This window comes from Xenopus laevis, chromosome 9_10S (assembly GCF_017654675.1).
Source record: "Xenopus laevis strain J_2021 chromosome 9_10S, Xenopus_laevis_v10.1, whole genome shotgun sequence".
Classification (NCBI taxonomy): Eukaryota; Metazoa; Chordata; class Amphibia; order Anura; family Pipidae; genus Xenopus; species Xenopus laevis.
In genome coordinates this window covers 36,695,936-36,761,891 of record NC_054388.1, presented here as the reverse complement: position 1 = coordinate 36,761,891, position 65,956 = coordinate 36,695,936, and the positions used below count along the sequence as shown (strand labels likewise).

The window sequence follows — 65,956 nt, the reverse complement described above, 5'->3', positions numbered from 1 at the left end:
ATAGACGTACTGACGTGCTAGTACAGTAAACTAAAGAAGTATGGCGTCACTACGAGTCTATTACTGACACCTTCAGCACACAGGCAGCAGTATAGACCAAGGGGCAAATTCACTAAGCCCGAAGCGCCGAATGCAAGCGTTAATTCACTAGCGTTTGGCATTTTCGTTACTGCGCAAATTCACTAACGAACGCTGGCGTAGTTTCGCTAGTGTTACTTCGCACCCTTACGCCAGGCGAATTTTCGCTAGCGACGTGACTACGCAAATTCACTAACTTGCGCAGTTTACTGAACGCTACCTTTTACGCTAGACTTCCTTCGCCACCTCAGACCTGGCGAAGCGCAATAGAGTAGATAGGGATTGCTTCAAAAAAAGTCAAAATTTTTTCTAAGTCCCAAAAAACGCTGGCGTGTTTTCTACATTATGGGTGATAGGCTGAAAAAGATCGAAAACATTTTTGGGGCTCCCCTCCTTCCCCCCTACATTTCCTGACTCATGGCAACTTACCTAGACAGTGGGCACATGTGTAGGGCAAAATAAAAATTTTATTTGATGATTTGAAGGTTTTCTAGGCATTTGTAGTGCTGATACGTATTCCTCCATTGAAATTTGAATTTGGCGCCATATGCAAATTAGCCTTCGCTAGCGTAACTTCGCTTTACATAGCGAATCAACGCTAGCGCAACTTCGCAACCTTACGGTACCCCTGAGCGGAACTTCGGATTTTAGTGAATTTGCAGAGCGCTGGCGAAACTACGCCTGGCGAAGTGCAGCGAAGCGCGGCGAAGTTGCGCCTGGCGCAACTTCGCATCTTAGTGAATTTGCCCCCAAGTGTCAGATCATTTCACTAATGTGCCAAAATATTACTGCTATGGCTACTTGATTCCTGTAATTTAATGTTAATGGTTCAAAGAATGTGGGGCTGAATGGTCGGCCACCACACATTTTCACCTCACCAAATCTGGCCCTCATTGCAAAAAGTTTGGGCACCCCTGGTCTACTCTGTATGGACAGATTTGTCTTTATTTTAAAATAAATATTTGGTAAATAATATTAATAGTATAATTAAAATATTAAAATGAAACAAACAAACAAAAATAAATAAAAAAAAAGACAAAGGATGACCTAGCCAGAGGGTTGAATCTGATAGATTGGTCACTGAGGAGTTCTGTGGCAATATAAAGGCTGCAGGCTGAGTTATACAGGGAACTCTGAGTATCACTCATGTATTATAAGGGATATGTACCCCCTACTGTAAATTAGAAGGATATTAGAAGTCACTGAGGGGTTCTGTGACCATATAAAGGCACAAGGCTGCAGGCTGAGTTATACAGGGAACTCTGAATATCACTCATGTATTATAAGGGATAATGTACCCCCTACTGTAAATTATAAGGATATTAGAAGTCACTGAGGGGTTCTGTGACCATATAAAGGCACAAGGCTGCAGGCTGAGTTATACAGGGAACTGAGTATCACTCATGTATTATAAGGGATAATGTACCCCCTACTGTCAATTATAAGGATATTAGAAGTCACTGAGGGGTTCTGTGACCATATAAAGGCACAAGGCTGCAGGCTGAGTTATACAGGGAACTCTGAGTATAACTCATGTATTATAAGGGATAATGTACCCCCTACTGTAAATTATAAGGATATTAGAAGTCACTGAGGGGTGCTGTGACCATATAAAGTCACAAGGCTGCAGGCTGAGTTATACAGGGAACTCTGAGTATCACTCTTGTGTTATAAGGGATAATGTACCCCCTACTGTAAATGATAAAGATATTAGAAGTGACTGAAGAGTTCGGTGACCATATAAAGGCACAAGGCTGCAGGCTGAGTTATACAGACTCTGAACATCACCCAGCTATTACAAGGGATAATGTACCCCCTACTGTAAATAAGGATAATGAAGAGTTCTGTAACATAAAAACGCACAAGGCCAAAGGCTGACTTATATGGGTCATGTAACTCTTAACCAAAATGCAATATTCTTATATTATAAGCAGGTGCTGCATTCTTTCTTATAATGTAGTAGTTGTAATGGGTCATGTGACATCATTTAGCACCATTAATAATGGTATAATTAACAATAAATTTATGGCTGATTTCTATTATAACAGATACAAACCGAGTACATTTTGTGCTTATTGATTGTAAATAAATATTATGCTCCTGTGCCTGACACGAAATGTATCCATCCAGGGCCGGAACTAGGGGTAGACAGAGTAGGCACCTGCCTAGAGCGCAAAACTTAAGGGGCGACAGGCACGTACCATTCACTGCTGCCTACCCCAGTCCGGTCTGCAAAAGTCTGGCTGGCTTCGCTTGTTTGCGTGCCTGTGCGTGCATATGAGCGATGATGGGAGATGATCTTGCTGGTCAGCGCGCATGTGTGTGCTCACGTACATGCATGCGCTCTCATTTCCGCATGGGCTGTGGAGGGGGCGCCAGAGCTGGCCGGGTTGCCTGGGGCGCCTGCCCGGCTTGGCCCGGCCCTGTATCCATCCACAAGATATAAAGTCAGCACTGTACTGAAAATGAGCTTCTAGGGCACAGGGATCATTTGATAAACGGTTACAACCTGATTTGAGATTTAATTTGGATATATGCAAAAGAAAGACCATGTTCAAGCAATTTCCCCTATAATTCCTTCTCAGTTTTGTGTGCAAAAAATGCTTTTGTGCACACATTTTAAACTTGTTTTTTTAAAAACTGTATGCGCAGGTCAGAATAAATGCAAAATTTTGTGTTTTTACATAACATTTGTGGATACTACAATCTGTTGTAGTCTCAAAATTTTTGTACACGTGCACGAGCGCCCAGCATAGACGGAACATTTTGAAAAGTAGGACTGTCACATTCTATTATTTGATACAGAAAACAACTGCAACATTGTACAGTGCTGCTCTAATAATATTTCTCTACATTAGAACATCAGCCCCGAAAAAGCCCTTTCCAATATAGGTATGGTATAAAGTATTTGCAAATGACTGATTAACTATAGTTCCATAACAAGTACCGTGTACAGTGTTTGCTAACCCAGCACAACCCGTGTAATTCAAAACATATTCACATGTTGTTTTTAGCATCTTTAAGGCATGGTGCTCCACAAAAGGACCCCAGGTCCCAAGCATTCTGAATAAAAAGCCTTCTTACCTGTAATAACAAGCTCATTACAATTCAATAAATCCTTAAATAAACATTTAATTTAAAAACAACATTCATGAGCATATCCTTCTGTAAAATCACTGAGACTCTACAGTAGAATAAAAACAGATTAAAAAAATGGGTAATATTACTAAGGATGCACTGAATCCATCATTACTGAATGCTTTACACAATATCCAATCCCAATCCGTATACAGTACAGTAATAATGTGCACATCTTTAAAGTCATGTGAGTTGTAAGGGTTCCACCAAACCAAATCCAAACCCTAAAGATTTGTTGATTCAAAATCATGTATGTTGCTAAGACATTAAATACATTTTGAGGGTGACTATATAGTGGAAGGCTATGAATAAAGGAAGACATCTGTAACTGTCCTGTCATCTAATGGTGTAAGCTATAGGCTGTCTTCCAGTGTCGCTCAAGTTGATGTAAGAATAAAATAAATATCTTGTTAACAGAACAGAGGTGGTGAATACTTCATAGAGTTCCTCCCCCTGGTGTCAGTGCTAATTACTGTGACCCGCTTGTAACAATGACTATAATTAAAATGAATGCCCAAACGCTGGGTAGGTGGATGTAGTGGAGCATGCAACTACCTCTTGGTAGAAGGAGAAGACTTATCACCTAGCTCCTTGGCCAGCACCTCTCTTACAGTACCATATTTGTTTTCTGTGTCAGTCAGTAAGTTTCCTCTTGTTTTCTTGGTTTCTCCACACTCAGCTTGAGGCTACAGAACAGCTCGTAACAGAAGAAAGTGAGGCCAGTGGAGCCAGCAGCCTTCAGCAGGCTAGGAACCAGTCCGTTAAAGAATCCACAGAGACCTTCTTCCATCCATACACAACATGCACAATCCACAAGGCCATGGCAAGTTCTTAACTGCAGGCAGGCCTGAGAATTAAAATAGGCCCTGGCAATTCAGGTACACAGAGGCCCAATCAGCCCAAACAAAGGCCCAAACAGCCCCCACCAGCCCACTAAATACTGACTTTCTATGGCACCTTATAGCAGCCCCTCTGGCATTTGCCAGAACCCACAAATTGCCAGTCCAGGCCTGCCGGAAGAGGAAGAGCATTTATAGCCACCCAGTCTGCTTTACTGATCCAGGTTGCAAAAGCTCACAAGTAATACATAAAGGATAAATTAATCCTAACTCTAATTATGTTAAACACATTTATATCTTTTTATATTTTTTTTAATGTATATGTTTTATAAAATAATATTTGCAACGGGGTGGCAGGTTAACTTTTTTTTTAATTTTGTATTTTAACAGGTGAATAAAGAAAAGAGGAAAGAAGAAGACTTACAAGCAGTGTTTTTGCCAGTGGAGCCAAATAATAAATATTCAATTTTATCTAACATATTATCTTTGTCATTTCCTTATCATACTTTGCTGTACATTCACATATCTTTAGCAAATTCAACATTATTGTCCATTAGTGTCTGGTCTGGTACCCTCCATTTCCAGCCACATGTCCCAGATTTTTCCAAATTTTTTTGGGCAACCCCAGGCTATATAAGTCAGTTTCTGGTTTAGGCAGGCCCGGATTTGTGTAAAGGACACCTAGGACCGGGCCTACCAACCACATTGGTTAAAAAACACTGGGGAGGCTCTGGAGATACAATCATTTTTTAAATTTCCCGTGCACTAATCCCCATTGCTCCAGTCCAGATGATGAAAATCTGCACAGGGGCGACGAACTGCAGTGGGCCTAGGGGCGCCCACTATGTAAATCCGGCCCTGGGTTTGGGAGAGCATCATTTACCAATGCGCTCCAGAAGGCAAGGGTTTGGAGAGCAGTGGATTTCCACTGTAGCAAAATGGCCTTTTTTTGCGTAGTATAACAGTTGGAGCAAAGTTTGACACAGGACCGAAGTCCTAAATCGCTTGCCACTCCCACAAGACACACCAGTGGAGTCTTAATGCACGGGACACTCAGGGTGTTGGAAATGTATTGCAGGACTTCACCTCAGAATCTTTGGATAAGTGGACAGGACCAGAACACATGCATACAGTATATGAGCTGATCTCTTGGTTACATTTTACACACTGATCTAGGGTCACTTGGTATATCTTTGCAAGCCTATATGGGGTAAGATTAGGGTTGCCACCTGGCCGGTATTTTACTGGCCTAGCCGGTAAAATACCTGCCAAGGCCGGGGCCGGTATTACAAATTTACCGGCAATGTAGCTGCCGGTAAATTTGTAATACGATCAAAAGGAGCCCTCGGCCTGCCCCCAATCATCCCCAATCCCCTGCAACTTACCTTTTCTTTTGCCTCTTCTAGCGTCCGAGGTGTCTGTTGCGTGGCCCGCCCCTTTTGACATCATTCCCCGCCCCTTTTGATGTCACGTCCCGCCCATTTGAGGCCCGCCCCCAGCAGCCGGTAAAATTTTTTATACAAGGTGGCAACCCTAGGTAAGATACACTCTGTTCAAAAATGTTGCCTAAATGTATCTGTCTCTGATTGACATTGTGATGTCAGGGACCTGCTTGAGTACATCCACCCACATTTCCTCTTCCAATTCTGGGATATCTCTAACCCTAAGGGGTCTGGGCAAGCTTGGCATAATATAATGTATAACCAGGTCGTTGGTTTCCTAAGGTCTTCCCTGCGCAGGTATCTCTCCAACATGGAGTCCACTAGTTCAATGGGTCTAGTGGGAAATTGAGTTCTAAAGGCATGTCTTAATTGAAGGTAGTGAAAAAACACGGAGGTAGGTTGTAAGTTTGTAACCATCTTTAAGGCTTTGAAACATCTTGATGTCCCCATTTTCCACAATATCATAGAGAGTTTTTACCCCTCGGCTAGCCCAGTTGTTGTCAGGTATTGCACCGAAATGCGGAAGGGAGTGGCAGGTTAACTTTAATTTCCATTTTGGAGTATACTTCTACAATACTCTCCAAAGGGTGTTCTTGCCTGCTCTAAGCTGCCAACCTGGAGTCTCTTTTTAAAAAGATCAAAAGGGTAGCTGATGGTTTTACGGATCACTCCAGCTCCGCTGCCACTGAGGAGGTTCCTGAGGCTGTCTGTGAAAGAACAAGTTAATAAAGATATTTCCCATAAAGGGCATAATGGGAATGACTCAATGTTTTTCATAGCCTCGGTTCTCTAAAACCACCCAAGACATCATCTCTAATATTCATTCATCTTTTTTAACACTTCTGTCAGTAGGAAAGTAGCACAACCAATTGGCCAATATGTTCCTCCTTAGTTGTTATTATGTACTTGGTCATATCCTTGTCTATTGGAAGACTCAATAGTGAAGGCCAGAGGTGTGGACATCTGTACTTTATGTATTTAGCCTCACATTTATTGGGAACAACAGAACTATGTCCTCAATATTGACTGCACCCAAATGTCAATGCCAGGCAGTATGGTAGCACCAACCAAGATCCCAGCCATACCTTTTTGTTTCTGGTCAGTAAGCAACACTAGGTCCAACGTCCTTTTCAGGAGGTTGTATGAGGAGAACTGGAGGCCGGCATACAATAAGGGTGGGAAAAAGGAGTGTTGGTATTTTTTATTTATAATACAACAGTAATCCAGGCCAATCCTATTTCCATTCTAGAGACCAGGGGGATTGTACTGACTGCAGAAAAATTCACCTTATGTTTTTTTTTTACCTTCCTCTGGAACGTTCAGTTAGAAAATGACTGGTCAGCTTTCATTTCAGTTACTATGCAACCCTACAAAGACATTGACCATCTACTTTTCATAAGAGAAGGGACCTCCATGAATGGAGGTGATTCAGTGAACTGTTGTTTCATCACCAGTTGCAGTCTCTGTTATCTTGGACTCTCCTTGAGCAGCAAATCGTGTTCTTAGCGTGTCCAGAGGGGTCAGGGTTGCTGAGCAGGCAGTTACTAGTGACTTCCACAATATGCTTCAGAAAATTATTGTTAGAAGATTATGCTATAATACACAAAAGTCATAAATCGCATGTCAGATATCCTTATAGCAGGCTTACCGATGTCACCAATTAGAATTTGTCATGTTATTTCACATGATTTATCGAAAATATTGTATTATATAATATTATTGTAAAAATATTGTATTCTATAATATTATACCCCTTGCATTAGCAAATAAGGATATTGAAAGTCACTAGGAATTCCATGACCTGTATAAAAAGGTGCACTGCTGGCGCGCAGGGATCCAGTAAAGTGGAGACATGAATGAGTTCTGTCAACATCTCAAAGCTCACAAACTGCAGCACAAAAAAGGCAAAATGTTTTTTTCCAGTAATTTTTAGCTGCAATTTCATGTAATGAATGGGAGAGTTTTCAATAGCTATGTAAATAAAATGACTGTTTCTCACTTCACCTGGGTGGCACAGCTAAAGTCACACTTTTTCAGTTCAAAAACCCTTAAAGGGCACCTGTTGGGTAAAAATATTATCCCCCAACCAAAGGTTCGAGCTCACTAAGTCGCACTCCAGTTGGGGGGTAAGTTTTTTCCCCCCGTAATTTCCCTCCCGCCAGTGCTAAGACAGGAACTCACAGTGCATGTCAGTTCAGACATCACACACATGTGCATAATGAATAAGCCGCAACACTCGCTCATTATGCCCATGCGTGTGCCCCAACAGGGCTGCTCATACCGGGAGCTCTCTCCCAGTGCTGGTGGCCTAGGGCTGGTGGGGGCAATTTAAAAACGGTTACCCCCAACTGAAGTGCAGGCTCTATTAGCTCTCACCTTTGAATGGTAGTAATATTTTTGCCCAATGGATGCCCTTTAAAGGCCCACCTTTGATCATGACATCCCTAGTCCATGAAATGAGTACAGATAAAGATAGCAGTGCATCTCATACTCATGGATGGCTGTAGGAAAAATTGCATGACCTACTACTGAGCACAAGCAACTGTAAGGCACATGTCACAGTCACACTAGGCGTTTGCTCTACAAGAAACCACGCAGGCCAGACTCAGAGCTGACAGGCAGTTGTCATTCACTTCAAAGCCAAGCAGCCCAAGTAGTGACATTTCCCTACTAGCAGAAACACCTTCAGTGTCATGGCGCCTAAATGCTGAAGTTTGGCGTTTACTGTTTTTGAGAATGTATCAGTACTCTCTCCATTGCTAAGCTTATCTTTACTTGCAAAGGGCAGCTCTACTATAGGGTGGCCTCAGCTTAGCCTTCACTATATGTTAATATGCTGAATCTTATCTGAACAGCCCCATAGCATACAGACATGAACTGGGCTGGAACATGTCCCTTCCAGAATCCAGGTAAACCCTACTGCCCAACTGCCTGTAGGATACCATGGTACTTTCCCCGTGTGCCACGGATGGAGAGGCTCTCAATCGGTAACTAAGAATGGGGTGGCAGGAATAAGACAGAGAGAGCAGAATCTCCTCACACCTTACTTTGTTACCTGTTGACTTCTCTTGTGTTTTTATTCCTCTCTCACCCATCTGCTCTCCATATTTGCTTCTCCTATGACTGTTTTTTAAAACCTGCCTTATCACATACATACTTTTTAAGCCTATGATTTAGTGCCGGATGGCACGAAACACGCAGGGCTGTATTGATCTACTTTTTACCCTAAAATAAAGTTTTCTTTACAAGCCTGTTTGTGGAATCTGTGAGTGCCTGGCATTTTCTCTTTTGGCTGGAGCTGTAGGTTTGGGGCATGAGCACCCAGACCCCACATACAGTATTACTGTTGATATATTATACTTATTGGCTTTACATGGGGAATTTTTCCTTAGGGTAGGACTACATGGATGTTTTCGGCGCGATCCGATGCGACAAAACGCCTGCGACAGAATTAAGGTAAGAGACTTAATGCAATATTTCTGGTTAACTCTTTGATCTATGGCTGCCATGCCCTCTATTGTCTGGCAAATCACTGCATGGCAAGGTTAAAACGTTAAAGAGGATGCAATAAAAAAAGATTCATATCTACATTTCACCATGGACATTAGCATTACCTTTCATTTACTAAAAGTGGGAAGTAGGACAGAAGTGGACCCAATACCTAGATGAAACTGCTATATGTGGCCCTAGAGGAAACACGTGATTACTACGGCTCCTATGATTTATACTTTTGCAGAGCTACAACTCCCAGGGGAATACACTCAACATTGCAACCATGATAGTTACTTGAAAGTGAATCTTTATGACATGCAGGGGGCTGATCAGGCAGAGCCAAACTAAACAGGGCCCTAGGCAAGGTAGTGCCCATTTTGTGGTCACACCCCCTAATTGCCATGTTCATTTCACTCCCAGAGACCCTTTACAAATTACTTTGCCCCTAGTTTTCTGTGAGTTTTTTTTGTAATTCTTTGGGGGGTTTTTTTCTCAGTTCTGTCTGCCCCCCTCCCTTACTCCCTGCAACAGTTCAACAGTCCCACACCCAGTCACGCACTGACCCACAGACCCTTTTAATAGCTAGACATTTATTTAAGCTGTACCTAAAGCACAAATCTCATCATTCTCATGCGGTAGTTCCGCCACGGATGACAGCACATTAATCCAGGTTGCTGGTCTCAGATAAGGAGCGAATTGATGTGACATAAGTCAAGTACCAGAGACTGGAGACGGAGTGAGGGGGGTGAGAGAGAAATGGAGAGAGAAGGGAGGGTGAGGTGGGAGCAACTAGACGGGTTTTTACTACTCAGGCTTGAGGGGAAGCCGCTGCTAAGTTTCCACAGGTCCCCTGGAGAAGTAGTGACGCTGCCACACTAACAGTGAGCAACAAGTGCAATTACAGAGCGTGTTCAGAAAGCAGTGCAGTACCTTCCTATCAGAGAGAGTGATGGCTAACTTCCAGACATTTCTCAATGGGTTTCTAATTACTCTGCTTTACCACTGCTTCGTGGCTATTCTGGGATTATAGCACGAGTGATTATGGCTTACCTACAGCTGTACCATAGAGTTTTCTTGCACTGTTCTTCCCCTCTGCCAGCGGGAAAGAAGCTAAAACTGCAGGCTTATTGGGACTCTTGCTCCAAGCGTCTGATTGGACAGAGATTACGGCACTAGCAGCCTAATTATCATTGGCTACCCGCAGCCTATCAGGAGGTGGCTGATTCTGACTGCTTCAGGAGAGAGCTTCATAGGTTGTGGCATTTCCATGAATTCCCCGTCACTGCACGGAGTACCCAGCGGTCCGGATAATTAACTCCGGTTGCGGGCCCCATCGGGGGTGCAGGGGCACAGACCCCGGTGCAGCTGTACCCCCGGTAGTTCCTGCCTGCGTCATTAGAAGGGCCCAGAACCCGGAACATTCAGTAGGTGATTTTTTTCCTGTTATCCAGACCGGGCCCCTAGAGCTAGGCGGGCCCTAGGCAGGTGCCTAGGGCGCCTACTGCTAATTCCGGCCATGAGTTACCGAGCCCATTGCAAATGGGCCTCTAAATCAATGACATGCCAACAAAGCGGTTAGGATTGTTATATCAAAATATAAGAATATAAAGAAAAACAATATATTAAAACATAGTGTGATAATTCCATGAGTAACCCATAACTCGCTGCTCCTATGCAGGGTAGGGCCTATAATTTATGTCAAATAATACCTATGGACCTTTAGCTGAAGTAGAACTCCCAATACTCCTCCTTGTGCTGTGGAAGTTGAACCTCAACATCTGAAAGGCAACAGGTTTTGCATCACTGATTTGCCAACTTGTCTTTCTGCAGCATTCCTGCCCTACTATAATGGCAATTGCCCACTTGTAATTACCAACTGCTACTCTGTGCATAGCCAAAATAGCAAGCAATATGCCCACGTGTTGCTAGCATTACAAGAGATTTCTCTTCTATGGCAGAAGTTAGGAGTCATACAATGTGTGTGTGTCTGGTTTAGCAATTTTCCAAATTAAATTTTAATTTGTTTTGAACCCCTGCTCTTTGAACGCCTACGCAATGCGAGTATGTTAGTGGAGAGGGACGTGCGTGCGGATGTGGCCTGTCAGTGCGAATGATCTGATCATATATGCGACCGCACATTGTGCGCACACGGTGGAGGGGGCGATGTGGCCGGCCGGTCTGGCCCGGCCCTAAAATCCCTGCATCTGTTACTGGCAGATAATGTACAGTGACCTTAAACTGATTTAAGGACCATGTACAAGCATACAAGATGCAACTGCTGAACATCAGACACTTTATTGAAGACAGGGGGAGACATATTTATGTAGCATCTGCCTCATGGTCACTGAAGGGAGAAATCCACTCCATGGTTATTATCTGACACGAATCACAACAGAGTTGCCCCCACCTATTCTAAAGGCAGACAATGGAGTCATCATGTATTTCATTTTATTCTGGCATAAATCTTAAGCAATAGAAACAATCTGATATTCCAGGAAAGTTTGCTAGTGAAAGCCGTATGTGCCTGACTGTTGTAAAAATGCAGCAGAAGCCAGCTGACTAATAAAACCGGTAAAGAAGCAGGCAAGGCTAGCAGTGTAACTACAAAGGCCCATATGCATGATTTGCACCCAGGTTCCCCCACCTTTTCTCCTCCATCCTCATGCTAGAGTCCTGCGCTGGTCCATTTTTTGCGACCCGTACCCGCAACCTGCTACCCGACCCTACCCGCAAGTACCTTATCCGCAACCCGGACCCGCTGACCATCAAGAATCAGAAAGTGCTGTCATTGTAAACTGGAAGTGACGTCATCGGAAGTAGACCTGATCAGGAAACAAAAAAAAGGAGTAAAACAGGAAGTGCTGTCATTGTAACCCGGAAGTGACATCATCGGAAGTAGACGTGGCCAGAAAAAAGGAGTAAATATTGCTAATGAGAAGACCCGCGGCCCGAACCACAAAACTACCCACACCCGGAACTTCTACCCCCAACCTGGGAGGTTGAACCTGAATGCAGTTGCACTCCCTGCCCAACCCCCAGGAGTTACACCAATGGACAAGGCTGACTTCTGCAACTTGGTTTCGAGAGTCAGAACTAGCCGTGCAGAAAGACTTATTTGCCTTGAACTATAATTTAATTTACGAATGTCTTTTTAAACCACTGAAAGTTGGTGGAAAGGAAACTTTATTTTATACGTTTATTTCAGTAGGAATATGTTTTGGGGTTTACCTGCCCTTCATTCATGGATGATGTTGGAAATGGTAATTACATACGTTGCTCAATAGCAAAATATTCTTCTATTTCAGAAATGTCTGTCCGATCATTAATCACACGACATGCAAAGTTTTTTCCCCACTTGTTCTTTTATTTTAGGAAGAACGGTTACTTTAAGAAAAAAAAAATCTCTCCCAACAAAGACTTAATTTTGATGACAAATTCAGTGGTTCTCGTTGATACCACACTGCATGGTAACAAAAATTATTTCATAAGGGAACAAAAATGACATTGAAAATCATCACATTTACACAAATTTCCATTTACTGGGCCACTAATATTGTACTTCTGTGTGGGCTGTTAACCTTGGAAGATTAGAAAAAAAAACAAAACGTTTAGAAAAGTACCAGTAACACCAAAAACAAACATTAATTGAAATGGAATATTTAGCATTTCTATCTGGTATATCAGCTGTGTATATTTTAAATACAAATATGTTTCTAGAAATGATGCAGAATTGTAAAAACGACCACTAAGTGTTGTCACGTAAATGCATAGAGGGCATTTTCATTTTCTGGCATTTCTGGCCCTTTAAACAGTAAAAAAAATAGAAACACGGAATAAACACTTTGCCTTAAGACAGTGGGAAGATGCTGGGCATCTCTCTATAGTGCGTTAAAAATCAAGTGCAGCCCAACCACATTCATGGGATGAAAACAAAAACAAAAAAAACTAAATGAATCATTACTGCCAGAATTTCAGCAAGCAGCATTCTCATTCTGACTATACAAAATGAACAAAACTCTTACAGTCCTACAGACTCCACTTCTACCACCGTCTTTTGTTGTAGACCCTTTGGCAGTAAAAAGGTCTATTTTTCTGTGTTACACCATACTTGTATGTGCGACATACTACTAGTAAGTTCTCTCGAAGAAATGGCAGTTGAAACCCAGTGGGGATCGAGGCAAAGGCCAAGTGTATAAATTGGACAACATCATAGTGGAAAGTCTCTGTAGTTCCTGGAATGATAAAATGCTGTAACTCAGATCTGATTTCTGAAGTTCACACTGTAGGGGAACTAAGTACCTCTTTTCTATGATGAGCACATAATCTCTTTGAAAAAGATTAGTATTTAAACATCGGAATGAGCCATTTTTTTATGCAGAAAAAAAATGCCATATTAAATATCACATTCAGTTAGCATATATTTAATTTTCCCTTGCTCTGTAGGCACAGATTGGCCATAATTTACTAGAAATTAAGTATACAAAAAGTTATGCTGTAGATCATTCTCTACATATCATGCCGTAGCCATTAAGATAAACCGTATAGTGCCCGTGTACCATTACCATTGCAAGTACAAACAAGCCAAAAAAAAAAAGCTCAGGATAAAGAATAGCTACAAACACAGCGCTAACAGAATACAATGAAAAAGAAGAACATTTCTCATGGGGATAACATGACCAAATGTCATGACTGTACTTCTCGATGATTAAATACTGCAACGAGAGAATCCAGCAAACACTTAAATAAAACAGGGGAACAATTTGCAGATAGTCTCCATGATGCATATTTTTTGCAATCAGAACTGTCCTTAGTGGCAACATTTCAAGTCACATTAAAAAAAAAATCTCATTAGAAAAAACACAATTTTAAGAGCAAAAATAACAACCACTTCCTTTGTCAGGGGGCTTTCTTTGACTACAATGCACCCTACTGGCATTGAAAGAGTGAAGAAGCAATAAATCATGGCAACCAAGGCAACAAAACGAAGAGACCCAAGACGCAGAACTACAATTTTTGGGGGGGGGGGGGGGGTTACTTATAATTATGAAAGTATAACAATAGAGTGCCTTTACTTTGAGGCCAATCATTTCATTGTTCAACTCTGCAGTCTGTCTGCAGCACATGCAGTCTGCATGCCATTGCCAAGCTCTGTAGTGCCCGAGCCTTGTGCAGCCTTATAGAAGACCAGCCAAGATGTACATTGTATGCTCCTTATGTTGAGCAGTAGAGAGCTATTTGTTCCACTTTGCTAAGGTCCGTCAGGAGCTGTTTGATCCGATGTTTGAGCTGAGGAAGTCGTGCGAGGGGTTCTGGAGGCTCTAGTTCTCCTGTGTAGTCCAAGAAACTCTCTAGCACTGCAGAAAAAAAAGAAAGTCCATTAGTAACATAGGAAAGCATCTTAAAGCAAAGAATAAATTAGCTTAGGATACAATCTTGTGCAGTGGTTTTACATTGTATGTACAATGGAGCTACAACAGGGTTTAGCCCATTTGACAAGTTACTTCCAAGCTAAGGAGTCAATGTGAAAAATAAATTTGTCCCCTCTTAAGAAGACTTAAATTGTAAAGGGCATCTCCTGGGTTCCCTCAGTATTGATATTGGCAATAGGGTTGGGAAATGGTATTTTGTGTAAACCAATGGGGCCTGACCCTCAGCTTTACTTATCTCCCGGCCACAATTCTATCTGTGCTAAATAAAACAACACACCTCTCACCTATTTTTATACAGTTACAAGGCTCTAAGGTTTGTGAGAAATAGCAAGGTACATCTCCAACATTCTTTATCACTTACATATCGAATACTCCGATTTCATTGATACAGCATATTATCTCTGAGATACACGAGGTAGAAACATGCTGCACTTACCATCAAGTTCCTTCTCAATGAAATCCATCCGGTGAGTGACTTCATCCTGCAGAGACTCCAAATGTGCCAGTAAGTTGAGTTGCCACTGTATCTGTGAGCTGATGCCGCCATCACTAATATCTATTGGCGGAGAATGCGTGACCTCTTGAGGAGGGTTCCTCTTGGACAGGCATTCTCTTACCTGGTTAAGTACAGTGGTTATCCATTAGAAAACAGTGGGGATGTACTAGATGTATAATTATTAGTGAAATTGCAGAACAATATAGTAACTATAAACAGTAATGGCTGCAACTCGAACACTGCTGTGCATTTGAAAGCAAAGAAACTCAACTAAACTTGATGATAAGGAGCACTGTTTTTGACAATAGGCAGTTTGAAGGCTTTGAGGAACTTAATTTCCTGCAACTTTTGTTTATGTCTACTAGGATGTCAGGCACAGAAACTGACTAAAACATCCTTAAATCCCGTTATGGGGTTACAAATCCAAGTATCAGCCCTTGTCTGTCACTCACAGCAGACAAATGGGTATAGTATAAGATAATTGTAAGATAATAACATTCATACACCAAATGACTCACCTTACAGTAATTATGCTTTGCTTCGCTCTCTGTTTTTATTAGCTCTCTGTCCAACTCCCACCCAAGTCTCTCAGCAATTGAGTCTTCCCTGTTCTGCCGTATTCGCTCCACTCCACCATCCAATGCCGAACTGCGTGTCTCCACAACAAGTCTCTGTTCTACTGCAGGGTAATAGGTCCTAGGTTTTTGGTAACAGTGTTCGCTCATTATGTAAGATTCCTCCATAGAAGGAATGGGGGAGGGTTTGTCCACGGCACCATTGTAAGTCCGATGAATTGTGGAGTCACCTTTGCACGAGTTTTCTTCCCCGATGCGCCTGATGTAACATTTGTCATTCGCTGCTTGCTGTTTCCAAGGTTGGCCCCAGAATTTCAAGTCTGGATGCTCTTTGCTTCTGTTTACATAATAAAAGGAATCAAGATGGTGAACAAAAAAGAAGAAATAGGGAGCATATATGCTTGTCTGTTTTACATTTTTATATTCAAAGAGTTGAAAGTGTATCCTCCATTATATTCTTAGAAAACAAAAGGAATTCTGTCTGGATGAGAGTTGGATAAAATGGCAAAAGATTAATTTACTGATCTGGAAAGCTCTGTCAGTCCCTTGCCCAGACAGAACAGCAGGATGAGCCCCTGCTATACATTTATGATAGTAAAAATTCATATCATGAAATCTTTTTTATTTTTTTTAATTCAAATTGCAAAAATTGCACCTATACGTTAATTAAACTCCCTTTAAAAGAAAATATACCAAGACGTTCCTTGAAAAGAACAAAAGAATTTCATTCTCTGGTGCCATTTAATTTATTACCAGAAAAAAGACATTTAACTTAATTATGTTTCAGAGCATCTTGGCGTTTAACACTTATAAAGGGGCAGCAAAAACTAAATAGAGCCATGTGGGTTCGTTTGCTGCATCTGAAACCAATTGGGCTCAAGGTATTTAAATGTAACTACAGTATGTATTAAAAACAATGCCTCTGATGCATACTGGTATACTGAGAATGTGTTGACTTCTAAACTGTCCACTTTAGCCATTAACCCCTACAGGTGCCTGCATTAGCCAGTTGTAATGCAACCTAATACAGGGTTTAATGGCCGCACTGTGCCTCCTACACCTTAAAAAAACATGGCAACTAAATCTCAATAATTTTGATATAATTTAGAAATATAAAAAAAGGATAACGTACTGCAATATACTCATCTTCAACTGCAGTCCATGCAGAACCTCAATCACTCTCTGTACATCCCCTAATAGCTGATGTGTGGCCACAATCTTCCTTGCATTCTGATGAGAGTAGTTTTCCTCCAGACACGACAAGCCATGCATATGCCCCTTATCCAGCCAGTCCTTGTCATACCAGTACTTCAGACTTAGCCTCTGACCTAAACCAAAAAAGGGGCAGGTTGGTCCCACGCAAACTACACAGTCAAATGTTGCAGTCAGAAGAAGCATGAAAAAAATATAAACAAACTGTACCTGGTGGATTCTGGCAAATATAACACTTGTATTTCTCAGGAACTTTATCTTCTAGTAGCCCCATGCAGACACCATGCTGCCAGCAAAGGCATTCTTCACACTGCATACAAAGCAAACCATGTTCAGCGAACAGGAGCACTGGCCCCAGGTCTTGGTTAAGCTGTTATAATGATTGGGGGGTTGGAAAACCTCCAAACGATGATAATATCTTTTCTTCTCCATTAAGGTTAATGATTCATTGTTCTATATATCACTTATCCTATGGGACAAAATAGCCTACAAGTTGCTATGAAAATGAGCTCAATAGCAGTTGTAATGGTCATACTAAACTCTCTGCAGGTTTCATATTCAAAATTAAAGGGGAACTATTGCGAAAATTTGATATAAGCTTCATTATACTGAAATGAGCTCTAATTCATCTGCTAGGAAAGGGAGCCCCCCCTTATAAGATATTGGCTCCAACTGTCAATGAATATCAGACACCAAACCAAAGTTTCTTATTTCAGTATATATTAAAACTTGCATTAAATTTTCCTTTTCACGATAGTTGCAATTTTCAATGGAATTTAAAGCCCCTACTTACACTAGGTTAATATGTTATACATTACTTCACAGGGCATTTCTACACACATTGTGTGATCTGACCAAAGATTTATATTCTTTGTATCTCACTTCAGTATCACCCCCCCTCTCTGTAGAGTATGAAAGCAACTAATTTTCATAGTTTTATCTCACTTACTTTTCTTTTTAGAATACGCTTACCTGAATCATAAAATCATTCTCGTCTTGCACCTGACACATGCACCGTACTAATTCACAATTTCCGGGCTCTTCCTCTAGTTCTTCATCGCCATTTGTCACATCAATCTCTTCATTGTAGTCATCGTCATCGCTCCAAAGCAAATTTTCAGTGCAGGAATCACTCAGAGTATCCTCGTCTGAAAAAAAAAAAAAGGTTATTTATTCATTTAAAACCGAAGATACAGATACTGCAGTATGTATATATATATATATATATATGTATGTGTGTATGTGTGTATGTGTGTATGTGTGTATGTGTGTATGTGTGTATGTGTGTATGTGTGTATGTGTGTATGTGTGTATGTGTGTATGTGTGTATGTGTGTATGTGTGTATGTGTGTATGTGTGTATGTGTGTATGTGTGTATGTGTGTATGTGTGTATATATATATATATATATATATATATATATATTTTTTTTTTTTTTTTCTAACTGGACCATTTGTCCATGTCTCTTTGTATTTTAATTTGTTTATAAATGACCTTGAGGTGAGCACTAAAAGTACAGCTATTGGACCTTTTAGCAAAATACTCAGGACCTGGGGTTTTCCAGATAATGGATCTGCTAAAAATCATTTATACGTTAAATAACCCCAATAGGATTGTTTACCCACCAGTAAGGGTTATATATATCCTAGGTGGGATCAAGTACAAGGTACCGTTTTGTTATTACAGAGAAAAAGAAAATGTTTTAGAAATTCTAATTATTTAGGTAAAATGGGGTCAGTGGGAGATGGCCTTGCTGTAATTTGGAACTTTCTGGATAACGGGTTTCCGGATAATGGATCCTATACCATCTCTATTTTTGTGGACGACAAAAAATTATGCAAAACTATAATTCCATTCAAGATGCTGCCACTTTACAGAGCCATGTTCAATGCTTATAAGCGCAAGGTTAGAAATGACGTGAGTTATACACTCAGTGGTAGTACATTGGTGGGTACCCTTAAATTAGAAGGATTGGGAAGGCTTAACTAGACGGATAAAAACTTTCGCTTTGCCTCTTCATTGATCGCAGGCAAAGCCTCATCTTGAGAATGCAGTGCTGTTTTTGGCTCTAGTCCTTAAAGAGATACTGACACCTGAAATTAAACTTTTTTTTACATCTATTATAATATTGTCTTTGCAAGCTACTTCTAACTTTGCCATAAAGTATTTGCATGATCCTTTTACATTACCTGTCTGATCCCCGATGTTCCTGTATGAGGGGGCTGCCATATTTGTGCAGCAGGAGTCTGTTAGCATTAGCAACTGTAACTAACAGGCTGAGATGGGACAGTCAGGTTGGCAAAGTCAGAGTGTCAGAGAGTCAGGCTTAGGAACTTCAACTAACAATTATTTACAAAAACAAACCTCTCAGCAAAAAATGATCAACATGACCTATAGGTAACATTTAATGTACATTCATATGCTAAAATAAATTTTTTAGTGTCAGTATCACTTTAAAAAGGATATTAATGTGCTAAAGAGAGTGCAGAGACGTGCAAACAGATATGGAAAATATAAACTACAAGGGTTGAGATTGAGTTTATTTGCTCTGGAGAAAAGGTGCTTGCAATGGGTTACTGTTTACAAGTATATTAGAGGACATTAAAGACAGATAGTGGGGGATACTTTTTCTTATAGAAAAGATCAAGACTTGAGGAATTGAGAATTCATTTGAAGGTAGGTAGTTCTTCATGGTGAGTGCAGTAAGGTTGTGATGGCAGACTATATTAATGCCTTTAAAGGGGTTGTTCAACTTTAAATTAACTTTTAGTATGTTATAGAACGCATGGCTAATTCTAAGCAACTCTTCAAATGGCCTTCAATTTTTCTTTATTACTTTTTTTTTTTAATTATTTGCCTTCTCCCTCCACATTTATTGTTCCGGCTGTTTTATTTATATTCCAGTCTCTTATACAAATTAATGCATGGTTGCTAGGGTAATTTGGACCCTATAGACCAGATTGCTGAAGTTGCAAAAGAACAAGCTAAATAACTCAAAAACACAAAACAGGATTTTTGATACTCACCGTTAAATCTGTTTCTCTGTAGTCAATAAGGGGGACACAGGGACAGATGGGGTTAAGCTCAACCCTCTAGGAGGCAGGACACTTAGAATAAAAAAGAAAAAGGGGGCGTGCCAATACCATGGCTTAACCCAACCTAGAACTAAACCATTCAGTTAGTAACAAAGAGACTGCAAGTAATAAGCAAACAATGCAGAACTGGTAAACAGGAAAACTTTTCACTTGAGGACCAACCGGTCCAACTCGCTGAAGGGCGGGAAGCCCTGTGTCCCCCTTATCGACTACAGAGAAACAGATTTAACGGTGAGTATCAAAAATCCTGTTTTCTCTGTCGTCTCAAGGGGGACACAGGGACAGATGGGGACTTAAAGCAGCCCCAACAAAAGAAACAGGGTGGGAGCGAGATAAAGACACCTCACTGTACCACCGAATGCAGTACCTTCCGGCCAAAGGCAGCTTCGGCTGAGGAAAAGGTATCGAGACAATAGAATTTTGTAAATGTGTGTACGGAAGACCAGGTGGCCGCTCTGCAGATCTGGTCCAAAGAAGCTGAATTCCGCCATGCCCAGGAGGCAGCCACCGACCTTGTTGAGTGAGCCCGAAGACCTGCCGGGGGAGTACGACCCTTGGAAACGTAGGCCTTCTCAACGGTCTCTCTGATCCATCGGGCAATGGACACCTTAGACGCCGCCAATCCCCTTCGAGTCCCCGAGTGCAGAATAAACAGGGACTGCGAACGCCGGAAAGACTTGGACCTTTCCAGATACCAACGGAGGGCTCTGACGACATCCAAGGCGTGAAGCCTGCGTTCCTTGTCATTTTTGGGATTCGGACACAGGGATGGTACGACGATCTCCTGATTGATGTGGAAAGAAGTCACCACTTTGGGGAGAAACGACGGGACAGTGCGCAGGACAGCCTTGTCCTTGTGAAGAACAAGGAAGGCCGGATCACATGACAAGGCGCCGAGTTCCGAAACCCTCCTGGCAGAGGAGATTGCCACAAGGAAAACGACCTTCCGAGTAAGCCAGTCCTCTGAGACCGTTCCAAGCGGTTCGAAGGGAGGATCCAGAAGGGCGTCCAGGACAAGGTTGAGGTCCCAACCAGGAGTCGGAGAACGGAAAGGAGGAGCAACGTGAGCCACCCCTTGGAGGAAGGTATGGACCGCGTCATCCATGGCCAGACGGGATTGGAGTAAGACAGACAGTGCCGAAACCTGCACTTTTAAGGAGCTGAGTTTCAGGCCCAGCTGCAGACCCCGTTGGAGAAAGGATAAAACTCGAGGGATGACACAGTCCATGAAGGAAGAATCCGCTGAGGGGACAGAGGTCTCCCTGCACCAGGTCCAATAGTTCCGCCAAACCCTGTGGTAGGCCTTCGAAGACGTGGATTTGCGGGACTTCAACATGGTGGCGATGACATCTTCTGCTATCCCCTGTCGTCTCCAGATGGCTGCCTCAATAGCCATCCCGTCAAAGCGAAAAGGCCCGGGTTGTGATGGACGATGGGACCCTGAAGTAGTAGGTCGGGTCTCGGAGAGAGACGCAGAGGCCGGGCTACGGACATCTCCTGAAGATCCGAGAACCAAGTGCGCCGGGGCCAGAAGGGGGCTATGACGATGGCCGTGATGTGAGACTGCCGCATCTTCTTCAGCACCCGAGGTAGCATGGGAAGAGGAGGAAAGACATAGGCGAGGTCGAATCGCCAGGTCTGAGTCATGGCGTCTATTCCCACTGCCAGAGGATCGCGGGAGCGGGCGAAGAAGGCGGGTACTTTGCGGTTGACTCTGGACGCCATCAAGTCGATCTCCGGTAGACCCCAGTGGTCCACGATTTCCGCGAACGTGTCCGGGTGAAGCTCCCATTCTCCCGGTTCCAGAAGGTGTCGACTGAGGAAGTCGGCGCTGGTGTTGTCCACTCCCGGGATGTGAATGGCGGAAAGTTTTACCGAGCTGGCTTCCGCCCAGTGCAGTATCTGCTGAACCTCCGCCAAGGCGGCCTTGCTGCGGGTCCCGCCTTGCCTGTTGATGTATGCGACGGTGGTGGAGTTGTCGCTTTGCACCCGTACGGCCCGGGACTGAAGATGGGGCGACCAGTGTCGGAGAGACAGTTTTACCGCTCTTAGCTCCAGAACGTTGATGGAGAGTTTGGACTCCTCGGGGGCCCATAGCCCTTGTGCTGACCGATTGTCCCACGTTGTGCCCCAGCCCTGGAGACTGGCATCCGTAGTTATCACTAACCAGTCTGGGGTCGCCCAGGACTGACCCTCGGACAGGTTGGTCGGCGTGAGCCACCAAAGAAGAGACTCCCTCGTCGAGTTGAGAAGGGAGATTCTCTGCGATAACGGACCTCCCTTCCAGGCGGCCAGAATGTTGGCTTGAAGCGGGCGAAGATGCAGTTGTGCAAAGGGGACCGCCTCGATCGATGAAACCATGAGACCGAGAACCTTCATAAGGAGATGTATGGAGGGTTTGGGGGTCTGAAGTAAGGATTGCACTCGAGTTCTGATCTTCTCCTGTTTGTCCGGAGGGAGACTCACTCTTTCTGAGCGAGTGTTGAACTCGAGTCCCAGAAAAATCATCCTGTGACAGGGAAGCAAGTTGGACTTCTTCCAATTGATGGTCCAGCCGAAGTCCTGAAGTAAGGCAATGGCTTTCTGAAGATCCCGTTCGCTCTTGTCTTTCGTCCTGGCCTTCAGGAGCAGATCGTCCAAGTAAGGCGTCACGGAGATGCCCTGGAGTCGCAGGGCTGCCGCGGTCACCGCCATGAGTTTGGTGAAGACCCTGGGGGCAGAAGACAGGCCGAAGGGAAGAGCCACAAACTGATAGTGCCGATTTTTGAAGGCAAACCTCAGATACTGGTGGTGAGGAGGCCAGATCGGTACGTGGAGATAGGCGTCTTTGATGTCCAGGGACATCAGCCACTGATCTCGTTCCATCCCCCGGATGACGGATCGAAGGGTTTCCATCTTGAACTTGACAGACCTGATGAATTTGTTGAGAAATTTGAGGTCCAGTACCGGCCTGAAGGAGCCGTCGCGTTTGGGGACCAGGAACAAATTGGAGTAGAACCCTGAGAATGTCTCCGGAGGAGGTACTGGAGTGATGACGCCACTCCGTTCCATCTGGTGGACACAATCTAGAAAGGCCATGGCCTTGGTCGCACTGGTGGGAACTCTGGACATGAGAAATTTTCGAGGAGGGAGAGAAGAGAAGTCCAGATGATAACCTTCCGATACGATTTCGTTCACCCAGGCGTCTGAAGAGTGCCGGAGCCAGACCTCCCGGAATTGCAGTAGTCTGCCCCCGAAGGACTGCTGCGATCCCGGAGGGGGTGCCCCGTCAGCCCGAGGCGGATTTATCGGCAGAAGACTTGTTGTGGAACTTGTTGGATTTCCAAGCCGGACGTCCTTTGTCAGCTGGTTTGGAGCGAAAATTGGAACGCCCGGAGGGACTGTATCTTCTGGAGAATCGGGTAGGTTGACCCCGAAAAAATCTGCTACGGCGAGGCGGAGTAGAAGACTTGTTCTTAGACTGTGGGAGAAAGGTGCTCTTACCCCCGGTGGCCTGAGAGATAATTTTCTCAAGCTCCTCACCAAACAGTCGTTGACCCTTGAACGGAAGAGAAGTGAGGGACTTCTTGGAGCTAGTGTCGGCGGCCCAATTTTTTAGCCATAGAGTTCGACGTGCCGCCACAGCAAGGGCCGAAGTGCGAGCGGTAATTTGAGCCGTGTCCAGGGTAGCGTCGGACAGGTAGGCTGAGGCTTCAGCTAGAGAACGTACGGATTCTATAAGGTCGACCCTGGGAACGCCATCCTGCAGATCGGAAAAAATAGATTCTGCCCATGCTTGGATGGCTCTGGCCACCCAGGCCGAAGCTAGCACGGGACGAAGGGTAGAACCCGCGGAAGAGTAGACAGCCTTGAGGAACCCCTCGAGACGTCTGTCGGACGGATCCTTAAAGGCCGCCGCATCGGTAACGGGTAGTGTCGTGGACTTCGAAAGTCTGGAGACCGGGGCGTCCACAGTTGGAGGCAAGGACCATCTGTCCACCAGATCCCTAGAGAAGGGATAGGATTTCAAAAATTTCCGAGTAGCCTGAAATTTACGTTCTGGAAAGTTCCATTCCTCCTGAACAATGCTTAGAAGTTGTTCATGAGAGGGGAAACAGAGGGAAGACTTATGTTGCCTCTTAAACAAGCTGGATGATTGAGATTGAGATTCCGTGGAAGGGGTAACCTTGAGAATCTCGGTAACCCCTTGAATAATGCGATCGACGTCATGTTGAACGTCACGGCCCGCGGACTCCTCGTTGACCTCCTCTGCGTCCGAAGAGAACTCGGAAGGGGGCAATTCACCGTCGGAGTGAGAGGATTCCCCTCCAGAGGCGGAATCCTCGGACGGAGTATGGGTACTAATGTGACCCTTGGACTTCTCCGATCTTTTGCGTTTGCCGCTGGATTTATGGTCCAGCTTGGCCAAGGCTTTACCTAGAGTATCAGCAATGGATGGGAGATTCTGTAAGGAAGCTAAGGACTGAGAAAGTTGAAGCGCCCAAAGGGGGGCTGGAGGCTCAGTAGAGGGTCCGGGGGAGGGGTCTGGGACAGAGACCTCAGGAGTGGGGGTCCCCCCCGGAGTCCCCGTGCTGTCACCAGGATCAGGGTTGTCTACCTGAGTAGGATCAGAAGACACCCCCTTTTTGCAAGACCTGCAGAGGGGCTCACCTTGACCTCCTTTTATTTTAGCCTGGCAGTTTTTGCAGGTGAAATATGTAATTTGTGCTGCTGCTTTTGCTGGTGCTCTCCCCCCTGCCCTAGGGAAAAGTCCCCCTGACTTACCCTCTGCCATTATAGCGGTGTCTGAGTTACCTGCTGAATGGTAGTAATGGTACTGTTTGGGGCTGTAATGCGCTGAACCCTGGCAATGGAAGGGTTAATTGCGCACGGCTGTAATGCGCTGTACCCTGGAAATGGAAGGGTTAACTTGCGCGCGTCCAGTGGGGAGATCTCCTCCTCTGACCTGTGGCCCCCTGCAGTTACGAGCCCTCAGAAGTGCGCCAGCGTGGTGAGCAGTCGGCGCGAATGAGAAGGAAGGAAGAGGGAGTTAGGAGCCGCCTCCTGAGAAAGCGCGCCTAACCATGCGTTCCACCTGGAGCGCAAAACAAAATGGCGCTGGAACGCATGGCGCGTCCCTTCCTCCTCCGCATCGCAGCGGCGGCGAAGAGGAGAGAGAAGGACCTAGAGCGCAAGGGGGGGGAAGCCCCCGTATCGCGCACGGCAGTAATGCGCTAGTAGCAGTGAGGCAAGGGGCGAGACCGGCGGGCAGGACTGATTTCCAAGCCTGCGCTGTATTTGCAGCCGTAGTAGGTGATGGAAGGGGAGGGAGAGCCAGCAGAGGTTAAACCACTGAGAAGGGGTTATACTCACAGTTTTGCCGCACCGGTTAGACCCTCTGCTCTCCCATAACGGAATGCAGGCATGTCTTGCCAGGATTGTCAGTATAGCTAATGCTAGAAGTGACTCCGGTGGGCATCCCTCGTAGGAGGCACATCACAAAGGATACAGGTAGCCCTGCTCCGGATGAAAAACCTCATTTGCCAGTATTCTGACAAAATACTTCATTGAAGAATTTTTGTCCATCCTCCTTGGAAGCAGGACACTTAAAAACTGAATGGTTTAGTTCTAGGTTGGGTTAAGCCATGGTATTGGCACGCCCCCTTTTTCTTTTTTATTCTAAGTGTCCTGCCTCCTAGAGGGTTGAGCTTAACCCCATCTGTCCCTGTGTCCCCCTTGAGACGACAGAGAAATTAAAAATGAAAACCAATTGCAAATTGTAACAAAATATTACTATCTACATCATACTAAAAGTCAATTTAAAGGTAAAGAACCGCTTTAAAGGTAATGTGAAACCCCCTGCCCCCACAGTGGTTTTTGCCCTAAAAAGAAAACCTAATTATAAGTAACTTTGAAATATAAATTTGTTACAAAATCTTTTTTAAAGGTATTTGTATATGCACTGAAAGCAGTGTTTATCTGTCACTCTTAATTCTCTGCTCTGATGGCTCAGAGTCTTGAAACAATGTAAAATAAACCAAATTAACAGACCTTTCTTTGCTGGGGAACTAAGACTTTTGCAACATTGTGTAAAAATAACAACCAGGAGTTAGGCATCTGCCGATTTCAATAGCAAATGTTTTTACAAATAACATTATAAGCACTGAATCCTGTGTATATTAAAACGCTTCCTAGATTTGTATTTTCTTTTATTAGGCAAATTTGCAGACTTGTCCTTTAAAAGTGCTTGGAAGGTTTCTTGGACAAGCATATTATCAAATGCTATTTTAATACTAAAGTCTAAAAATAGTATAGATATTTGTATACATCGTTATATATTGAGTGTGTATTGGGTATGTGTATACATGTGCACTATGGTACATTCGGAGGGTTGGACTTAAAGGACTTTGGTCTTTTTTTAGCCCAAATTAACAATGTAACTACAGTAGAGAACAATTCACAACGAAGCAAGGTTAGCAGTCAGTGCTATAATTCTCCATGAATTATGACCTCCCCTGTATTTCACAACTAAAAACACATCCTTACCACTTATGCTTCCTATGTCTCTTCTTCTGCCATGATCTGAGCTCCTCATCGGTGCACTTTTCACTTGACAAGATGGCTTAAGATCAGGACTCTGTTTGATCACTTGCGTTTTTTTGGGAGACAGTTCTTGCGATATATCAAGATTTTCTTCACTACCAGAGATCTCTGTGAAAGGAGAAAAGAGTATCAGGTGCTATTAAAGACATAATAGAACAATATAGAGAGGCCCATTTATTAACGGTTGAATTTTAGTGGTATTAGAACTTTTTGAAACCATGGTCAAACTCATTTATTCTAAAACCTAGGATGCTACGAAGGTTATTTAGAAATATTGAAAATTTAAAGTGCGAAAAGAACACTTAACGTTGCGCTAAAAACCTGAATACCTCTAAAAATTCAAGTGCTTTGGACAATTGCTAGAGGGAAAAGAACCTGAAAACCTTGAATAGTCTGATTGGCTTAAAAAAAAAAAAGGGGGGCAAATGCGATTAGCGTTTTATGTGGCAAATTTTTCATATTAAGAGTTTTACATGATTTCAAAAATCGTGAATTTTTAGAGTTTTAGGGTAAAACTACACTGGAGATTTTGATCAGATTTTGTGGGGCAGATTTTTTCTGATCTTGCCATGCAACACCACGAGATTTGTAGGGTGCTATAAAATCGCATTCCACTATAGCTAGAATATAATCGGATATATTATAATATAATTGGATGGTGTCGTTTGTTCATGCATCTACATCCCACAGTCAATGTACCATCTGATTTTATCTTGTTGGATGAAGACACAGCATGTAGTGTTCACATCCGATTGTTGTGTTAGATGGAAAGTTTTCCATGTAATTTACCTGAGATTTTAATATATCACTTCCATTATATTTGGACTCATGCCACCACAATATCTGTTTTGTTGATCCAACACCATCCTACAAAATCTCCTGTGGAGTTTAGCACTCCACCTGAATTTTTTGAGAAAAGGTAAAATTTGTGGAAAAATAGAAACATGAATGTTAGTAAATCAGGCCCCTACTGCATCGAATTTGTTTTGGGTACTGGGGTCCCAGAAGAAGCAACATGCAGTTCCCAAACATCATCAAAGGTAAGAAAGGGACAATTGTCAATTGCACTTTAAAGGAGAAGAAAAAATTTTTTGCCAAAAGTTAGGCACCACCAAGTGATCACATTTACTTACATGAAACCCCTAGGCTGGTGCACCTATTAGAAGAAAACTGTACCGGCCCGGGATTCTTCCAGCGAGCACCACTGATTACCTTCTTGTTTTGGCTTCTTGTTTTTTCTCGCAGCTGTGCATGCGCAGTAGAGCGAAGAACCCAACTTTAACAAAAAAGTCGGTTATTTTTATTTCTACTGCACGGGTGTCTGCCCTGGACATTTAAAGAATGAAGAAGCAAAAAGACGATAGCTCCGTGGTGCTCGCTGAAAGAATCCTGGGCCGGCGTCGTTTTCTCCTAATAGGTGCACTGGCCTGGGGTTTCAGGTAAGTAAATGCGATCACTTGGGGGTACCTAATTTTTGGCACCCCCAAGTAAAAAGACATTTCCTTCTCCTTTAAACAGATGAAAGCTTACCTAATTTGCATTTCTTTTTCTTCTTTTTTTTCTTTTTAGCCTTTAGATTCAATGAATCCTTAAGTTTCTCTCTTATCTTTTCTTTGTCTTTAACTGTGCAAATCAAGACAAGAAAATGACAATCTCACACCAACCCCATAAAAAAAATCCCCACAAACCTCATCGAAAGTCTAGGAGTTTTACCATGTGCTATTGAAAACCTTTTAAATTTCCCTCAAACAAAGTGAGAATCATGGTGTTGATCTAATCCCCCTTCTATGGCAGTTTACTTACCACTCTTTGACGGTTTGTCAGATTTGCTGTGTGTTTTCTGGATCTGATTCTCCTCCTTGCTCTTCTCTTTGAGAGAAGGACGATAAGAGTTTGAAGTATATGAGGCATGCATTGAATGTCTTCTCTTTTCTCCTAGCCTCTCTGCCTTGCCATCCTGAGGTGAACTCCGTAATGATATCTGAAGAGGGGTGTCTATAGAGGGGAACAAATTAACCATGTAGGTAAATATCACAAATTGATTGGTGCAATAGGAAGTGAATGGAGCACAGCACATATCTCTGCTTCTGTTAACTCAAACCAGGGTTGAGACTGGCATCTAATGTGCATGAAATCAGCACTAATATGTTGGGAGAAATGTCTACAAATAAAAGTAACACCAACCTTTACACCAACCTTTACATTTTATCACAAACATTTTGTTGTATATAAAACTCTGTTTAGAAATCAGCATTTTTTTTACAGTTTGTGCCAATCTGACAAACAAGCCCATAACAGTTTTTCCAGGCTTAGTCCACCAATAGGTGTCTGGAGTCCACATAAATATACAACAAGGTGCAAATAACTCATGTCTCTACCATTGGTTTTACAAGTTATCTGGTATTTTAAAGACAAATTACACATTTCTACAATTTTGCCAACAAGCAATATTGCTCAAACAACCAGAACCAAGTGTCCAGTGAGGGATTTTAGACTAGTATTATATATTAACCAGGTTATTTATTGAGCTTAAAGGAACAGTTCAGTGTGAAAATAAAAATTGTGTAAATAGATAGGCTGTGCAAAATAAAAAATGTTTCTAATATAGTTAGTTAGCCAAAAATGTAATATATAAAGGCTGGAGTGAACAGATGTCTAATAAAACAGCCAGAATCCAACTTCCTGCTTGTCAGCTCTATAACTCTGAGTTAGTCAGCGACTTGAAGGGGGGCCACATGGTACATTTCTGTTCAGTGAGTTTGCAATTGATCCTCAGCATTCAGCTCAGATTCAAAAGCAACAGAAATGACCCATGTGCCCCCCCCCTCAAGTCTCTGATTGGTTACTGCCTGGTAACCAGGGTAACCAGTCAGTGTAAACCAAGAGAGCTGAAAAGTGTTCAGACTGATATGTTATACATCAAATCACTCCAGCCTTTATACATTACATTTTTGGCTAACTAACTATATTAGAAACATTTTGTATTTTGCACAGCCTATCTATTTACCCAGTTTTTATTTTTACACTGTACAATTCATTTAATGCTGCTATGTTCCACAAGCACTTATTTGTATGTTGCCCAGTAAAGGAAATAAAATCACAACCAAATTGTCTCTCACAAGCCAAGTGCATGGAGTTAAAAATATACACAACTGATTAGTGACTACTAACATCCTAGTAGTGGAAAGCTTCTCCTTATACACGTTCCTTTATATATTGTGTATACTTTCCACCTCTTTAATTTGCTGGGGCAGACTGGCAGCTCAACCAGATGCGTGTTTTACCAAGTCAAAACAGCTACCCACCAACAGAAGTTATTTCCACACCACTAACTACCTGAAATAAATAAAGGGGAAGATGAGGGAGGTGGCAAAAAATAATTCAGCACCAAAAACATGCCTTCTGGAGAACACTTGCACTCTTGTCCAAATCCCAACAGGTACCAAGACATACACATCCACACAGGTGTTAGTATTTAGAACAGAGAAGAGTTTTCTATACAGACAAATTTTTTAGGAAAGATATATGTCCCATATGGAGGGGCAGTTTGGCCAGCCACACTGTCTGACTGCCTCCTGACTTGCCTTACATGCCCAACTAGTCAATACTATGATCCTGGTGCATTAAGGATGATGTGACATTTTCATCAATTGGCAGAAACATAGTGAAGAGAAGCCTTGTCCTAATCATTTAGGTGGTTCACCCAAACAAATGCAAAAACAGAGTGACCCCTTTTGGGGTTTTGTTCCAATTGGGCCACTTTACGCATGTATGCCCATTTTTACCAACTGCATTGCACCCATAATGCAGCAACACCGCACACCTGAGACAATTAACTAACTCACAAGACAAAGAAGAATAAAGTCCCTACACTCTGGAGTTAAAGTTTGTCTCAACCACAATCTGATTATCAGTGAGTCTAACAAGGCCTCGTTCGCACCACCAATCTTGTAGGACAAATTGTGCATCATAAATATTTATCTAAATTGCATGATTGAGTGGACTTTCTAATGAAAGATTTATTTTGCATTTTAAAATTAGTCTGTCCAACAAATTATAGAGCTATAGATGAATAATTGGTGGCACCACAGAGACAAATAGGGACAGCAATGGTCAGTGTAGCTGTTTGGGCGGAATACATTGCAATTCGATCTACCCCAATAAGTCAAAGTGGTTTACGAAAAGTGCTCCACAGACGGTACAGCGAAACAAAAAAAGGGGGCAAGGCAGGGGCTACAGCTTCCCATGAGTCTTTCCTTGAGGCTGGGAACTACTGTCTACTTAAAATGTAGCCACACATGTAATTCTAATTGGTCAAGCAATCTTGATTTAAGCCTTGCTGCCCAACCATTACTGTATTTGTGTCTTTTTTGGGGGTGGTGTTACTATCAGATAGCAGTACAGTTGCATCATTAAATCAGAAAGAAGTGAATGGGGTTTTTATTCTTCATTAAGTCTCTCACTCATTGGGACTACTGACTTAATGGGAAGATAGATTAGTGCTATGTGGCCAGTAGAGGATACAATATCCGGTCAGATAACCTGATTATCAGAAGTGTACAGCATTTCATTTGGCTTTTTTTCCTGTGAGACACAAAGCTTAATGATCAAGGTAGTTAGTGTGAACAAGGCCTAATAGTACAAACTAAATCTACACCTAAACCTACAGACAGCCATAAGACAACAGGCAAACGTCTTACGCAGAGAACCAGAGGTGGTCCGTCTCCTCTTTGGAGTTCCTTGGCTGGACTTTTCATGAGCTAAAGAACCTCTTGTCTGCATTTGTCTGGTCACAGGGCTCTGATCCTGCTCTGCCTTCTCAATCCCATGGAAATACTTCATATGGTAGTGCAGCAGTTTTGCTTTGCGAAAGGATTTCGAGCAATCCAAAAACTTGCACTTAAACCTGTTGGGATCCAGTTCCATGGTCACAGCTTTGGGAGCTGGATCATCGGATTTCTTCAGGGCATGTGCTACTGCAAGAACACAAACAAAAAGAAACAAAAAAAAAAAATAATAATACAAAGTGGTACTTAAGAAAAGTAAAATAAATGTGAGACAAAGGAAAAACAAAAATAAACCAATTTAAGAATAAAAAAAAATTAAAAAAGCAAACTAAACATAAGTGCTGCAAACATAAAACCTAAAATCCCTAAAAGGACTCTCAGTTTTAAAAGGCTGCTTTATACCATAAACAGACATTTATGACTATAAATAGCAACATCAACTGAAATGATCTCCAGCATGTGTTGCCTTCTTATATAAATTGATAAACAAATAGAATTGATAGGCATTATCTCTTATATAGCTTTCTTCTTGGGGTAGGGGCACACTGGGCGATTTAGGGAGATTTAGTCGCATGGCGACTAATTGCTTCGTCTTTGTGGTGACCAATCTCCCCGAACGCCTTCCCTCTGTCTTAAAATGAAAATGAAAAATCGCCTGTGCTAAAGCACACGCGGCGCTTCGTTTTACGCTGTCGCCTGAAGTTGTTTCACGAGGAAACTTCGGGCGACTTCGGAATACGAAGCACATCGTGTGCTTTAGTACAGGCAGAGGGACGGCTTTGGGGAGATTGGTCGCCGCAAAGACAAGGCGATTAGTCGCCAGGCGACTAAATCTCCCCGAATCGCCCAGTGTGCCCCTACCCTTAGGGTCTGGCCACACAAGCAGATTCAGGGAGATTAGTCGCTCCAGCGACAAATCTCCTCTTCTTCGGGGCGACAATCTCCCTGCGGCAATCATTCTGCAGAATGCATCTGTTATCTGCTATGTAACCTGAGTCCTTGAAAGACTGCCCCCATGACTAGACAGCACCTTATTTATATAAACTATAGCAGTGCTTCTGAAGGAAACACACCAATTTTACCAGTGCAGGGCACTACATTATAGTAGCATTTTCATTGTGTTACTGTTCCTTTAACAGTGCAGACACAAAGCCTCTGCTGTTCAACTATGAAGCTGGCCATACAGATACAAAGAACAATCTTTCCGAAATGAATGTTCGTGGAAACATTGCTCATTTGTACATAGAATACCAAAATCTAGCAGATGTGACAAAAATTAATTTTATGATTGTTCTAGTCCGGTTCATAACATGCCTACCAATATTAATGCTCTTTTAAACCTGCCCAACCAATATTTTCAGCCCACGTTGTGTTCTCTTTAAAGGGGTGGTTCGCCTTTCAGTTAACTTTTAATATGTCATAGAATGGCTAATTCGAAGCAACTTTTCAATTATCTTCATTTTTTTTTTTTTTATAGTTGTCTAAATATTTGTCTTTTTTCTTCTGACTCTTTCCAGCTTCCAATTGGGGGTCACTGACCTCGTCTAAAAACAAATGCTGGACCTTAGCAACCAGACTGCTTAAATAAGCTGAAAAAATGAAAACCAGCTGAAAATTGCAGAATATCACTACATCATGCTAAAAGTTAATTTAAAGGTGAACAACCTCTTTTATATACTTGCTAATTTAGACTGTCGACACTGGTGGTATGTATATGCTATTCTTTGTAATATAGAGGTCACACATATGTATTGCTGTATACATGTTTTAAGCATATTAAAGCAGTTTGTTGCTTTTGCATAAACCGTGCCATGCTAAATTTACTAAGGTGCGCATTGGGCTATTTTAGAAGTTGTATTTTATTCTGTTTTGGTCATAACTGACTTAAGGAAAATGGCAGTTACCTTTGCACCCATAATAATACATTTATAGGCTTCTAATATACGAGTCATTGTCTGTATAAGCGTGCCCTCCTTACTTTAGATATTTTCAACCAAAATATTCAGACCTTGCCAAATGATGTTTCAACCAATACCCACGCTAAAATGAGATCGGTTAGGAGTGACTGCCCAACACACAATTACCAAAAATCATTAAGAAATGAATTTGTAAGATTTTACTGGTATGGCCAGCTTAAGCCAAAACACAAAAAGGGGGCAAAGTGGGGTTAGGATGCATATACATAGCTCGTTATCACTCGTTATCAGAGTCAGCTAAAAAAAACTATGCGACAGAAAAACAATTGTTCAATACAGAAAAAAAAAAACCAGAAATTTGTAAAAGCCAAGAAATCATCAAATACATCGATCCATTTTTAAAAGAATCAAGTTAAAATGAAAATCCCTAACAAAAGAGGAAAACTTCTGCAAATTTTGTCAGCAACAGAGGACAAACCAATTCCTTAAAGGAATAGTAACCCCAAAAAATGAAAGTTATTAAGAAATATACAGTTTCCCTGCACTGGTAAAACTGGTGTGTGTGCTTCAGAAAGACTACTACAGTTTACATAAACAAGCTGCTATGCAGCCATTCAATGCTCAGGTTGCAGAGCAGATAGACACACTTTGCAGAATACTACTGTATTCTATTACCAAGTTTATCTGTTATCTGCCAAGTAACCTGCTTTTTCAGCTTATTTGGCTGCCCCCCAAGGCTAGAAAGCAATCTATTTATATAAACTATAGTAGTCTTTCTATAGCAAACACATAGCTTTTACCAATGCAGGGAAACAGTACATTATATTTTAATTACTTTAAAATGCTTTCATTTTTTGGAGTTACTGTTCCTTTAAATGTATGTGAAAAATGTCACTGACCACTCCAGGGGTTAGTGATATTGCACAGACAGCAAGCAGAGGGTTTGTCAAAAACAAAGAAGCACAAAGCTCTCCCACTGACACACATACGGAAGGGGAAAAAACACAGGATAGAAAAGCAGTGCACTGTTAGTTGCCAACTCTTTATCCAGGTCAAAGCACTTCTAATGGAGAAGCTCTGCCTACATTAACCACTCTCATGGTACAGTACCATCAGGACTTGGATTTTCCCTTTAGAGCTGTGATTGTGTGTTTCAGTCCAATATTTAAGCAGTGCCCCCCCCAACAAGGTTACATATATATGAATACCTTGTTATACTATCCAGTCAGGTATAGTTTAGGTTGGAAAATAAGTGTTCATCCCAAAACTGACCTTAGCCGGACTTTAAAGGAGGGTTTTCCAGTGTAGCATAAAGGTAAGTTGTGTAACTATAAGCTCCTGGGTTCCATGGCGGTTTCATATATGACATTTTATATAAACGGTTAGTCCCCCACTGGCCCCTCTATACTTGTATAGTTCAACTACACGGGGGATTCTTTTTCTCATGCAAGTGCATGAGATTTCATAGGATCCGTCAAAATCCGATTCCCCTTCTGCTGTAATGGAAGTTGGATCAGATAAAGTTGGCTGGTGTGTTTTGTTAATGCATCTACATCTGACAGTCAATGAGGCAAATATACTAACCTCCGAAAATTCGCCAGCGACGGCTTCGCTCACATCGCAACACTTCGCCAGGCATAGATTAGCCATTGCAATGCTAATTCACTAAAATGCAAAGTTGCGCCCAGGGTGCCGAACGCTGGCGAAGTTGTGCTAGCGTTACTGAGCCAAGCAAAGCGAAGTTGGCTAATTTAAATACGGCGGGAAGTTAAAAGTTGAATGGACGTATATGTTGCAACAAATACATTACACAAGCCGGGGAACCTTAATAAAATAAAGTTGTTATATTGCCCTACATATGAGCCCAGTTTTATGTGCCATATGTTAGGAAATGTAGGGGGGAAGCCGGTTACCCCCCCAAAAAAAATAAATTATGCTCTTTTGCAGCCTATCACCCTGAAAAAAGCAAAAGACGCCAGCGTTTTTTTGGGACTTTAGAAATTTTTTTTTGAGGAACTCCTATTTACTCTATTGCACTTCGCCTGGTCTGAGGTAGCGAAGGCAAGTCTGGCGCAAGAGGTAACGTTCAGTAAAATCCGCATCTTGTGAATTTGCGTAGTTACTTCCATTCGCCAGATCGGAAATTCGCCTGGCCTTAGGGAGTGAAGTACCACTAGAGTATATCTCCTTTGCTAGCGAATTTTCGCCAGCGTTAGTCACTTCGCCCTTTAGTAAATTTGCCCCAATGTATTTCCACAAGAAGTAAAGTCTGTCAGACATCATCAGATTTTAGGTTATAGGTCTGCAGACACAGCATGCAGCATTGCCTAACAAGAGTTGTATCATGTTGGATAACAAATCTGCCATGTAGTTTACATTTTCCTACAAGTCCCATTATTTTTTGACCCACGCGTCTACATCCAACATGCGTTCTCGATCCACCTTCATCTTACTAAATCTCTCTACTAGTTGCAGGCTCTGCTGCTTTTATAGTTACACTTTTACCAACAAGCATTCTCACCAAGCATCTTCCTAACTTCTATACAACCTCGCCAGTTTTTTTTTTTGGCAACTTTTCATGGTTTCCGAAAATTCTTGGCCATTTTTTCTGCTGCCACATTTTTTATCTCTGCGGTTTTCCCAAATTGTGAAAAAACCGCCAAAGCGACTTCTGATAAATCAGCCCCTAAATGCTAGATAAACAACCATAGGTTTGGTGCCACTTAGTCATTATACTAAAATAGCTACCCATAATGCAGCTGTGTAGCCGCAGTGGTGCAACAATCAGATGGATGCTATATGAACGATAATTGACGATGAATGATTACTGGCTAACTTTATATTATTGGTCCTAACAGCAAGCCTCAAAACGTCCAGAAGTAAAACTAGACCTGTGCAAATCATGCTCCTTTTTTTTTGGCTTACTAAGGGCATACTATCCCTTTAAAAATTTTTAATACCTAGGGGCACATTCACTAAGCTCGGGTGAATGAATAGAGGGGAAAAAACCCGAATTTCGAGGAGTTTTTTGTGCTCTTCGACTATCGAATTGGCGTAAATTCGCCTGAGTAGAATGATTTGAATAGATCGAGCGAAAAAACGTTGAGACTATTCGCCCATTCGATAGTCGAAGTACTGTCTCTTTTAAAAATCATTCGACTGCCTACTTCGCCAGATTAAACCTACCGAACTGCTTTAAAAACCTATGGGAAAGTCCCATAGGGTTTTTTTTCTAAGTTTTTGATTGAATAAAAAGGCATTCGATCGATCATTCGATCGAATGAAAATCCTTCGATCGAATATTCGATCGATCGACTATTCGCCCATTCGACTATACGCCAGGCGAATATTCGCCTATTCAACTATTCGCCAGCGCGTAAATTCCCCCGAATTCCCTATTCGATTCTATTCTCCAGTCGAATTTCGAGGGATTTAACCCCCTCGAAATTCGACCCTTGATAAACCTGCCCCCTAGTGTGTATCACTCCAATAGGAAATCATGGTCTGGCCTCTCTATTCTGTCTCCTTCCAGGTGACTGTTACACAGTGCACATGATGTTATGTTAGACAAAAGGATAGTATTGCACAGCGAGAGTCAAGTGCAGCTTTTGCATGCTGTGAGAGATGGACATTGCTTGCATAGCACTGTATTGAAGGTGCCCAGCACATAACGGAACAAGATCTCTTACAAGGTTCTCTGCTGTACTTAGCAGAACTGTCAGAGCGAGGAATCCGCTTCATTGGAGCTAAGGGAAAAACCCAGATAAAAATATTAGCACACTTGTCTGAAGCCAAAGCTACTTTATGCAGTGTAATATGCTATAAGGGATGTTCATGAATAGGATTAGCTGGTCTGGTTAAACACTGGGAAGCAACAAAAAAAACAAACAAAAATTAAAAAAGCACAACTAATACTAACCCAAACACCCCTCACAGAAGGGTAAGAACATGCAATATGGACAACTACTTGCACAGGTAAAGGTAGCCATACACGGGCAGATTAAAGCCACTGATATTGGTCCTTTAGAGCGATTCGGCAGCTTATCTGCCCGTGTATGGGGGCTCCCAAAGGGGTCCTCCGATCAATATCAGGCCAAAAAACGGCCAAATATCGATCGGGCAAGTTTGATTTTTTTGTTTGAGCCGTTAGTAGGCATATCGGGTTAAGGCCACCTTAACTCAAATATTGCCCCCAATGTGTGCTGCACAACTGTAATGTTTTATCTAAAGCATTTTCTACACACCCACACACAGAAATAGGACAGCCGTCATTTGAATACAAAGATGCAAAACCAGAAATAAAATATGAATGTAATTAACAGGGAAGAAAAAATATTCATATATGAAGATTATGTTTGCCAAAATGTAAACTAAATACCATAAACAAATGGTCTCCTCTCAGAAAGCTAGGCACCATCAGGGAGAAAAAAATGCTTTTCCCACACCCGTTTGCCATGGGTCAACATATTTAAAAACAAAAAAAAACCTCAGCTTATGTGTAAGAAACCGGGAACAGAAGAAGCTCCAGTTATCAGAATATCTTTCTAACTTTAAACCTGCGTTAAAATGCAGCAATGACAGCACACAATTAGTTCCAGTACAACATAGGTCAACCTTTCAGCTCAATGTATTGTAGATAAACAGCACATACTTTCATTAAAGGGGTGATTCACCTTTCAGTTAACTGTTCATATGTTATAGAATAGCCAATTCTAAGCAAATTTTCAATTGGACTTGATTATTATTATTATTTTTTTTATAGTTTTTTAATTCTTTGCCCTTTTCTTCTGATTATTTCAAGCTTTCAAATGGGGGTCAGTGACCTGATCTGAAAAACAAATGTTCTGTAAAGCTACAAATGTATCATTATTGCTACTTTTTAGTACTCATTTCTTTTCAGGTAATCTCCTATTCATATTCCAGTCTTTTATTCAAATCAGTGCATGGTTGCTAGGCTAATTTGAACCCTAGCAACCTGATTGCTGAAATAGCAATCTGGAGAGCTGCCGAATAAAAAGCTAAATTACTCAAAATTGTCTCAGAATATCACTCTCTGCATTATACTACAAGTTAGTTTAAAAGTGAACAACCCCTTTAATTCTGCTGGCAACCTATTATGATACAGCCCCTCCATCATCTACTTCTTATGCTTGCAGCTTTCATCTTTCTGCATGCTAGAAATACCAGTGTGTTTGTATTTCAAAATCATTATTCTCCTAAGCCGCCCATTACTTAGCTGGAACAACCTTTCGAACACCAGCCTATAAAGTATTTGTCTTGACTGAAAGCCTAATACCACTGCTGCTACAGCAGCCACGAATATGGAAAAATAATAGGCTTGGGGTGGTCACAAAGTTTTACCTTTAATACCTTAGTTCAGTCAGAAAGCTGTTAAACTTAGATCTATCATCAATATAAAATGTGCCACTCTCATGGAGCATAGAATCTACATTTCAGGGTTTAGTGTAAGTCTATGGAGATCATTCATTGGCCATTTGCGAACTTGCAAGACAGATAGGTCTGAAGTATTCCAAAATAATTAACCTGATGCAGATGACACGTCTTGAATCTGATTTTTTTCTGTGCTATGGTTTTCTTCTGCTTTCCTATCTGGTGTGGAGGAAGGGACATCAGTAACAATGGGCTCCACAAGGTCATCAGTCTCTGGTGGTTTCTTAACTTCAATTTGTTCTGGGTTAGATGGTGTAAAGCTCTCTGTATGCACTTTAGAATAGAGGGAGAAATGTTTTAATATTATCCATCTCGGTTTTCTTAGATTTACAGTATATAATAAAGTTTTACATTGTGTGAGCCATGTTTGACCAAAACATTGAAGCACAAAATACCTTCCTGTGTTTCCATGGAAGTTACTTTGGGTTCTTGTGAGGCTCCCTCCTCTACTGTAGATGGAGCTGTCTTTTCCTCATTTCCTGTTAGTTTCTCCTGACTCTCACATAATGACAAACTTAGGGGTGATAAAATATCCTCTGTCTCACAGATCTCCTCAGTCTCAGGGTGCTGTTCTTTTGGCAAACCATTTTCAACCTTCACATTTTCACTTATAGGAACACGCTTTTCTGGGAGCAATACACATGGAAGTTGAAATATGTATATATTTAGGCTGAATAATGTTGAACATTGTTTCTCTATTCAATGCCCTTACTTAACCACCAATTTATGTATATGCTGTTGCATCAAACAAACTCTTGCCCAAGATCTTGCCTAATCTCAAGAATAATTCACTAGCCTACTTACTTGTGCTTTTATCTAGTCGGGACCTCTTTGTTGGTATATCCGATCCTATTGATATTTTACGTCGCCTTAGTTCCAGCGTTTCTGGTTGCAATGTTTGTGAAACAGAATCTGCAAAAAAAAAAAAAAAAATCATACATTTAGTATAATGGGATTATCAAGCCAGTTATGCCCGATTACCGAAAGCATTATAATACTTGAATACATGTTATAATTTGTATTTTCAAAATATCACCTTGGTGAGTGGTGTTTGTTGACCATAGAACTTATACAAATTATTTAAAAAGACAATAGTTTCTTACATAATTCTATACTGCAAGCAAAACAAAAACCCCAAACCCTTTATACAGTTTCTCTTTTAGTCAAGCAATGGAAAGCTTTACAGTTAAAATTATAAATGAGTAAACATTGTACTTAAAGGAGAACTAAAGCTGAACTAAAGAAGTAGCTATGTTTTGGGCTTCTGTACCAGCCCAAGGCAACCACAGCCCTTTAGCAGTAAAGATCTGTGTCTCCAAAGATGCCCCAGTAGCTCCCCATCTTCTTTTCTGCTGATTCACTGCACATGCTCTGTGCTGCTGTCACTTACTGAGCTTAGGGACTGACTCACAATATACAGTACACATAGAATAGAAATGTCACAATATAAGGCTGATTAGTTATTAATAGAGATAATTACTATATGGCAGCACATAAACCAGTGCAGTTAGCATCAGAATTTAATAATCAGTCCTGTAGTATCATCTTATATTACAGACCAAGCTCATTTTCTGCTTGATAATTTGTGACGACCCCTAAGCTTAGCTTCTCAACAGCTGCTTAGAGCCCACTGAGCATGTGGACACTTTCAAAGATGGTGACCCCTGTGACAAGTTTGAAGTCCTGGATCATTGCTGCTATTGAGAAGCTGTATATAAAATAAGACTAGTTCAGCCATATTCATTTTTAGGGCTTAGTTCTCCTTTACTACAGATGCACACAGAGAAATCAATTATGGAAAAAAATAGTTATCTACACATACTGTCCACCCTGAGAATGACAGGGGGTAAACAAATCAAAATGATAAAAAAAAATTATACCAGCTCACCAATATACTGTGAACTAAAATGTTTACTGTTTATTCAAACAATAATTAAATGCATAGGAAAATATATTGACACAAAAAAAAAAAAGTTGTCCTACAATACAGTATGTCTCTTTAAAATTATCCTTCCCCTCACCAGAAGGCAGTGCTGTGGTTGACCGATCCCGTTTCTTTCTTCTTTCCCCATTTTCAAGTGGCGTTCTCAAGGTTTCACTTGGGGTGCTACTTTCTTCCTGAAGACAATCCCCAGAAGACTCCCTCTCATTCTCTGATATGTTTTCTTTGTCTTCCTTCTCGTTCTTTACTACATTTTTCTCTGGGATCTTACTTTTTTCATGGACTATAGGTTTCTTTTCTTTTATTAGCTGGGAGGTTTTCTTTTTGGAGGCTACAGTTTTCTCTTTGTCTGGGTTGGTGTTCTCTGCTGACTTTCTTTGTTCTTTAAACTTCACCCTATATTTGTCAGATGGAGAAGTGCCATCCCTGCACTTTTCCTTTGTTTTTGGACGGGGGCCATTTTCCTAGAAAAGTCAATAAAACCAAAGAATACTTACCAGAGAAATCTGTTATTTGGTACAAAAATGTCTGAAAGGGATATCTAAAGCTGACATTTAAAGTAGTCATGTGGCTTAATAATTGAAGAATTACAGCAGCAGCACCAACAATCCTAAGAAAAAGATTCTCTGCCAGTTCAGTGTCAATGGAATTGCCCAATAAGTGCGTCTATCAATCTTTTTTACTTTTTCCACTTTTCTGGTTGACTAAATTAATGGAAGACATTTTGGTGGTGAAAATAGATTACATAATAAAAGAGGTAAATAAAGTAGCATCCATTAATTATAAAGCACCTAAAACCCCAGTTTTTATGTAGCCCAAAAGCACTTTCTCTCAGTGAGAAAGACATGAATGTTGAAGGCCTAACTTGGTTGCTGATACAGCTGCCAATAATGTTTTGATTGTTTTACATGGGCTGCAATGCTCTTCTTTAAGCAAAGTTCCTTACCTGGTCTTTGGAAAAGGCTTTGACATGAATATTTTTGACAGTCTGCACAACACCATCAAAGAATTTTACAGTGTATGTACCTACAGATGAAAATATGAAATATAAACAAGAGTAATTCAGTGAGTTATTTGTTCTACAGGGACATTGTATGGTCGATGTAGTTAATAAAGGTCACATGGATTTATGGCTGCTTAAGAAAATATGGTATTAGGTAATTGCTTAATTTCCAAAGTGAAATCTTTCAAATCTGGATTCTACAAGACAACTAGCAATTCAGGCAAACTTACTGAAATGGAATCATAATTTGCATATTTAAATTTGCATAAAATCCCCAAAAAATAGCTAATCTGAAAAGGATTTTTTTAATTCATCCAGGGATCCAAGTGACATGACTTTAAGGGAAGATCAAATCCAAATTCTGAAATGAGCCAGGGGCTTGGCCAAAACACAAGCCAAAGCCAGGATTTGGTACAGCCCTAGCCATGTTTGTACAGAAGCCATAAATCCAAAAGCCCCACCTTTGCCCATAGCTCTCCATCTCTCCTGTTATGTGCAGCTTGCAACTCCACCAACAATATCTAATTTGCCTTTGCAAATTTTAATAAAAAAAAAGGACAGCCAGGACACAAGAAATACAAGGGTGGGGGCAAGTTTTCATGGTCAGTTGGCTTTTGCACCTTCGGTTTATAAACAGAGGACTCCAAAAGTGAACAGAAGAAGACTTACCATCCTTGTTAGCAGATACTATTTTTGCTGGATAAAACCTGCAGTCAGACCAGCAAGCCAACACTTGTTCATTTACACGAAACGCCTTTGAGTGAAGAGAAAAAGTAGATTACATTAAGGCTGTTATTGCATTTAGGTGGGACTTGATGCTACAAAGAGTGTGACTAGGCTGTTAAGATAAATTGCACTTACTAAAAGAACGTAATTATGTACAACTTTTTCCAACTTTGGAATACAGAACAGCAGTAGAATATAGTAAGGTTTATGAGCAGCATATGCAAAGGAATGGTTTTAGAGTAAAGTACCAAAATGCTTCAGAACAAAACAAAACAAAAAAAAATCTGATATGGATTTGCTTACCACTTGTGGCTCCTCTTCAACCAAGCCTTCACGTCTTAGCTGGATCTTCTCTAAAGGACGCAGATATGGACTATCCCAGCAAAACCATTCATCGTAGCGGTGATTCCAGCGCTTAAAATGGATCAGCACTTTGCCTTCCTCGTAGTCTATCTCCTCAATGTGAGCAGCATACCTAACCCGCAAAGAGAGAAATCAGACTACTACCCTATGGCATGGGACAAAGTGCTTTTTGCATAAAGCAATGATAGCTAATTGTTGGACTCATTAACACATATTTAAAGAACCAATAACCCATGCAAGAGGTAAAGTACTGCAACGTTTGTGAAATAACCCCTCCTTATATGTCAAAGCAAAACATATGTTTCATATATTTCTGCTGATCTTCCACCAGGTACAATCTAAGAACATTTAATCATTCTGTAGCAATCTCCCCTCAAAGTATTGCTGTAAAACATACCACTTCTTTAGCCTGTCACGTGCCTCCAACTGGCCTCCGATTTCAAAGGATATTCCTCTCCGGTTTGGTGGGTGCTTTTTCATTTTATAATTACTGATGATCCACAACACATCCAAAAAGCTGGGAAACAAAAATATATTCGTAATAAGAACCAAAAGTAGATTTATCTTGTGCACCGGCAAGAACACAGGAATAACTAGAAATCGAAGTGAAGCGTGACCTAACAATTCACTGGGGGCATGGGTAGTCTGACAGAACCATAAAATGCCACTTACCATAGAAGGAAAAGTAAATTCCCTGTACTAAGCATGTTTTATATTATATGCCCCTTTAAGCACTGCCTACACACTAAATCAGAAGCAGAACTTGGTGACTGAAACTAAACAAATGAAAAAGCTATACAGGTCTAGGACCTATTATCCAGTATGCTCAGGACCTGGGGGTTTCCAGATAAGGGGTCTTTGGTTCTTCATATAAATGAATCTACTTAAAATTAATTAAAACATTAAATAAGCCCAATAAGATTGTTTTAGACCTAAGGAGCAATTATATCTTAGTTTGGATCAAGTACAAGGTACTGTTTTATTATTACAGAGAAAAAAATCACTTTTAATAATCTCCTTGATTTCTTCTTTGAATGGCTGCCGCCATTGCTACACAGCAGCTTATTTATCTAAACAATAGAAGAAGTGTTTCTGAAGCAAACACTCCAGTTTTACCAATGCAGGGCAACAGTACATTATATTTTTATTACTTTATAACACTTTTTTGATGTTACTATTCCTTTAAACAAAAAATAGTGGAGTGGAGAACCGATTTAAGGCCCCAGAGGTGTGGTTTATGCATAACGGTACCAAAGATCAATGGCCATACTTAACATTTCATAATATGCTTATATATATATATATATATATATATATATATATATATATATATATATATATATATATATATATATATATATATATATATATATATATATATATTTATTTATTTATTTAAGGCAGTAATGAAAACTGGAAAAAAAAACCCTAAAGAAAAATGGCTGTGCTGCAACTGTTAATATTTTGTTTTCAGTTTGGATCTTTAAAACCTGAAAATTTTATAATTAGTTCACCTAAGTAGCCAGGCCACTTGGCCTCGTGACAATACAGTATAGAAGGGACGGAGGAGAATTCAAGCTGAGGATTGATTCTTTGAAGGTGGCAGCGCAGATAGACATTTTAATTTAAGCACTGGTTTTTAGACTACTCTCTGTCACTATAGATATTACTCAGTGCTTCCTCCCCCCTCCCAACACTTTTGTTTTGCAGCATCATCATTATTTGATCCCAACACACATCAATGTCCCTGGGGAGCGCAGTTCACCATCCATTCACATTTCCCAATTCCCAGTGACTCATCCAGACCAGTAAATATTTTCATTAACTTTGCTGCAGAGAAGGTGCTGTTTAAAGGGTAGGCAAAGGAAACTTATAATGAAATCTTTTTGCTTAGTAAACATATCTCAGGGGGTCTACAGTCAGACAACTGATTTGTACAGGAACCTTAAAAAGGACACACACCAATACGGGCACAGTTTTAAGAATTTGAGCAGACAATGATGGATGTGTCAGCGAATTTCATTGAATGAAAGAGAAGCACAATGCAACTAGGGATGCACCGAATACAGGATTCGGCCTTTTTCAGCAGGATTCGGCCGAATCCTTGTGTCTGGCCGAACCGAATCTGAATTTGCATATGTAAATTAGGGGCGGGTAGGGAAATCACATGCCTTTTCACCACAAAAGAAGAATTTTTTCCACTTTTTCCTTTCCTGCCGCTAATTTGCATATGCAAATTAGGATTCGTACGGTATTCGGCCAAATCTTTCGCCAAGGATTCGGGGATTCGGCCAAATCCCAAATAGTGGATTCGGTGCATCCCTAAATGCAACACAGCAGTCAGGAGAAAAATGTACAACAAAAATGTACCATGCAGACATAGCACGTGTTTACCTACTGATGGGTGCATCACAAAATAATTTCAATCATAATAATAACGATTTTCCTTTCTACCTAGATGCAAAGATGTCTTTGAATCTGCCACAAGTAAGCAAGACTAGGGCTTATACGAGTAAAAGTGATACAAGAGGAAAGAAGCACAAGTTAAGCTACTATGGGGAATATTTATCAAGGGTCGAATTTCGAATTGAAAAAAACTTCGAATTCAAAAAGACCAACCGAAATAAAGTCGAAGTTTTCGATCGAATAGGTCCGTATTTGGACGAATTAGAATCGTACGAATCAAAGGAATAGCGCATTCGATCGAATTTGATTCAAAGTTTTTCCCCAAAAAAAGTTGATTTTTCAAAGTCTGCCAATTGACTCCAAATGGGTTCTGGGAGGTTCCCCCATAGCCTAAAACTTATAGGTCGAATAGGTCCGTTTTAGATCGAATAGGTTCATATTCGGCCGAATTCGAAACGTCCGAATCAAAGGAATAGCGCATTCGATCCAAAGTTTTTCCTGAGAAAAAAACTTTGATTTCCACCAATTGACTTCAAATAGGTTCTAGGAAGTCCCTATAGGCTAAAACAGCAATTCGGCAGGTTTTAGATGGCGAATGGTGGAAGTTGAATTTTTAAAGAGACAGTACATGATCAATTTCGATATTCTAATTTCTTTCAAATTTGAATCGAATTTGGACTATTCCCTAGTTGAAGTACACAAAAAATAGCTCGAAATATGAATTTTTTTCATTCGAAAATTCTGCCCCTTAGTGTCTCCTGGAATAACCCTTTGTACGGCCATACAATTATTGATATTATTGAACACAAGACCTTAGGGTATTCCGCCCACACCCCCCACTGTGCTACCAAGAATTTTCCCAGGAGTTTCACAGTCTGCATACTTCTCTTACTTCCTTTTTGTGTTCTGGGACTTTGCCACATGTAATGCTTGTGGATCTTTATAATCCCTGAGAAATGATTTATGGATAAAGGCATGGGAACTCTCCAAGAAGCTACCTGGGGCCAGTGTCAATTGGGGGTGCCTAACAAATTGGCAGCCACCAGGAATTATGCAAGTGGACAGCACTGTGCCTTCCCCCATGCAGAGAGTAATGTCACAATGCAGGGAGAATTTAAATGGCCTAAAAATAAACTAGCAGCCATCTATAAAGTATACATATGTATGCCTAATTGATTTCCTATACTTCATGCTGGAAACTGCTTTTTCCCTTATAGATTTCAAGAATGAATTTGTAGCCTTACAGAGCATTTGCTTTTAGATGGAGTCAGTGACCCCTATTTGAAAGCTAGAACAAGTCAGATGAAGGCAAATAAATCAAAAACTATAAAAAAATAAAGACCAATTGAAAATATTTAGATTCAGCCCATTAATCTGATCATCAGTTGATACATTACGGCAGCAGAACCAGTCCCTACTAAACACATACTAAAATCTGTCACATAGTAACTAATCAAATTGATATTTTAGCATTGCCCTAGTGTAAAGAAATGCATCAGCTAATAGATCTGTAAATCTGTAAATTGTAGAAAATACAATTACTATTTCTTACTGTAAAGAAACTAACTTTACCGATGAAAACCCAAGACCATTAGAAAACAAAAAATAAAAGCAGAAAGCAACTAAAAATAATATTTCTGGTGTACCTTTTGAAAACAATTGAACAAGTGTTTGTAAGGAGAACGGCCCCTTTAATTGGTGTTTTAAATACAACTCTATGCCACAAATGGGTTACATGCTTACGGATATTTAAATCACATACCCCAGCCATACACTTAAGGGAAAACTATACCCCTCAAACAATGTAGGTCTCTATAAAAAGATATTGCATAGAACTACTCATATGTAAAACCCTGCTTCATGTAAATAAGCCATTTTCATAATAATATACTTTTTTAGTAGTATGTGCCATTGGGTAATATTTAATAGAAAATTGCCATTTTAAAAAATAAGGGCCGCCCCCTGGGATCGTACGATTCACTGTGCACACAAACAAACTATACATGTTAGGTCACATGAGCCAATTAACAGACAGTTGTCTCTTTTGCTTCCACACTTCTTCCTGTTACAGTTGTAGTATTTCTGGTCAGGTGAGGCAGCACACAGACCATCATGAAATGGTGGTTCAAGGCAAGAGATGTAAAAGGGCAATATTTACTTAAATATATATCGGTATGACAAGATTCTTTAATATGCCACTTAATTTGACATAAACTATCAGTTACTCAAGTATTCATTTTGGGGGTATAGTTTTCCTTTAAGAAATTCCTGTTTTTCAGCGATTGTTCTTTCTTCCTAGACACCGAAATGTTGGTTCGTCGTGTTTAACATGCAGTGTGGATTTTTTCCAAAAAACTTTTGCTACCTGGCTAGAAAGCCATAATTAAAAAGGTAATGAGAGGAGTATCAAGGTGCTTGAATTTAGCATACCTTTAAGGGGTTGTTCACCTTTGAGTTACCTTTTAGTATGATGTACAGAGTTATATTCTGAGACAATTTGCAATTGGTTTTCATTTTTTATTATTTGTGGCTTTTGAGTTACCGTATATACCAGAGTATAAGCCGAGTTTTTCAGCATCCAAAATGTGCTGAAAAAGTCTACCTCGGCTTATACTCGGGTCAGCGGTAGCCGACCCGAGTAGCTGAGATTGAAGTCACTTTTAATCATTCCTATACCAACAGTACACTTGGGAAGAGACTGCAATATCCCACAATGCCCTCTGTTGGTTATATGAAAGAATAACAGTGCGCCCTCTGTTGGTTATATGAAAGAATAACAGTGACTGCAATATCACACAGCACCATCTGTTGGTTGTATGAAAGAATAACAGTGCGCCCTCTGTTGGTTATATGAAAGAATAACAGTGACTGCAATATCACACAGCGCCATCTGTTGGTTATATGAAAGAATAACAGTGACTGCAATATCACACAGCGCCATCTGTTGGTTGTATGAAAGAATAACAGTGCGCCCTCTGTTGGTTATATTAAAGAATAACAGTGACTGCAATATCACACAGCACCCTCTGTTGGTTATATGAAAGAATAACAGTGAGCCCTCTGTTGGTTATATGAAAGAATAACAGTGACTGCAATATCACACAGCGCCATCTGTTGGTTGTATGAAAGAATAACAGTGCGCCCTCTGTTGGTTATATGAAAGAATAACAGTGACTGCAATATCACACAGCGCCATCTGTTGGTTATATGAAAGAATAACAGTGACTGCAATATCACACAGCACCCTCTGTTGGTTATATGAAATAATAACAGTGACTGCAATATCACACAGCGCCATCTGTTGGTTATATGGAAGAATAACAGTGACTGCAATATCGCACAGTGCCCTCTGTTGGTTATATGAAAGTGATGGCAATATTATATCAATATTATATGAACAGTGATGGCAATATCAAACAGCACCCTCTGCACATGGTAGTAGGACAGTGGGACAATGCACACAGTAATCCGTTTGGCAATTCTCTGTCACCATCAACTTTGCAAAGAAGTCCGGTTGATCGCTGGGGGGGTTGCTTTGGCAGAATGTGCGCTGCTGGGAGACAGGGCTGTAGTTGTGTCTAGGCTTATACTAGAGTCAATAAGTTTTCCCAGTTTTCGTAGGTAAAATTAGGTACCTCGGCTTATACTCGAGTATATACGGTATTTAGTTTTTTTATTCAGCAGCTCTCCAGTTTGCACGGTCAGCAATCTGGTAGCTTTGGTCCAAATTACCCCAGCAACCATGTATTGATTTGAATAAGAGACCGGACTATGAATAGGAAGCAACCTGAATAGAAAGATAAGTAATAAAAAGTATCAATGACAATACATTTGTAGCCTGACAGAGTATTAGTTTTTAAATGGTGTCAGTGATCCCGTTTTGAAAACTGCAAAGAGTCAGAAGTAAAAGCAAAATAATTAAAAAACTATAAAAAAAATAATGAAGACCAATTGAAAAGTTGCTTCGAATTTGCTATTCTGTAACATACTAAAAGTTAACTTTTTAAATCTTAAGATGCCAAGAAGCACACAGAAAAACTAAATATCCAGAACACAATGCAAAGATCATGTCTGTGCCATAGCCTCAGCAGACACCAGACCACATCAGGTTTGGCACTGGCTCCATACAGCAGCTCCAGACTGCGAATTAAAATAAACCCTGCCATTTCAGGTACACAGAGGCCCAAACAGGCCCCCACCCAGTGGCGTAACTACCGGGGGAGCAGGGGGTGCGATTGGGCCAGGGCCCGCATCCCCCCCAGGGCCGCTCGCGCCCCACTCTCTCCTTAGGGAAATGCGGCCGTATGGAGGGGGCGGGGCCCGGCTGCACATCCAGCGCCAGGGCCCGCCCCCCTCTAGTTACGCCACCATTTTGCCCCTTGAACCTGAGCTAGCAGCAGCCAATTTCTCATATCGCCCTGAATCTGTACCTGTGCCAGCAGCAGCCGCCAAAAAAAACACAATAGCCCCCAAATATGTACATGTGCAGCAGCAGCCAAAAATCCATCATATTGCCCCCAAATACTGTATATATCTTTGCCAGCAGCAGCCAAAAATCCATCTGTTTACCGGTGCAGGCAAAAGCCAAGATATTGCCCAGCCAATGCCTCATAATGCCCCGAAACTGTACCTATGCCAGCAGCTGCCAAGAGGAAGATGGGGAGTGCTTCTGCCTGCGGTACGAATTATGGGCAAGAGGGGGTTGGAACAGGTGGTTTATAAAATTGATTAAAAATCAGGGTTCAAAAAGAAAAAAAGATTCCCCTGAAAAATATGACCCCCCTCCCCCCCATGATTGCGCCCTAGGCGGGTGCCTACTCTGGCTTCCCCTAGTTCCGGCCCTGCCCACCAGCCCACTAAATACTGACTTTCTATGGCACCTTATAGCAGCCCCTCTGGCATTTGCCAGAACACACAGATTGCCAGTCCGGGCTTGCCATACAGCTTGTGCACAGTGCTGCACTCAGACCCATGTGGAACAGGGCAGACTGCTAGGGAGCCATGATTTCATTCAATCAACCCTTCACACTGCTGCATCAGAACTAACTTAACAAAAAAAGTCCAGAATGAGAGCAGCATTAAACTTGTGTCAATACCAAAGGAGAGGCTGAGGAGAAGGAGCAATAATTAAGCTCAATGCCAGTGATGGCCCCATGAGGAAGCATTAGAGGCATGTGGGGCACCGGTCTCGAACTCTGGGAATGGAATATGCATTGTCCCTGCACCAAGCCACACACGGAGATATTGAACAAAGGGAAGAGGGAGTGGATGGGCTGATACCTACTAATGGGTTCATCAGAAATAGACTATAGGGAAACTCTCTAAAATACTGTTGGTGTGAATTCCTGCTACGGTAAGCCAGAGAGAAAATAACTCATACCATGTATATGTGTATTTTACATCCTCTGATTTTAAGTTTTCCCTCATTTTAGGTGTGTGTGTGTGTGAAGTTTTCCCTCATTTTACGTGTGTGTGTGTGTGTGTGAAGTTTTCCCTCATTTTATGTGTGTGCGTGTGTGCGAGAGCGAGCTAGGTGAAAAAGAATGAAATATTTATTGTGACACTGCATGTGTGCCAATTGTCTGGGGGATAGCAAACTGACTTACCATTATCACTGGTTGCTGCCGCAGACAGCCATCAGCATATGCTATTCAGCAACCTGCAAAGCAAGATCACTTCCCTCAGTCTACTGGAAAACAGCATGAAGCTCTACTGACAGATTTATTCAATGTAAAAGCAGCCTTGAAACGCAGCTCTGTTCCAGTACAAGCCAGTGACATTTAGAGGGTGTGTACTTCTTTAAAGGAACAGTTCAGCGTGAAAATAGATAGGCTGTGCAAAATAAATAACATTTCTAATATAGTTAGTTAGGCAAAAATGTAATGTATAAAGACTGGAGTGACTGGATGTCTAACATAATAGCCAGAACACTACTTCCTGCTTTTCAGCTCTATAACTCTGAGTTAGTCAGCGACTTGAAGGGGGGCCACATGGTACATTTCTGTTCAGTGAGTTTGCAATTGATCCTCAGCATTCAGCTCAGATTCAAAAGCAACAAATATGACCCATGTGGCTCCCCCTCAAGTCTCTGATTACTGTTACTACTTGGTAACCAGGGTAGCCAGTCAGTGGAAGCCAAGAGAGCTGAAAAGCAGGAAGTAGTGTTGTAGCTGTTATATTACACATCCAGTCACTCCAGCCTTTATACATTACATTTTTGTAACTATATTAGAAACATTTTTTATTTTGCACAGCCTATTTACCCAGTTTTTTTTTTTTATACTGAACAATTCCTTTAACATTTTGCTACTGGTTTTTACAGTGGTGTTTTTTTTACCCAGTTTTTATTTTTATACTGAACAATTCCTTTAAAATTTTGCTACTGGTTTTTACAGTGGTTTCCATCAAACAGGGGCCACGACAGTGAGATAAATGGATGAGAGTCACTGTAAAAGCCCCCATACACGGGCCGATAAAAGCAGACTGAGTCGGCAGCTTATTAGCCCATGTGTGGGGGCCATACGATGGGCATCCCCGATCGATATGCCGATCGGGCAGGATAAAAAATCCCGTCGGATCGCGGACGCATCTTTTCGTTGATACAGTCCCACGATCAGACCAGCCGTTAGGCCTACATTCTGATATGATCGTTGGGCCCTAGGGCCCATGACAGGATCAGCCCCGATATCGCCCATTTCAATGTGGGCATATTGGGATGAGAGCCGCTCGTTTGGCGACCAACAAATGAGCGGATCTCCCTGTGTATGGCAACCTTAAAATAAAGTGGACCTGTCTTCAAGACACAAAAATCTGAATAATAAAAGTTCTTTTCAAATTAAGCATGAAATCCAATTTCTATTTTATAATAAAGCATTTGTAGCTGTTGTAAGCTTATTTAAAAATCTCAGCTGTCAATCAAATATTGTCCACTCCTCTATGCCCTTGGTATAGAGGCGGGCCAGACAATTACTTTCACTTTCCATTCAGCACTTCCTAGATGTCACTGCTCTCCCCACATTCCCCCGTTCTCTTTACCATTTAATTGTGTAACCAGGGCATGGGGATGGACATCAGGTCCCCCATTCTGGTGCACAAACAAGATTTTGAGATGATACAAGGCTTGTCTTAATAACAGTGTCCACAAAATGGCTCCTGCCTGCTTGCTATAATTTTGAAATCTCAGACTGAAGGAAGTTTATAATTTATATAGTGTAATTAAAGTTAATTTTGCTTGACTAATATGATAAAATAGGATTTTGAAATTTTTTTTGGGTGACGGGTCCCCTTAAAGCCTTTACCAGTCTGAAACATTTGTATAAAAAAAGATTTTTAAGGATTATTTTATCATGGGCAGTTAAAAAAAATGGAGCAAGATTATGACTTGTGCTGCATGCATGTAGCACTGTTCCCAGGGGTTTAATTATACAGGACACATGCCCTGCAAACACTGACACAAGACACAGCCCAGTTTGGCACACGAGGAGCCCAGGGCACGGATTGATCATCAGTATCTTTAAAGGGGTGGTTCACCTTCAAACTAACTTTTAGCATGATGTATAGAGTTATATTCGGAGACAATTTGCAAATGTTTTTTATTATCTGTGGCTTTTGAGCTATTTAGCAGCTCTCTGGTTTGTAATTTCAACAATTTGGATGCTATGGTCCAAATTATGAGACTGAAATATGAATAGGAGAGGCCTGAATAGAAAGATGAAAAAAAAATTTAAACCCCATGTCCCACTGAGACACATTCACTTACATTGAGAAGGATAAACAGCAGCATGCCAGAAAGCATTTCTCTCCTAAAGTGCAGGCACAAGTCACATGACAATAAATGTGTAGCCTTAGAGAGCTGCCCCTGGTCATGTGACTTGTGCCTGCACTTTAGGAGAGAAATGCTTTCTGGCATGCTGCTGTTTATCCTTCTCAATGTAACTGAATGTGTCTCAGTGGGACATGGGGTTTTACTATTGAGTGCTGTTCTTAGATCTACCAGGCAGCTGTTATCTTGTGTTAGGGAGCTGTTATCTTGTGTTAGGGAGCTGTTATCTTGTGTTAGGGAGCTGCTATCTGGTTACCTTTCCATTGTTCTTTTGTTTGGCTGCTGGGGGGGGGATGGGAGGGGGTGATATCACTCCAACTTGCAGTACAGCAGTAGAGTGATTGGAGTTTATCAGAGCACAAGTCACATGACCAGGGGCAGCTGGGAAATTGACAATATGTCTAGCCCCATGTCAGATTTCAAAATTGAATATAAGAAAATCTGTTTGCTCTTTTGAAAAATGGATTTCAGTGCAGAATTCTGCTGGAGCAGCACTATTAACCGATTCATTTTGGAAAAATGTTTTTTCCCATGACAGTATCTCTTTAACAGTGTCAACAAAATGGCTGCTGCCTGCTTGCTGTGATTGTGCATTCCAAGACTGAAGGCAACAAAGATTTAAATAATTTATATGGTGTAAGTAAAGTTTATTTTGCTTAAACACAATAGATACAAATTTGGAACTATTTTTTAGGGTCCCCTTTAAATTGACCTACACCACTAGCAGGTTTGGCTTAGAAATAGCTAAAATGTCTTTTTGGGGGGGTTGTATTTACAGGGTTTCTTTCAACTGATTCATAGGCCTAATATTTGCACTTCCTTTCACCTGGAAACACCCTTCATTGGTCACCACAAAAAGAAAATCTCATGGGCAGGGCTATGGTCCTTTTTAATGTATGTATACAATAAATAGATGGTTGAATTTATGATTTTTAGGCTTTCCTTTTTATTTATATGAAGAATGTTTTGAGGTGGAAGGCAGCTCAAATATGAACTCTTAGTTTGTATGGTGTAGTGTTATTTACAGGTCTCTCAGCATTCACCTGGTCTCACGGATTAAATTTGGCCTCCTAGAGAACAAAGTGATTCAGTATTGGGTGAAAATGATCCAGTCCTAGATTTTCTTTAATCCGACATCTCTCTTCATACCAAATGGTAACAAAGGTCTCAAATAAGGCCCAGAGTGTATCACTCTTGTGACATGGGTTTGGGTTGACATCTTGGCTTACAGCTGAGTGTGCCGTGATACTGGTCCTAAGTCAGCAGGAAAAAAAATAGAGGCCACCGACTGATTAGAATTGTATTGAATTTGTTAACCTTCAAACAACTAGGTGTTTCCAGATAGATCACCAGAAATTACGACTTTTTCAAATTACTTTCTATTTTCTATGTGTCACCGTTTTTCTGATATTGAAGTGTAAAGTGTAATTTTTCACCTTCTAAAGCAGCTCTGGGAGGTGGGTCGCCGACCCTGTAAACTGTTCTAAATTGATACATTTAGTTGATACATTTCTTATCTTTGTCCCTCCTGAGCAGAATCCCTGGGTTTTATTACAGGCAGCTGTTAGAATTGATACAACAGTTGCTAATACTCCAGAGATGCTGCTGAGAAATGTGTCAACTAAATGTTGCAAAACTAACAGATTAGAGTCTGCGCCTGAATTAGTGAGCTGCCAGACTCAGACACCAGAGACAATCAACTTTAAACTTAGATTTTGGAAAAACAGTAAAAAATAAATAATGGAAGGTAATTTAAAAAAGTTTTTTCTGGGGAACAATCTGAAAATAAGAACTGAAAAAAAGTGTTTGGAAGGTGAACAACCCCTTTAAAGTTACTTGTACAGTCTCATGGTCTGGTGGTGCATGCGCCAATTCTATTCAAGTCGAGTGACTGGAATTCCTTACAAAAAAAAGGGGAAACTAATGCGATAATGAAAATTTAATATAAGCTTCATCATACTGAAATAAAAAACTTTCTCAATACAATCAATTAAAAATGCTGCATTGTTTCTGAAATAATCAAGTTTATGTTCACTGTCTCAGCATCTGTTTCTCTTCATTCCGTCTTCATGTAGCAGTTGGGTGTCAAATATTCATTGATCGTTAGATCCAATATATCTTATAGGCAGCTCCTTTTCTAACAGATGTATTACAGTTCACTCAAATAACTGATTCCAGTACAAACAAAATCTAACAAAATAACTGCCTTTTGCACAAATTCTGCATGTGTAGAGACCAGATTTCTGGTGATTTTAATAGTGACCTCTAATATATTTTCTAGGCAAAATGAGCCCCCCTATAAGATATATTGGATCTAACTGTCAGTGATAATCTGACACCCAACTGCTTGAAGAGAGAATGAAAAGTAGGGATGCACCGAATCCACTTTTTTGGATTCGGCCAAACCCCCGAATCCTTCAAGAAGGATTCGGCCGAATACCGATCTGAATACGAACCCTAATTTGCATATGCAAATTAAGTTGTGGGAAGGGGAAAACATTTTTTACTTCCTTGTTTTCTGACAAAAAGTCACGCAATTCCCCTCCCTGCCCCTAATTTGCATATGCAAATTAGGATTCGGATTCGGTTCGGCCGGGCAGAAGGATTCGGCCGAATCCGAATCCTGCTGAAAAAGGCCGAATCCCGAACCGAATCCTGGATTCGGTGCATCCCTAATGAAAAGAAACAGATGCTGAGAGTGATATTGTCAGTGATCAGTTTACAGGCCAAAAATCCAATGTTCAAATAAAATGTCCAACTTCCAACTATCCCAAATGTTGTCTGGGATGCTAAAAGTTATGTCATAGCAGCTGGTGGGTCAAGAATTAGAGGAGCCTATTCTCCATTGCCCATGGACTTTGGAGAACACTGGACGATGCCTCGGATATAAAAGCACTGCAGCAGAAAATAACATCCAGTGTCCTTTAGGTGTTCTATAGAAATATACAGTACACCAGAAATAAAGACAGCTTTTTTTACTGTTTTACTAAAATTCAAGTGTAAACAGTAATGTTACTGTCTCTGGTATTTCAGTCTGGCAGTTCAGTAATCTATGAACTGCAATTTGCTGCATTAGTTGATACATTTCTCAGCAGCATCTGAGGAAATAAATTATAACATTTGTCTTTAAAGGAAACTCTGGTATCTTGCTCAGCAGTAGGGATGGGCAAATTTGACCCGTTTCGTCAAAAATATCGCCACCGGCGAATTGTTGCCGACGCCCATTAAAGTCTATTTCTGGTTTACTTTAACAAACCAGTTACACTTTAAAAAAGTGTTTGGAAGGTGAACAAACACTAAGACCTGAATATATGAGGAACTTTTTCATGAAAGCCATATTAGAGTTAAAGGAGACACGTGATTGCGGTGAGACACGGGAGATTAAAATCAGTGTGTCCATTACACAAATGCCATGGGGCAACAAAAAATATCATCACTTCAACTTCTGTGATCACTTGTAGAGCTGGGTGATCCAAACAACCCGGCTCCGCTGCAGCCATGCTCAACAGTGCCAAGGGGGGGAAGCGCATGCGGGAAATGCGGGAAGGGGCAAACATTTATTTTGTAAAATGAAACATAGCTGATCTATTAGACACAACATGACAAATATTTATCAGGAATTACCCATTACAGAACCTACAGGGTTTTAAGCACCCAAACAAAGGTAATAAAAATCCAGTCAACCTCCAATCCCATTTATAACTTGTCCCCCAAACAGCACTGAATGTATAATCGCCAGATCCATGATAAAACCATTATACAAACCAGCTAAACCCCCCCCCCCATATCCTGACAGAAAACAGTAACTGGTGCAGAGAAACAACTACAGCTCTCTGCCGCTGAACTGTAACTACAATACACAATCTTTGGTTGTTAGAAGATGGTGTTAGTTGAAGTCCAACAACATATGGTGTCTCCTCTTTTATTGATATCATGTCAAGAATTACACAGAGCTTTGCAGTGGGATTATTCAATATCTACATTTGCTGCTGCCCCACAAAGTTTAGGATGTAAGCTCCGTATGACATTTGCACCCTCCACCAGTTGCTAGTTTACCCATGTGTTATAACAGAGCACTGTAAGAAACATACAGACACAGACAGAACATACTGGTAGGCTGTCACGTCACATTCCCTGTCTCATATATATTTGTGCTACAATGGACTTTTTCTTTTCCTTCCTCATTCAAGTTCGGCTGTGTGGACAGTGGTTTGGTTGCCCCTGATTGTACCCCCCTGCAGACAGCTGTGCCTGGCCCAGATTGGCTACGCATCCTTTGGGTGGGTTCAAATCCTGGAAATGACCACTGTTTACAAAGTTCACCAACGGGTTGCGTCACACAGCCACAAAACATGGCTCGGCTTCCCCTCCCCGTCTACTGATTTGTATTCAGTGCAGCAAAGTCCCATAAGCACCAATTTAAAGGGACAGCTTTATATACAGGGTCAACATTAGAGATTATGGGGTCACACGCATAGCCAGAAGGCTGAGTCCCGGACCTGAGGGTGGCGGGGGGAGGAAATAAAAGTCTGGGATAGCCAACATGTCATCATCTAACTAGTATTGAACTGAAACTCTCAGGAATCCAACTAAGCCGATCTGTTTGTGAGATACTGTGATTATACATTAAAGGGATACTGACATGGGAATAAAAAAATGTTCAAAACGAAACAGTTAATAGTGCTGCTCCAGCAGAATTCTGCACTGAAATCCATTTCTCAAAAGAGCAAATAGATTTTTTTATATTCATTTTTGAAATTTGACATGGGGCTAGACATTTTGTCAATTTCCCAGCTGCCCCCAGTCATGTGACTTGTGCTCTGATAAACTTCAATCACTCTTTACTGCTGTACTGCAAGTTGGAGTGATATCACCCGACTCCCCCCCCCCCCCCAGCAGCCAAACAAAAGAACAATGGGAAGGTAACCAGATAACAGCTCCCTAACACAAGATAAAAGCTGCCTGGTAGATGTAAGAGCAACACTCAATAGTAAAAACCCATGTCTCACTGAGACACATTCAGTTACATTGAGAAGGAAAAACAGCAGCCTGCCAGAAAGCATTTCTCTCCTAAAGTGCAGGCACAAGTCACATGACCAGGGGCAGCTGGGAAATTGACAAAATGTCTAGCCCCATGTCAGATTTCAAAATTGAATATAAAAAAATCGGTTTGCTCTTTTGAGAAATGGATTTCAGTGCAGAATTCTGCTGGAGCAGCATTATTAACTGATGCGTTTTGGAAAAAAACATGTTTTCCGATGACAGGATCCCTTTAAATTGTATAATGCTTTGCGGGTCTGGACTGAGAATTAAAATAGGCCCTGGCATTTCAGGTACATAGAGGCCCAAACAGCTCCCCACCAGCGCACTAAATACTGACTTTCTATGGGACCTTATAGCAGCAGCCCCTCTCGCATTTGCCAGAACCCACAGATTGCTTTGTAAACATAGCTAACAATTAGAATTAAATTGTACTTTTTTCCAGAGAGGGTTCTTCTGAGACACTGTGGCATCCTAAACCCTGGGGCCCCCATTCCCTTAAAGGGGTGGTTCACCTTTCAGTTAACTTTAAGTATGATATAGAATGGCCAATTCCAAGCAACTTTATTATTTATTTTTTATAGTTTTTTATTTATTTGCTTTGTTCTTCCAACTCTTTCCAGCTTACATATAGGGGGGTCACTGACCCCATATGAAAACAAATGGTCTGTAAAGCTAAAAATGTACTGCTACTTTTTATTACTCATCTTTCTATTCAGGCCCTCTCCTATTCATATTCCAGTTTCTTATACAAATCAATGCATGGTTGCTAGGTTAATTAGGACCCTAGCAACCAGCATGCTGAAACTGCAGACTGGAGAGTTGCCGAATAAAAAGCAAAATAACGCAAAAAAAAAAAAAACAAATAAAACATTAAACCAATTGCAATTTGGAATATCACTCACTAAATCATATTAAAAAAATGAACTAAAGGTGAACTACCCGTTTAATTGCACATAACGAAAGACCTGTATCCCCCACATGCACAACGTTGCGACCGCGTTTCCTTCAGACAGCAGCTTCTTTTTAAAGGGACTTCACAAAGCATGGCAAGAACCGCCCCAAGCGATGATAGGTTCAAGCAGCCGTCTGTCAATCGATCTAAGCCAGTGATTGGGTACATCGCCTCTCCATCACTATTAGGCAGGGAAAAGACCGGCCGCTGCAGGCCTGCCTTCCCCACTCAGCAACCTTTATCGTCACCCTCCCAAACCTTAAAAATAATATAAAGTAACTGGTGGCGACTACACGGGGCGCCCCCTACTTATAAGGATGGAGGGCCCCGCCCACATGACCATTTGTTCTACCCAGCAACCGGCACCCCAAGCATCCCGCCCCGTGTCACCAGCAGAATAGAGAGCACGCAATACCTGAGCTCTGTCACTCGCTGGCTGCTCCTTGCTTAGTCCTTAGTAATTTGTAGGCCCTTTCCACGTCCTGGTGTGTCAGTGAGCTCTTTTACTCACATATAATCCATTATCCTCCCTCGCAAGAACATGCACCACCACCTCCTTCTTTTTCACACTGCGCGGCATGGCAAGGCGCGCCCCCGACCCAAGAACACTTAAAGAGAGTGAGAGCACGCGCCGATGACACGGACGCGCACTCGCAGAAGAGAGGGGATGCCTCTACGGGGCGGGGCTTTGTGCGCCCGCACGCGCGGTGGGTGGGGAAATTCTATTTGCCCCGCTCGCCCCACAAGGAGACTAGCAGGGAAGGGATTGGTCAGCGCAGTCAGCTGATGAATGAATTTGGCGCGGTTTTTTTTATGAGCTCCGCCTCAAACCTTCCTGAGAGCGAATTGGTTGTGGCGCATGAGGGAACAGGATCTGCTGACTCACTGTAAACTTTGTGACAAGCAGAGTGTGTGTGTCTCAAAAGGCAGCAGAATAGAAATTTATGGAAAACGATTTAGACTGGGTTGACTTTCAAGGGGGGCACTCTAATGCAGGCCCGGACTGGCAATCTGTGGGTTCTGGCAATTGCCAGAGGGGCTGCTATAAGGTCCCATAGAAAGTTGCTTTTTAGTGGGCTGCTGAGGGCTGTTTCGGCCTCCGTGTGCCTGTAATGCCAGGGCCTATTTTTATTCTCAGTCCGGACCTGCTCTAATGTCTGAAAACACCAATTTTAACACCTGCGGTGCGCTTGAAGATGAGGTTAATAGGGATCGCCGCTTGTTTAAAAAAAATTTCACTTCCCCACTCTGCAGCTTTTGGTAATGGAGTACTCCCGCTCCAAATCTATAGAAATCTGTAGTAAAGAATAAAAACGCAAAGAGACAAGCAGGGTCGGACTGGGCCGGTGGGGCACCGGGAAAAACCCGGTGGGCCCCCTGCTCCTGTGGCCCCGCCGGGCCCATGTCCGCACCCACATGTGGCTATTAATGCAGCGACCCCCTTTATCGGAGGTCGCAGAAGAAAACTGTGCTTGCGCATGCACACAACTTGCTGAGACTGCAGACTGGAGAGCTGATGAATAAAATGCAAAATAACTCAAAAACCCCAAATAATAAAAAACGGTGCGTGAGCAGACGCACCAGACGCCGGCACTGCACGGGGGGTCCGGAGGGGGCCCCTGGGGCAGTAGCCCCGGTGGGCCCCGGGCCCCCCAGTCCGACACTGTAGAGAAGGGCTCTAAGTGCAGTATTTAGTTAAAGTACAACATATCCCTGCATAAAAAGTTAAACTCACAAGATAAAAAAAATTGTGATCACAAATTTTTGTTCTTCTTCTTGTATCTTAGTTTCTTATCTCTCCGTGTGTTTAGTGCTCAGAACCAGTCCTGTGCCAGCAATCGCTCCCCCTGTGGTCCGGATTTCGAGCTCTCTCAATTCACACTTGTTCTTGGAGCAGGGAAACGGACTCCTCACTTTTATCCAACACATTTTGCGGACTCTGATCTGTTTTCTCTTCACCCAGTGGCAGACATCTAAGCATCAATTAACAAGTTCTAGATGTTTTGCTGTATAAAACTGGCCATAGATGTGCAGCGTTTTGCCTTGTATCCGACAAACGTCGTACTTTGCAATCTTCTGACCTGCCGCCAACCATTCAGATTAAATGAAGTAGTAAAAGGACAAATCAGACGATGTTCTGGCCGTGACAGAAATACTACGAAAGTTATGTCCGACAGTCTAGTGACAGTCACCCATTTATATTGTCACATAGGAAATACATGCAGAGATATTCTCATTAGCCGACAAATCTTTTAACCTGTCCAATGCTAAACGACTGATCGCCATGGTAATAAAAATGTCAGGACTAGGGATGGGCGAATATGACCTGTTTAGTTTTGCCAAAAATTTGCCGCTGGCAAAATGTCGCCGACGCCCATTAAAGTCTATGCGCGTCAAAAAAATTTTGGAACGTGGCGCCCTTCCCACATGGTCCACACATGGTCCGGAAATTGTACGAACCTTCAATTTGTACGGTGGTATCTTTGCGTCTTTGGCCAGCGTAAAGTCATACTGACACTAAAAAACTACTTTATAAAATATGAATGTACTTTAAAAGTTACCTTGCTGATGGGGTAAGACCTGTTTATATACCCTTTTTGTATCTGGTCCCGTGTGTGGGGAGATCGGGTTAACTGTACCGGCTCCAAGGTTTAAACGAGGGGTCCGGGGCATGTAGCACCCAGACCAAAATGTGCTTACAACACGTGGACCCTTATGACTATTTAAAATGATAGTCTTATCTCATCCTGTCTATTTAAATTAATAATGATGTGAAGCCCGGGAGTAGTGCAGGACATATATATTTGGTGGCATCAGTATCTCTCAAAGTCATGTCCAACCTCTGCCCCTCAGGTGGTGTTGTACTGAAATGTTCATCATCATGTCAACAGCCTTAAAATAAATGCTCGCCGAATGTGGAATAAAGCATCAGGTACCTGTATTTTTCTTTAAATTGAATGGGATTGTAAACCTCTACATATGTACTGTCCAGGTACTTCTAAATGTAGTCCAAATATCACTGCTGTACTTTTATATTTATACAGTCCTTGTGGGAATGAAAGGTAAGGCATAACTCCATCCTTTCAGGCCAAGTCGGCAGGCTTTTAGTCTTTTAGTGTCAGTATCACTTTAAGTGGGCTGGTGGGGCTGTTTGGGACTCTTTGTACTAGGAATGCCAGGGCCTATTAGGAATCCCAGTCCACCTATTTATTCATGAGTGGCAGCAGCCATTATTGCTTTTAATAAACAGCGACCTCTGCTGGGGAAATTTTTATGAAACCTGGTATAGTGTTAGCTTTGATTTAGCAGACCAAAAAGTCTCAACTTAGGACAAATGTGACTCCTTTTATATTTGTACCGATCTTGCTTTATGAGCTCCTGCACTAGCAGTGCCTTAAGAGAACAGGGTTGTGCTTCAGAGGGCAGCCAATGGCTGCCTATATAGAAAAAAATGATCTTTTTCTATTTCCCAGCACGGTGCTGGACGCTTAATGCAAAATCTGGTGATGGAGGTGAGGAAGAATGGGGGTAACCTTCTCTTGCCTGTCTGGAGCATGTCCATATAGTGTCAGATTTGGTAGAGGGGCGTTTGCTTAGGGCTGGCACAGGACAATAAATGACTGAAAGGCACTTTTGCTTGCCTGGCATTCTCAGGGGACCCTCGTTGAAACAGTCTACTACAACTTTATATATTATTATATAAAAAATTATATTCACCCTGTTCCATTTCCAACATTTTTCAGATACATCTGGAAACATCTTAGAAAGCTATAGGAGTGTTTAACTCCATGCTGCAGCTCACTTGTATGTATTTTACTAGTGTTATATCTTATACCACTTCAGATTCTAATGCAGTTGCTGTTTTTTTCTGCAATTGCGCTCTCTGCACTAGAAGAGCAGAAAGTCTGATTGCCGCCCCTGGTAACCAGTGAGTTTCTCAACTTGCCTCATGGCAGCAGCACCCTGGGGTGCAGAAGAGGTATATGCCTAATGCTCCCATACTACTACACCTAGTTCTGGCCCTGCTGCAGCCTTGTACAATAAGTGGGTGAATACTTATCATGCTGTGTAAAACATTAGAGGAAAACAGCACCAGTGCTGTTGCCCATAGCAACTAATGAGATCTTTGCTCTTGTAGGTGATTGTTCTCTCTCTGCAATCTAATTTCAGATTGGTTGCTATGGGCAACATCACTGGTGATGTTTTTCTCCAGTGCTTTAAACAGCATGATAAATAGGCTCCTTTATACAAGAAAACATACAAGACAACCAATAATCAATACAAGAGGTAAAGAAAGAACTGTTCTCTCCATACCCTATAGCTTTGTAGGGCTAGCTCCAGTGGCTGCAAATCTGCATGTTTTGTTATTTATAGTAAATTCTAATGAATTACATACTGAACATAAGTAAACTTAACTGACAAACAAAATCACAAAGTGAAAACAGGTTTTGTAGGATTTTATCGCTATGTGTGTATCATACTTGCCAACATTTTGAGAAAAGAAAAGAAAGAAAGAGGGACAAAAAGATTTGGCGAGCATAGCGCGGTGGAAAAAAAAGCAACACACCCATTTTCATGGCCACATCCCCTAATCACCATGTTTATTTGACAACATTTGGCAGGTTATGAAAGTTTGAACATATTTACGTGGTTTTTATGTGTTATTACAGTTTTGCTAATGAAGGGGAATTGCCCTTTAAGCTGCAAGTCACAGTTTCCCCTGCTTATCTTAAATTGTTACAATTGTGTCTTAGCTTATCTTAAATTGTTATAATTGTTTCTTTGCTTATCTTACATTGTTACAAAAGTATCCAAGTGCACCTGCCACCATTCTGGGCTCTTTTTTGTAAACTTTTTCTGGCTGTTCAGTGCAGGAGATCAAAGAGAAAGTCAGGATTTCAGTAACAATCCAGGACTGTAGGCTGAGCTGTCAAAATCGGGATTGTCCCGCGAAAAACGGGACAGTTTGGAAGTATGGTATGGCCAGCTTAGCTGGAAACACTTGTTACTTAAAGGAGTTAAAATTAAGTAAGCTTTTTCAGAAAGGTCTATATAAATATACCAGTAAAATCCCAAAGTAATGCTGCTCTGAATCCTCTGTCAAAAGAAACACTGCATTTCTTTCCTTCTATTGTGTACTCATGGGCTTCTGTATCAGACTTTCTGTTTTCATCTTAAACCTCCAGGGCTAGGGCTTGAGCATGCTCAGTTTGCGCCTCTCTCCACCTCCCCTCCCTGCTGTAATCTGAGCCCAGAGCTAAGAGAGTGAGTGAGCAGGGAGAGACTCAGGCAGGAAGTGATGTCATACCAAACAAATATGGCAGCTGCTATCCTAAACATATAGGGAGAGCTTCAAGAGCTGTTTACTCAGGAATGGTTAAGCATTCTGCATTATAGCTTGCACTATTGTGGCTAATCTATTGGCAATAAACCGCTTCGGTAGCTTTCCTTCTCCTTTAACCCAGAATTACCTCACTATCAGGGGCTGACTGGGTTTAAGCCAATGTCTCTCTCTTCGTTACTTCTGTATCTGAGACACACAGTGGCTGGGCAGCATTTGTGTATTTTATCCTGCTCACAGGAAATAAATAGCTTACCATGATAATAGCTTGAACTGACTTATCAGCAGGCCTCACAGGGATTGTTAACCATAACTTTTTTTTCAGTTTATTATGGGGTTGTTGAAATCAAGCCCTGAATCCAGCCAGTTCTGTATCCTGTTAATTTTCTAAATCCTGGATACTGTTTGCTGCACCGTTTCCTGATTCATTGCCATTCACTTCAGCCAGGCTCTTAGATACGTCTGAATCCAAATCCTGCTGTAAAAGGTTCGGATTTGGCTGAATCTCAAATTGATTGTGGAGTCCCTTATAAAGAAGTAGCCCAGCTCATGCAGCTCAGCCACTGGCCCAGGGTATTAAGTCATCTGACCTTTCCCTTTCTTTTAAGTCAATTACAGTCATCTGGCACACTATTTAGGATTTATTTCAGGACTTCAGCTAATGGCAGATGGGTAGTTTTCCTTGTAATTAATTGTGGCACACAATCTCTAAAGCAGTGATCCCCAACCAGTAGCTCTTGAGCAACATGTTGCTCTCCAACCCCTTGGATGTTGCTCTCAGGGTTCTCAAACCAGGTGCTTATTTTTGAATTCCAGGCTTGAAAGCAAGTTTTAATTGCATAAGAACTAAGTATAGTACCAAGTAGAGCCTCTTGTAGGCGGTCAGTCCACATAGGGGCTACCAAATGGGCAATCACAGCCCTTATTTTGCACCCCAAGGGACTTTTTCATGCTTGTGTTGCTCCCCAACTCTTTTTACATTTGAATGTGGCTCATGTGTAAAAAAGGTTGGGGACCCCTGCTCTAAAGTATGCTGAAGGCAGCGGATCAGCTTTTCTCCGCAGGTGTAGAAACTCCATCATAGTAAACAACCTATTTGCACTTAGCCTTACAGCAGCTGAAGGACAACTGACAATAATGTAAAAAACACACACACCCAAAGGAATATATTCTAAAGGAAATCAGTATATATCACAAAATGATTTTAATAAGGTATACAGCCAAGATATATTATGCAGTACATACCACTGTTTACATCTACCTACCAGATCCATACCCTGTAGTTAATGTTGTGACCTTGGACCAAAGGGAGACCTGCCGTCTGGCACTTCCCAAACTGTTTCTTTTATAGGGAGGAAGCAGATATATTATCTACAACAAAGAATGTCCGTTTCATTTATGAGATTATTGTCAGTGTTGAAAAGAACTGATGCTAATGTTGTATGTAGCCACGAGTTAGTTCAGCACTATATCAACAGAGGGAAAACAGCAGGCACGCTTTATGAGAGGCAGCCAAGATATGAAGAAAATTAGTGTTCATTTTTTTTCTGGGGGCAGGGAGAATTAGAGCTTGGAGGGAGTTTGAGCTTTTTTCGTGTTGTAGAACAGGTTTTATTGAAGTTTAGCAACCCAGATATTTTTATGCAGTGTACAACAAAAAGGGGTTTGCTTTAATTGCATTCAAGAACATTTTGTCCCAAATTTGTTAATTAGCAATTCCTTTATGTTTACTCTATGAAGCAATATGGTAAGAATCTAAAATAATTACAAAATTGTTCTGTATAGGGCCAGTTTGGAACAATCTGTTGCCATTGGGGAGGGGGTTAA

General features: G+C 41.5%; 1 protein-coding gene across 5 annotated transcripts; it reads right to left on the bottom strand.

Annotated features, from left to right (window-relative positions):
• Positions 1-14,008: 14,008 nt before the first annotated feature.
• Positions 14,009-59,457, bottom strand: phf20.S (PHD finger protein 20 S homeolog). 5 transcript variants are annotated; one of them, XM_041578986.1, is made up of 20 exons: positions 59,204-59,457; positions 42,963-43,082; positions 42,506-42,677; positions 42,146-42,230; positions 41,420-41,499; positions 40,553-40,937; positions 39,336-39,443; positions 38,927-39,157; positions 38,625-38,804; positions 36,770-36,826; positions 31,078-31,353; positions 28,181-28,372; positions 27,908-28,000; positions 26,321-26,485; positions 17,674-17,849; positions 16,912-17,011; positions 16,622-16,817; positions 15,433-15,826; positions 14,855-15,035; positions 14,009-14,343 (listed from the first exon to the last, which is right to left on the bottom strand). In XM_041578986.1, the coding sequence occupies exons 2-20, from the start codon at positions 43,043-43,045 to the stop codon at positions 14,201-14,203; spliced, it is 3,297 nt and encodes a 1,098-aa protein (XP_041434920.1). In that variant the 5' UTR covers positions 43,046-43,082; positions 59,204-59,457; the 3' UTR covers positions 14,009-14,200. The 5 variants fall into 5 exon arrangements, with proteins under 5 accessions (XP_041434920.1, XP_041434919.1, XP_018093918.2 ...); XM_041578985.1 differs by lacking the exon at positions 59,204-59,457 and adding an exon at positions 58,776-59,055; XM_018238429.2 differs by lacking the exons at positions 36,770-36,826; positions 59,204-59,457 and adding an exon at positions 58,776-59,055 and having other exon boundaries at positions 31,078-31,350.
• Positions 59,458-65,956: the final 6,499 nt, after the last annotated feature.

What these genes read in the sequence shown, in the direction of transcription:
- phf20.S (XM_041578985.1), bottom strand. Translation starts at nt 58,816, where the DNA reads ATGTGGGGGATACAGGTCTTTCGTTATGTGCAATTAAACGG. An exon ending in AGTATCTGCTAACAAGGATG is followed by an intron (nt 41,500 to 42,145) that starts GTAAGTCTTCTT and finishes TTTCATCTGTAG; the next exon opens with GTACATACACTGTAAAATTC. An exon ending in TTCCATGGAAACACAGGAAG is followed by an intron (nt 38,805 to 38,926) that starts GTATTTTGTGCT and finishes TCTATTCTAAAG; the next exon opens with TGCATACAGAGAGCTTTACA.